This window comes from Cavia porcellus, unplaced genomic scaffold (genome assembly GCF_034190915.1).
Source record: "Cavia porcellus strain 051 isolate PalLab524CR breed Dunkin Hartley unplaced genomic scaffold, mCavPor4.1 scaffold_8, whole genome shotgun sequence".
In the NCBI taxonomy this organism is placed as follows: Eukaryota; Metazoa; Chordata; class Mammalia; order Rodentia; family Caviidae; genus Cavia; species Cavia porcellus.
Genome location: NW_026947491.1, coordinates 1,717,777 through 1,789,865, shown reverse-complemented (window position 1 = coordinate 1,789,865; position 72,089 = coordinate 1,717,777). Strand labels below are relative to the sequence as shown.

The 72,089-nt window shown below is 38.4% G+C and overlaps 1 long non-coding RNA gene across 1 annotated transcript; it reads left to right on the top strand.

The window, feature by feature from the left end:
* Nucleotides 1-39,305: 39,305 nt before the first annotated feature.
* On the top strand, nt 39,306-68,445 carry LOC134477213 (uncharacterized). Its single transcript, XR_010049103.1, has 2 exons — nt 39,306-44,572; nt 66,311-68,445. It is a non-coding gene; the product is annotated as an uncharacterized LOC134477213 (long non-coding RNA).
* Nucleotides 68,446-72,089: the final 3,644 nt, after the last annotated feature.

Below are 72,089 nucleotides of genomic sequence, written 5' to 3'. Positions count from 1 at the left end.
ATATTGGAGTAAAATTTTGATTCCTTCTGTTGGCACATGCTATACTATTTGGGTCACCATAAACCCTGATTTATCTGAAAGAGTTCTAGTTTATTTATCTTGACCTAAAATGATTATTAATTTGCCATATTCAAGACTTAAAGTATAGTGTCCTTGTGAGGTGGGATGCAGGTATACTGTACTGTGCTTTGGCCCAAACCTGACACATCATTTCTTATAATGCATTGGCCAGAATGAGCCGTATGTCTGTTCACAACAGTGTAAATCCTGTGTAAAGGAAAGCCCATAAATGATGGGCATCTTATTGTGTCACTGACTAAATAAAATCTCAGAACCCACTTTTAATTTTATCATTTGAGATGTTTTCGGTTGTTGTTTTCTCCCCATCCAAAATGTCCTGTTGTAAAGGTGTGAATCTCCCAATGTATCCCTGGTTTCTCCCAGTAACTCTCATGATTATTAATTTTTCTTCTCTTTGTAGGTAAAGCAAGATAATTTGTTAATGTTGTGTTTTAACTATATTGTAACTTTTACTTTTAGTATATATTTAGTTGTTAATCATTACCCAGTGTAGTCTTTAGCCTGGCCCTGGTTTTATTCCAATTAACATGTTTCTGGTTGGATATTTTTGCTACTATCTCCCATCACCTTTTTGTTTCATTTCACTCTTTCTATCTCTTTACTTGTATGTATTTATGCATTTTGGTTTATTTTTTGTGGTCCTGGGATTAAACCAAGGATCTTTGCCTTGAGTTATATCCTCAGAACTTTCTCTTCTTTTGAGACAAAGTTCTGTTAAGTCAGTAAGTTACACTGACTGGGCTCAACCTTGTGTGCTATTCTTTGCTCTGTCATCTTGCATATTTTAAAATTTTATATAGAAAAATTTCCATTATTTTTATCATTTATCTTAAATATTCATATTGATCTTTTCAGATATATTTTTTAATTATTTTCGTCCATATATACTTTATCTTTCAATTGTTGATTTTACTAATTTGCCTCCACTGGGTTAGACTTCTTTAGGTTGACTCAGATTCTTACTGCCAGCTTACTTCTGCAGATTACTCTGTACATATATTTGTTTTAGATTCTTGTCATGTGTTGATGAGAACAAAGATAATTTGAATTTTAAGCAGGAAGAAAACCTATTATTGGTATGGAATGTGTTTTAGGTTTTGGGCCTAAAGGAAAAATTCTACCCTCAGGCTTTAAGACCAAAGATTTAGTGATCTTGCACTAGTAAGTCTAATTGCTTTGACTTTACATTCCTCCAGAAAGTTCTTTATTTGTTTTTATCTTGGCCACACAATTTTGATTACTTTCCAATTTTTTTCCATTTTTCTTTATTAAGAAAGAGAAGAGTCATCAAAGCAAGGGGTTACAATATCACTTTGAAAGGAAGTTGTTTATTTTTGTAGATTTTTAGTTTTAGAGTCGAATAGTACTTGACATCTGTTTAAAATTTTAGAGCAGTCTCTTTGCAAGACAGCTTTCAATATTATATTTTCAAAGACTGGGAAGAATATTTCAATCTTTGTCTACTAAATGATACCACAAAAATAAAATAACTTTTTTCAGATATTACTAAAGCATTTCACTAAAGAAGAAATTATTGTGAAAATGTGCTTCATTTTTATTGTAATCAAGAAATTGCATAAATTTTTAGAAATATATTATAATGTTCCCTCCTAAAGCCTCCACAAATGTTAATACTTGTTAACAGACTTTTGTACAAGTATCAATTGACCCTCAGCTCCAGTAGTGTACTTTAGTATGTGTTTTATATGAAGTTTCTGATACACAGACATATCATTTGTCAGGGTTCTTGATACTGAGTAGTAAACATGCTATGTGGGTACTAGAATACCAGTTATTTCTTATAGAATCTGTTTAGTTATGATCTTGTTTTAAAACATATCTTGTTAGGTACCAGCACAATTTGCCTCAGCTCTTCACATTTATCTTAAGGAAACAGAGATGTTACTCAAGCATTAATCCTGTCTCTTCTGTGTGTGTAAGATGCAGTTTCCTCAAAAGTTACCCTCTGCATCCTGTTCCTTATAAAGTAGGAGCAGTATGTGTATCTTTTGTCCTTGAACAAGTTTTGACAAATACAAAAGCAAAGCCTAATGCAGCTACACATAGGAAACAGCAACATACAGAGGGGAGTTAATAACTAAAATTGAAGGATAGCTCACTGACTTCATTTTGTAAAACTCTTCTAAAATATATTTAAAAATTAATAATTACTTCTGAGGATGATTATTGACCTTGTGAATGCTGTAAACAAAATAATATCAGGAAATCTCAGCATGAGAATACATGAATTTGATTATTTCTATCTTTGCACATGGAAAAACATTCTAAGGGAGTGAAATGGTCCTCACTGTAAATTAGCTAATGCTATTAGCTAGGACCAAACAGTTATAGAGGAATAACCTTTATCTTTCAAAGCATAAACTGTAAATTTTTAAACCTTAGGATTTCAAAATGTAAGAAGTATACAGTGGTTTTAAATTGTTTTACTTGATTTAGATTTCAAGGCACCAATGATGCTATAGTTAATTATTTTGAACTAAATATTGCTAAAGGAAAACATCTATTGAGAATGATGTTGTACAGTGAAATTTTTACATTGCCAAAGAAGGAAAACATCTTTTAAAAATAATGCTGAAGAGTGGAAAATAAATCTTTAAATAGTGTACTACCAGGAAGTGATGCACAGGCTTTACATGTTGTATTACTAACCTTTCAGTTACTAGAATAAAATACCTGAGGCAGTTTGCTTATTAAGAGAAAATTCGGCTTACAGTTTCAGAGGTTCCAATTCAGGACAAGGTGAGCCCATTGTTTTGTGCCTCTAGTGAGGAGGACACCAGTGATGGGGAGGCATATGGGTTGCATATTGTTTACATCATGAGCCAGGAATACCGACAACAGTGAGATCACAACTCCAGTCTTATTTGAAGGCATTCTCTCAGTGATCTAGGGACCTCTGATTAAGCTTAATCTCCTAAAGATTTTTAGCACCTCCTAATAGTGCTGCTCAGGGATCCAGCCTTTAGCACACTCATCTAAGCCACAGAACAGAGAACAGTTTTTGGTTTTTTTAAAAAATATGTATAATTTTATTGCTCTGTAAATATTTAAATAGTGACCTCTACCTTTATAATTATTCTTAATGGTTTTATTGTGATACAAATTTTGTTAAGGGAAGCCATGGTAAAGACAGTGAACATTGATAGAAAAATTTTGTTTTAGTGTACACATAGAAATGATATTCTTACAACCTCCGGAATGCTTTTGTGCTGTGTTAGTTTATTTTGTGGTACTGTAACAAAATACTTGAGATAAATAACTTACAAGGAATAAAAGTTTAATTGGGATCATGGTTTAAGAGGTTTTAGTCCATGGTCAATGCGCCTGCCACTCTGGGCCTTGAGTTGAAGTGGTTTATGATGGAGTGTGTGGCAGAGGAACCTGCTTTCTTTGCTAGAAAGCAAACAAAAGAAGCAGGAAGGGGCTAGGGTCTCAGTATCCCCTTCAAGATCATATCAACAATGACATAGTTCCTCCCACTGTGTCATACCCCTGAAAGACTACCATTTTCTCATACCACCACAGGCTGAAGACCAAGCCTTTAGTACGTTAACCTTGGCAGAACATTCATGATCTAAACTAAGCATCTCCCTTTGTACTCTTACTCCACCTACCATGTAGTATATTTCATTGGGAAGTCAGAGTCATAATTCAGTATTTCTAAGAATTCTAGTATTCCTAGTGCTTTCCATTCATAAACTACTTAAATAATAAGTATGACCAATGAATCTTTATCCATGTGGGAAATTTAATTTGAAGATAATTCCAATAACTTCTTGAGTAGTTCGAAGTATAAGTGAAATTTGTTATATATCTAGGACAATCATTACAAATTAACTCAGATGCATTGTCTTTTTAAAAAAATTTATTTAAGGAGAAAAAAGAGAAAAGGGGTACAAATTATACAGAATATCAGAGAAAATAAACAGTAGGAAATCACTAGTTAATAGATTACATATTGTCATCTTAGAAATAGTTGTTCAAGTTACAAAATTAAAGCATATAGAGTGGACATTCAAACAGTGAGACTGTAAACAGTTCTGTTCAATGATCCAATAAAACTCAGTAATATGGTTACCTATCTTATACACTTAAATATGCATGCAGTTATGTCCTTTAGAGCACTTTCTTTTCCTCTCTTTTGTACAATGACAATTACACATTTTGGGTTTTATTACTCCCACTGTTCTCATTACTTTTTTTTTTAAGAGAGTAAAACCAAATGTGACATAATAGGACAGAGTCAGTCAAATCAAAAGGATGGACATAATACATACAAAAACAAAAATACAAGGTGATCAACAATGGTTACTATAATGCCTCTTGCTATCTTAAAAAGAATTGCCTATATCATCAGTTATAATAAAATTCAACAAAACATTAAAGAACAAAACCAATAAAACCAAAATATTGGAGACATTAGAGGACTTCAAAAGAAGATAATAGTCAACCAGAATGGGCGTCATAATGAAACTTACTGTCTTCATAGTTGTTGCCTATACTTTCGAACTTGGTACTATCAAGCAAAACACAATAGAGGAAAATCAGTCAAAACAAGTTGGTGAGAGCAATACAGGGTTTCAAATCAAATTAATAGGAAATCAAAGTGGATTACTATAATATGTCCTGCTATTTTTTTAAATTTTTCCCTTAATTAAAAGGATAAAAATGAAAAAGATGATAAAAAGGAGATTGACATAAAAGAGAACATAACAACAAATCAGTGCAGGTCAAAACATAACCATTTAAGCAAAATAGTGTTTCACCACAAGATAATCCCGACATAAAAGTAGTTACCATAGTGTCTCTTTCCTTGAAATCTTTGGGTATAACTTCATATATTGTAGCATCAAACATCAAAATAATGTAAAACCGTTCAAGAAAATGACAGTATTACAGGTTATTTAGAATCAACTAACAGAAAATGAACAATAGTTTCTGTATAATCTCCTTGTCTAAAGAAGTTTTTGTTTATATTATCACATGTAATAAAATCCAATAAGATAGAAAATGTTAAGACCGATGGAGACAGAAGAACAAAACTTGATGGGACTTCAAAACAAGATGATATTAAATCAGCACTACCTATTATGATGTCTTGTTTTCTCCAAAATGGCTGCTCCTACCATCCAACCTTCTCTGCCTCATTTCTGTTGAGCTCTTTTTCTGTCATTAGTTGTCAGTTTGGCTTCTTCATTTCGCTTTCTGCTCCATTCATTGTGGCCTCTCTGCCACTGTTTCTGGAATCTTGGTATTTTTCATTTTTAGAATATCCTGCAGTATTGAATTTATTGCTTTATAACTCTGGAGCCAAAAATCTGAAATTAAGATGCCAAGGTCATAGTTCCTCCTAAGGCTCAAGGAAAGAATGCTCCGTTGGCCTTTATGACTTTGTTTATTGCCATTTATCCACATACCTTAGCTTATAAAGCTGTAGTGCTGTATTTTCTCTGGATGCCAAACCAAACCAAACAAAACAAAACCAGATACCATTTTTAATTCCTTAGGATCACAGTGTTTCCCACTGTAAGGCTTCGGTTTGTCCCATATTATAAGTCATGGGAAACTAAAAGAAATTATTATTATCCAAATAGTTTCCTTCTGTGAATGAAGAGAGATTGTTACTAATTGTCTTAGGACAGTGGTGATGAACCTATAGCATGTGTGTTAAAGTAGGCTGTTTGTAACACTGAAACCTCCAAAAGTTTCACCTTTACTGCCCTAGGATAATAAGTATAAATAAATCATTTAGTTCTCCTAGGTATTAATGTACTGATAGTTTTATTGGTAATTAAAATAATTACCACTCTTACATGTCTTAGGAAAGGAAAAAGTTATGATTCGATAAAGCTTCTCTCAATTAGTTGTTAATATTTCACAATAATATTAAAGCAAGAACTCAGTTTATAATAACTCAGTTATAAGAAAGTTTCTAATGTAGATGGATGATTGCACCAGCTGAAGCATTTGTTTTGTAAAATTGCTCAGAGGGGAGAAGCTCCATATGAAATTTATAGTGCAAAGTAAATGCTACTGTTTATTTAATTTACAAATTACCACAATGAATTAAACACTATTCTTGCATATACATCATTTTTATTCCAATCGGTTGAATTACTGCAAAAGGAATTAAATATTACTAAAACTCATCAGAATATCATTGAAGGCATGCTAAAGATAAACTGATTTAAACAAAAGTTAACTAAGGTGATACCACTTTGGAGCAAAAGTATCATTCCAAGGCTCAGTTTTCATTTTGCAACTCTGTTTTAAATAACTGAATATTCAGTTATATAAGATGTTTTTATGGGTGTCAATTATAATAAGTGATGTGTTGAAATAAGAATATTTGAGGAATATGCTTTAGAGTCCTCAGTTATAAGAAAAAGAATCAAAGTGGGGCTAAAAGAAAGAAGGCTGAAAATAATGAATACAGAAGTAAAGGAAATTAGAAATAAATAAAAGGACTTTTGAGAAACAAAAATATGTCTTTGCCAACAAATGTAGAAAGAGAGGATTGACTTTGGAATTTCCTCATTGTGAGTAGAATGAATGTTACTGGCTTATTAGCTTTATATAAAGTGGTTTTGCCACAAGAATAAGCTCTGGCATATGGCAGTGCAATTAAGTGTCCTATTTAGCTCTGTCATGTTCCTTCAAAGACTGATTTCAAAGAATTGTTTGTTAGGAGATAGAAGACAACTGATTAATGACATCCTTATAGTCCTCTAGCTAGTCCTCTAACTATTATGCAAAACCTGTAATGTTGGTGGAAACAAGTAGAATATCCATGAATTGTCTCATTTTGACTCTTTTAACCCAAATAATACATTAACCATTATAACAGGCTACAGGTCAGAAATTAGATAGGAAATCTAATTTCTTTAGTCAGTGATCTGTCTAGCTCACATTTGCGTAAGAATGGAAAAGAACAAATATCACTTCTGTTACAAAAGATGGGATACTTGGTAGCCAAAGGGAGCCTACAAGGAGAGGATAAAATGCATGGGGAAAAAGACTTTATGTGGGACTATAGAGCTTTTTTGTCAATTGTGGTTTTCCCAATAGCCAGGAGAAGCTCTGCTATCGGCACCATAATTTAATCCAAGTGGAGTAATGTGACTAATAGCCCAAACATTTGAGTGTGTGGATGAGAAAGCAGCACACACACTGACTGTCAAAAGGAAGATAGGTGGATTTCTATGTGTGGACTTGGAGGATTGTCATGATGTACATACACTTTCATGCAAAATCCCATTCCAAGGCTCTCTATTGTGTAACCTTATTTTTATGATAATAATACTGTAAATATCATGCTATCATAGAAAATTAGATGAGTATCTTCCAGGTTGTTATACTGTGATATCTAAATTCAGGATTAGATTGAAATGACTCTACAAAGTGACTTTTTTAACGTTGTATTTTTGAAAAAGGAATAAAGTAATAGATGATATTCATATTGAATTCTGTATTTTGTGATGAGCAAACAAATGCTTGAACCACTGATTAAGACAGGATTATTCAATTTAAGATGATATAATAAAACAAAATTACATGATTTATAACTTGGACAACAACCCCTTGTGTTCATCTGGGTAAGCATGGTATCTTAGTTCTTAGAGCAAAGAGGAATAAGGGTCAAATTGTGGTGGTGGAGGTGTCAAGGGTTACAAATTTTCTGCTGCCAAGCAGAATAAGGGAGATTTTGGCTTCATTTTTTGTATAAGATTTTACAAGTATAATTGTAGTTTTTAAGAATTTTAAATCTACCCCAATCACTTTCTAGTGAGTCATAGAAACTGGTATAATCAACTACCTGGATATAACTGACCTTATGAATTATGTGCTACTTATGCTATATGTAAGATTCAACTGCCCAAAAATGTATGTTTATGTATTATACTTAACAAATAAATATTGGAGTCACAAAGATACTGGTTTACTATAGAGGGTATAGATTGTTAGGCCAGTGTCTCAGAAAGTACTTCCATTTTAATTTAATTGTGTATTACACACAACTAATGAAGATGATGAAAGGTAGGCAATACACAGACAGGATGCAACTATAGGCTATCTCAGCATCCTCTAACATTTTGTGTGATTCCTGCATTATGAAGAGTGGGCACACTTGCTATTAGATTGAGCAGGTATTTGGCAGACAGTTACTTTTTTAAAAAAAATCAGTATTAACTAAGTAGGACAGCCGTGACCTTCCTAGTTAGTTCAGATGCAGAGAATTTAAAATAGGAAAATTCACCCAGTGTTAGAAACTAGAAGAGTAAAAAGGGAAATAAATATGCATGAAGATCAGTAACTGCATAATATTACCATCATTCCTAAGTTTGTCGGGCAGAAGGAGAAAGTGATTCCTCTGTGCTCCAGGACAGTGCTCAGTGGCTACTTCTGCTGCCCCTCTCCTTTTCAGCAAGCTTCACAGATGCACTAATGTAAACTTGTCAGCAGAGTCTGGCTGCATGTCCTGGACTAACCTAGACCATTGCTGGAGTCCACACCTCAGGTGCTCCTGCTGCATCGCCTGGAGTCAGAGCCAGTGAGACTTGAACTAACCCTACATCTGCTGCTGATTCAGAGGCAGACAAGGCCAAGTGTTGTCTGCTCTCTTGTTTTCAGTGTCTTGTTAAAAGAGTGTTACAGGGAACCAAGCAACATCAGACTCTGGGAAATTCTACCTACATGCATGTATTTAGTATTTTCATACAGTCAGCAAGCACATTGTGACTATCCACAGGTGCTAGGTGTATTTTAAACACCTGTATTTTGAAAAAGGAATAAAGTAATAGATGATATTCATATTGAATTCTGTATTTAAACACCTGTATTTTGAAAACAGGTGCCTGTTTTTCAAAAAAACAGACAAGCTTCTACTTGTTTTGCTTACATTTTAGTACAGAGAGAAAATAAATTTGTAAATTAATTATGTAAATAATGATTTATATAAAAATATATAAATAAAAATGATATAAAGTAACTATAAGCACTAAGAAATCGATCTATAGGGTAATGAAGAAAGAGTAATAAATTGAAGCTGGAGACCTCACTAATAAAAAATATTTGAGCAAACTGCCAAGGAAAAGGATGGTGATCCATTTGGCTGTCCACGGAAGAGGGTCCTCAGAGAGGCAGCACTTAGCGAGGACAGCGCCTGGTGAGCTCAGGTGAATGACAAGTACCAGGGAAATCAAGGTGCCCCCATAGGAGTGGAGGGGAGCATGGACAGAAATGTAGAGTTGAACACAGTCCTCTTTTTTCTCCTATGGGAAGTATTTTTATGGGTGTTTTTGCTCACAGATTATTGTTCATATGGTTTTTTTCTGCTACAATCATGCTTTAAATATGTAATTTTAATTTTTAGGGAAAGGAGATGGGGAAGTTGTAGTATCCAAAGAATGTTGTGATTTAATGAAATAATTGAATTTTTAGTAAACGGGTTCATTAGGAATTACTTTTTCAAGCCAGGTATGATGGTGCATTCCTATAGTTTCACCTTCTGGGAGACTGAGGTAGAAAGACTGCAAATTTGAGCTCATCCCAGGCAATTTAGTAATTTAGTAAGATTTTTTGTCTGAGTAAAAAATATGAAAAGGCCTATTGTATGTATTTCAATTTGAAGGCTCTGTATTCAGTTCTCTGGTGCTGCCTCCCCTCAAAAAAAGAAAACAAAACAAAACATAATATTTTTCAAAATTATCATCACTTCTTACTTTAATAACCTTTTCATAACTTTTTATTATTAGAGTTTAGGAAAAAAATCTTCATAAGCAATGTTTTGAAGTTGAATATTCCATTATATTAAAACAGATTTTCTTACATTGTAAGTTATGTTGGATTAAAATTATTTCTAATTATACATTATGATAAGCCTAAATTTAAGTCATTCTTTTAAAAGGTTCCTAAATGGGGACACTTTGACTGTAGCACCCAAAATGTCTTAAATATAATCTACAAAAAATGATAAACTTCCCTGGAATCATTCATACTAATATTCATAGTTTACATCTTTTATGACTGTCAACTGCCTTTGTAGTTGCCAGTCAGTATATTTTCGAAATAAATTCATGTTGTACTGAAATCACAACATATCTATGTAGAAAACTGAGTTTTTCTTGTAAAATGTAGAAGCAGAACAAATGTTTCTCTGACCCATATGACTTAGGAAAACAAATCTACACTAATCTGTTTTCAGAATATTGACTAACTTAAATATAGCAAGTATGGCTTATGAGTAAACATAAAAATAAGCATAGCTAAGGTAAACCGTAAGATGTAAGGTGATGATCTATATGAAACATCTAGCAGATAGAAAATTAGCTGTTAAAGAAGTGAAAACTATGTTTCACCTGTCAAACTAAAATTGGAAACAGACAAAGTGGACAAAGGGCATTAAAACTAGTATCCTGTTCATGCCAATAGCATGACCTGAACTATTTCAGGTCATTTTATAGATATTCTGTGTATTAGAAAGTTAATCCTACAAAGTGTAAAAACAACGAAAGATTTGTATTCTTTTCTGATATTATCATTTATGAGAATCTTGCCAAGCAAATGTTAAAAAGCATATACAACACATTTTTAAATATGTAATTGCCTATTTATTGATAATTTGTAAGAGGAAAAAATGGCTTTGAAATTAACTACAACCTACATTTAAGCTGCAGTTTCATTAAATTATAGATGTTTTCTCTTGTCTCAGATCTTTGCAAAACTCTGGATTCTTAATATCTTTTCTTATCTGTAAATCAAAGTCTACTTTTACAGGGATACTTAATTTTAAAATTAATTGAAATACTTTAAGAATTGGATATGTTCTTCCTTTTTTGTATTTTTGTTGTAATTTAAATGATCAGAACTATAAGTCTGAACATGAAGCTACTCCATGTCACATGGCTTATTCATGCAACATCCTGAATTATTCTACTTATGTGTGAAAATACATATTTAAGATTATCTATGAGATATCTGTCTGCAAAGAAGATTTATAAAAATCAAATAAAAGTTATAAATGTTTTCCAAATGAAACTATTAGTAATAGTAATTTGATAGCATTGATTTCTATAATAATTAATATACCTAAACTGAAATGTTGCATACATTTTGTTACTTTAACAAAACTTTTAAATTTTTAGGAAAACCTTTTAAGTAAAGAACACTATTCAGTATTCTCATGTTATTTTTGAGCTATTTTAGGAATTCCCAAGAGTGATGAATCCCTTGAGAAAAGAAATTAATATTATTTTATCATATATGAATCTTTTAAATGTAAACTTGTAAGTTGTAGAAGTAATACATTTTATCATAGTTTATTGTACATTTCATATTCTGATAATTTAGGCTTTATTCAGTAGAGAAACTTTTAAAGTACATTTCTAAACAACTCAAAATCATGAAAACACTTGCTTCTTAAAAACTATTTTATATTTTATTTAATCTGAGTATAATAAGTCCACTGACTACAGATCATACTGAGTATGAAAACCTCAATGAATTACTCAAAACTTTCTTTTCATTTTAAAAAAAAATCTTATATTATCTAAGTGCACTTATCAAGAGATTATTAAGGATACTGGCAAGAGTAAAGTGAGTTATAGCTTTTACCCCCATCTATCTCCTGTCTTTTTTTATCCTGCAGTTCTTATAGTCTCAGATTTCTATGATGACCTGAGACCAATACTCTATGCAAAGTGGGTGGTGTCTTTGGTCAATTTCAGTTAATTCTGGCTTTTGTTTTCTTTGGTTCTCAGTTTCTGTCCTCTTGGAACCCTGTTCTTCCTGTTCCAACACCTACTCACAAAGCATCAAGAGTTTTGTGTTTCACTTTTCTATGCAATGAGCATTGGGGGCACATTGCCAAGGAACCTCACTATGTCACAGCTCATCCAGTTCAGACACTGGGCATGCTGTGTGCCCTTGTGTGTGCTATGTTGTATTTAAAGTATTGCTGTACCTTTGTACCTTAGTCCACATTTTCCAGGCACAACATTTGTACTTTGCCTTAGTTTACTTGTTCATTGGTGTCAGTGAGACTACCTGGCAGGGTAGAGTTCCTTAGTAGGTAACCTGGGAAAGCTAGGAAGAGGGAAATATTCTTTAAGATCATCTGTGTAGAAACATTTGAGTAGAGTGTGGAAAAGTATGCAGAATATGGTTCATTGGAAGTAAAAGGGAAACCAGAACACAGAAAAAAGAACCTAAAATTCTATAAAGATAAGGTAATTGGTTCCACATTTGCAAAATACTAATTTCCAAGTAAGTAAATTCTGAAAATGAGAAGAGATTGTGTATTAAATGGGTACATATAGATACCTAAATTCACATTTAAAAATGACTTCCTACTACTTGTCCTGCATTTTTGATTAAGCATTATGGAAGGTCACAAAGAAAGATCTGCTGAAATTGAAAGAACAAAATATTATAAATAATAGGCATGCCTTTGATTTATGTTATGTCATTAACATTTAGTGTTCTGCTAAAATTTTAATTGAATCCAAGTCTATAATTTTCTTCAATGCAAATATTTTAAGATTCGCCCATTCAGCATTTTGCCTTTTTTCCTTATTAGTATTTCTTATGCAATGATTATAGTCAAAGTGCTGTTCAAACCCAGTGGCTTAATTTATAATCCCAGTACTCAGAAGGCTGAGGCAGGAGGATTGTTGCAAGTTTGAGACCAGCCTGGGCTCCAAAGTGAACTCAAGTCCAGCCTGAAGGGCATAGCAAGACCTTGTCTCATAAACAAGCAACAACAACAAAAAGACAGTTCAAGTGTTACTTACTATATGGTTTACTGGAAAACATTTGTCTTCCATTTCCTTGTATTCTAATTATCTGTTCATTGTGATGATCAGAAACTTACTAGAATCACTTCTAGTTTCTAAAAGACATTTATATTACTCATTTATATTAAGTAGAGACAAATGCAATTTTTGCATTTCTTTCCTGCTATTGTCATATATATATATATATATATATATATATATATACCTTATTTCTGCACCTTTTGTATGCATCTTACGTTCATTTTGATAATTTTGTCTTTAATATTCAGTGGAAGGTTTAATGTTTGTTTTACTGTCAGTTTTAAAGTATCCAACATTCCCTTCCCAAATTTAAGTATTTTATGTAATTTAACATTTTACAATATGCTTTTAAATAACAACCTTGGAAATCTCTGAGTTCAAGTAAATTCATGTTTTCTGAATTTTTTTCTTCTATGAGTTTATATAAGTTTCAATATTTTCCCCACCAAAGGTAAATTTGTCCTTTTATATATGTATTTAATTTCTATTTTTGTCTCTCAGTATTGCGGATGTAAAACTGAACAGTCACAAATTTTTGTATAATGTTTAAGATACTTCACCAAAGATTTGCCACAGTTTTTCACTAATAACAGAGTATAACAAAATTAAATATTGACTTGCATGCTTCTTTGTCATGTGTAGGGTTGTGTTACTGGTAAACTGATCCAACATTTACTTATTTATCTATTTAATTTAAATTTTCATACAGGTTCTCATTAAACCAGTAACTTGCCTAAGATTACACAGTTTTAAATAAAAGTTTGGACTTTATATTGTATTCCTTCATATTTTGTGTTCTCAGGTAGCTTATCTTTAGTTCTAATCTGGTGTAGTAGGATAAAGGTGTATTTCTTTTCTCTCTTTGATTTTAAAAGTTTTCATTTTATATTTCAAGGTGCATTTCATGTGTTGGCATTGTTAACTGAGCTGTTCATTGAATTGCAGTGGAATAACAGAGTACAAGAGTTGGTTAGGTGAGAGGATTGTTGTAGAAAGGGCAGTAAGTAGTTGAGTTCTCCTTAATTTTTTTTTTCCAATAAGGAAAACAGTTTTCTTGCTGTCATTGTTGTGAAGTGTTGACGAAGAAAGCAAATGATATTTTTTTAAAATTTTATTTAAAAGGAAAAAGAGAAAAAACAAAACAAAACAAAGCAATTTAAGAGTACAAGTAATACAGAACTACAAAAAAAACCACACACACACACACACACAGTAAGAAATCACCAGTTAATAGATTACACATTATCATCTTAGAGATAGTTGCTCAAGTCACAGTATCAAACCATACAAAGTGAACATTCAAATAGTGAGACTGAAAACAGTTGTGTTCAGTGATCCAACCAAAAACATTAATGTGGTCATTTATTTAACACCCCTAAACACATTTGCAGTTGTATCCTTTAGAGCACTTTTTTCCCCCTCTCTTTTTACAACACAATTTACACATTTTGGGTTTTATTACTCCTTAGTTATAACTTTTTTTTTTTTTTTTTTTTAGAAAAGTCAAAGTCAAATATGGCAAAACAAAGCTTATTTGGAGACATTACAAGATGAAAGGATGATTCTAATCTGGTTAAGGGGATGACTTTGATGGAATTAATCTGCTCTGTACCAGAAGTTTATGAGTGTTCAGAGCTTTGTAAAGTCACTGAAGCAGTTGGGAAAGAAAGAGAACAGGAGCTGCAAGTTTTTTTGGCTTATGTTGATTCAATTATTGGAAAACAGTCTTTAGGTGTACCAGTATATATCAAGGAATGTAAGAAATATAGGTCTTGAAATGCAAATATAGTATTTTTCATGTTAATTTAGCTGCTTGAACTGTATTCTTTTTTATGCATGGTTTTTTATTTTAAAGGGAATGTAACAAAAATAAAATGAACTGAGATAGGAAATCTACAATAGTTACTATATTGCATATTGTTTTCCTCTAAATAGTTTCTCAGACTATGGGCTTTAGGTGGGCTCAGAGGTGGGGGCTTCCTGGTTTCTCCCCATTCTGCTTTAATTCTACTCTTAAATTGGAAAATAGAAGAGATTTTTCAAGAAAGAGTTAATGTAACATTAACTCATAGTGAATTAGTTTTTAAATTAATATTACTGTAGAAAGGTAGTATTTAGATATATGTCAGATAATTAAAATATTAACACTATTTCATATTAATTTAATTTCAAATTAGTTCAAAGACTCATAAACTTTGAAAGAGTTTTCAAAACTAAGTGTTGAGGGAAAATTTTGCCATAAAGAAAAATAAAAAATAAGTTTTGTTTCACAAATATCTTTTAATATTAGTTTGTTTGATTTTTATTCCTTTTTCCTGTCTCCTTATTTGTATATGGGAAGGCAAAATCCGTATATGTGGTGTTTGTGCAACGTGTATGTGTTGGTAATAAAAATAAGTGTACATATTTGTGGTTTCAATAAATTTATGTGCATTTAGCTCTTTTAAAAAGATATGTGGCAACAAGTCATAACACTGTACTTTCAGTGTAAATTAGTTTCTAAACTTTCAAACTAAAAATGCAATAACTGAAAAGTATTCTAAGTATTACATCTTTCAAACAGACATTCACTGTGCATTTCACGTTGAACTTGGCCAGTATACGTTTGATTTATACATAAATAAAGCAAAAAGACATCCTAAAACTCAGGAAATGAGTAACGGAACAAGTATAATATGTGAGCAACAGAACATTTTGACCTTAAATGTCAGATTTCTTAGCACTTAAGCCTGGATTCTGGCTTTGCTACTTAATTTATATTTAACCTTGAGCAAGGTCCTCTGTATGTCTATACATTTATTTCCTCAGTCATACAGTACAGGAGGGTTGCAATCTAAACCTCTATCTTTCCATGTGTTGCTGAGAGTAGCATTTTTCTGTCTGTACTGTCCCATTAATAGATAGTACATTAATTAATGAGGATGTCCAGTCCTTCTCTGAATAACTCTAATGTCTGTCATTTTTTTTCTTATATTGATCTAAAAAAATCTATCTTTGTCTACATTTTTCAGTGTTCAAAAATGGCTAGGTATGCCCTTGGTGTATTCATATAAATTATTTATAGGAGTAACATAGGATTGGACAGGGTATTGTATTATGGTTACATTTTTTTAAACAACAGTAACAGCAAAAGCCAAAATAATCCACCTAGTTACTCTATTAACAAATCTTTGAGTCAGCCTTGATCCCTCCCTACAATCGAAATACATCTTTCATATGACCGCTTGCCATCAGCATAAAAACTGCCATCTTTACTCTTAATGTAGAAATGGCTCGACAATTGAGCTGTCTTATTTTTCTTGCTCTTTACTTCCCATAGTAGCCACAATATTCTTTTTTTTTTTTTTTATTTAAGAGGAAAAAGAGAAAAACACAAAACAAAACAAAGCAGTGTAAGGTTACACATAATACATAACTACAAAAAAAAAACATAACAGTAAGAAATCACCTGTTAATAGATTACATAATATCATCTTGGAAATAGTTGCTCAAATCACAGTATCAAAGAATACAAAGTAGACATTCAAACGGAGAGACTGCAAACAGCTGTGTTCAATGATCCAAAAACATTAATATAGTCAGCTATTTAACATCCCTAAACACACTTGTTGTTATATCCGTTAGAGCTCTTTTTTTTTTCCCCTCCCTCTCTTTTTTATAACAAAATTTATACATTTTGGATTTTATTACTCCTCAGTTCTCATTACTCTCTTGGGGGGGGAGAGAATAAAGTCAAATATGGCAAAACAAAGCTGTAAGTCCAAACCAAGGATAGACATAGCACATGATGTAGAACAGAGTACAAGGTCATCAACAATGGTTATCAACATTGTCTCTTGTTTCCTTAAAAGGAATTGTCCATCTCATTAGATATTATAAAGCCGGACAAAACAGTGGAGAACAAGACCAATAAAACTTAGGCACTGTGAACATTACAGGACTTCCAAAGGAGACAATAGTCAAACCAGAATGGGCATCTTTGTGAATCTTATTGCCTTCAAATTAGTTGCCTATACCTTCAAACTTGCTACTATCGCACAGAATGGAACAGAGTCTAATCAGTCAAAACAAGATCTTGGGAGTATTACAGGACTTCAAAACAAGTTAATAGGAGATCAAAAAGAGTTACTACTATATATCCTAATTTTTTAAGTTTTTCCCTTAATTAAAATAAACATAAGAAATAGCTAAATAATTTTTTTTTAAAGAATAGTAGTTACCATAGTGTCTGTCTTTTTCCTTAAAATATTTGGATAAAACTTCATATACTATAGCTTCAAATATTTCCATATCAAAAAGCCCAGAGTAAAGTCTTTCTAATTAATAAGTGAAAATTTTATAAGGCTTCAAGGCCACATAATGGGGAATCATGATTATCACATATTTTTATATATTTGAATCATTACTTACATTCCGGGACCCCTCCTCCTCCAGACAAAGGAAGGGGCCTCTGCAGGCTCTCCGGATCCGCGCAGCTCCTCCTCCGCACACCGACGGCCAGGCGCGGCTGGGTACGGGCCGAGGTGCCCCAGGAACCCGGGACCCCTCCTCCTCCAGACAAAGGAAGGGGCCTCTGCAGGCTCTCCGGATCCGCGCAGCTCCTCCTCCGCACACCGACGGCCAGGCGCGGCTGGGTACGGGCCGAGGTGCCCCAGGAACCCGGGACCCCTCCTCCTCCAGACAAAGGACGGGGCCTCTGCAGGCGGCTCCGGATCCGCGCAGCTCCTCCTCCGCACACCGACGGCCAGGCGCGGCTGGGTACAGGCCGAGGTGCCCCAGGAACCCGGGACCCCTCCTCCTCCAGACAAAGGACGGGGCCTCTGCAGGCGGCTCCGGATCCGCGCAGCTCCTCCTCCGCACACCGACGGCCAGGCGCGGCTGGGTACGGGCCGAGGTGCCCCAGGAACCCGGGACCCCTCCTCCTCCAGACAAAGGACGGGGCCTCTGCAGGCTCTCCGGATCCGCGCAGCTCCTCCTCCGCACACCGACGGCCAGGCGCGGCTGGGTACGGGCCGAGGTGCCCCAGGAACCCGGGACCCCTCCTCCTCCAGACAAAGGACGGGGCCTCTGCAGGCGGCTCCGGATCCGCGCAGCTCCTCCTCCGCACACCGACGGCCAGGCGCGGCTGGGTACAGGCCGAGGTGCCCCAGGAACCCGGGACCCCTCCTCCTCCAGACAAAGGAAGGGGCCTCTGCAGGCTCTCCGGATCCGCGCAGCTCCTCCTCCGCACACCGACGGCCCACAATATTCTTTTAAAAGTAGATTGTATCAGGGTTTTGCTCAAGTCTTCCAATAGCTTCCTTTAACTCTGAGGCAAACTGATAAGGTCTGGCTTCCCTTGTCATGCCAACATCTCTGACTCCCTCTGGTCTTAACTCTACTCCAGATATAATGGCCTTCTTTCTTTCCTTCAGCTTACCTGAAAATTTGCATTTTGGTCATAGACGTTCCTTCTTAAAGGTTTTGCATGGCTTCTTCCCATGCAAATATCACTTCCCTGGAAAAGGCTTTACCAAACCTGTTTAAATTTACCTTGCCAGATTATCATTCTCTATACTTTTATTGCTTTATTTAGGTTTGGTAACACTGATTGCGTGTTTCTTCATAAGAGTGTAAGGTTGGTAAAATGTATCTTGTTCATCAGTATATGTTGAATTCCTGGCCCATACTTAGGAGCATAGTCATTATTGCTAACTGAAAGATCCTTGTTTCTGTCTTACATAGTATCCTGTTTTCATTTTATTTATGATATTACATGCTTTTGAATGCTGTATGAGTTGTATGTGCTTAAGACATACCTTGATATATTTGCTTATGCTATACTGATATTATAACTTCAATTAGAAAAATCAAGCCGGCTAAGGGGAAAATGCTGTTATATTTAAAAATTAGCCTTATTAATATTCACATATGGTTGGAAATATTTGGCTATAATTTTACAGGTATAATATTGATTTTAATGAATATATGTAATTATCATAAAAATTAAAATATCAGATATAAGTTTAGTATATTATTGAAAAGCTCATATTTTGTGATTATAGGTCACAAAGTCAGCACTATTTCTATTTATTCAACTTAACTTTTCTATTCAAAGATACTAAAACCCCATGTTAATGTTTTTCAGGTTAATCTTGCTTTAATGAAAGAATATGAACTTTTAAAATAAGGGTGATTTTTTAAAAAAGACTTTATCGTAAAAATTATCAATATATGTTTTAAAATATGAACAGTGAACACCAATTTTAAGATATAAGCTACCTTTGTATTTATCTATGGCATAAGCAGGGGATATTGATATGAATGATGCTTGTAAAAATTTGCTTTTTGAAACAAAAATATAGAAATTAACAACACAAAGGTTAACATTTATTCAAACATAATGCCAAGCAAACTATTGCTTATTTCATATTATTTACAAATTTTCCTGTTATGCACATATTTAACATACATTTGAAAATAAAACTTATGATAGTATGTTATTTAAAAGAATCCATGTGCAGGTAATGGTTAACTCTATGTAATCATCTGAACAGGCTTACTATTAAAAATAGTTCATTTTAAAATACTTTAGAGTATATATGATCTGCATATTTTAATATATAGATTTAGATATCCTTTTATATACTTGACATTTATGTAATAAAATCATCTATTTTTCTGCCTTTGGTTACTTGTCCTTTATTTAATATACATGATCTTAATTTAGGTGTCATTGAACTAGAGAACACAAGAAATATGAAAAAGAAAGGACCCATCTTAAATTCAGATAGCTTTAGACAGGAGTGGAACATAAGTATCTTTAAAAAATTAGATTCATCTTCTAAAACTTTTGTCATTTTGAACTTGACCCTTAAGCTTTGTGACACGTCTTCACTCTTACTTTTTTAAAGGGTTTTATTTCTCACCACACATCAACTAAGTCATTAAATATGTAACATGTAACTGTTGTAATGCTACACATACAGTATACTATTAAGTGACCCCTGTACAATCCTGTTTATTGAAATAAATAAAGTCACTAAGGACATTCAGAATAAGCTGGGAAACAGTATATAGTGAGAACAACAGATACACCATCATGAAATTTCTGCCGTTAGATACTAAATAGTGAACAAGAAATCCCAAAAAATATTAATATGTAAGTGCATTGATAGGAAGAATACTAGGTTTCATACAATGATAGAGAAAGCATTTTGATTAACAACTAATGTTAAGGAAAGTTTCCTAGAAGATATAGCTCTTAATTGAAGCCCTGAAGGATGGTAGGGTTTAGCCAGGGAAAAAGTAGAAAGATAAGGCTTTATTAGACATATTTACAAATCCTAAGAGAACACAATGACATAAAGAAATAACATGAAGTTAAATGTGTGAGTGGCATGGTTTTTGAGGCAGTTAGTAATGTGGAACTAAAGATCTCCAGGAGAAGTTTTGAAGGCTTTTTGTATACCATGTTGAAGGCAGGTTTTTATAAAGTTGGGGTGTGTCTGTGTGGAGTGGCTGCTCAGTGCTCTGGGTCAGTCTTCAATCAATCAGCCAATTACCAGGAAGGTAATAAATAAATAACTTTTATTGTAAGTTAAAGACATGAAAAAGTTATTCTGAAAAAGTGATATAATCCAGTTCACGTGGGTTTTTTTATTTGTTTGTTTTTACTAAGAATCAAACTCATGACCTCATGCTTGCCAAGCATGTGCTGTGCCACTGACCTATATCCCCCCCACCATTTCACATTAAACAAAATGTTCTATGGCTGAATTCTTGCAATGAGTTATTGTATAATTTTCACTTTAAAATTCTTACTGGAGAGTCTTCCCTAGTTTCCCCAGCCTGGTTAGATCAAGCTAATACATGCTCTCCTGGAATTTTCAGTTCTTTTTCAGAAAGCATGTTACAATTTTTACCAAAATAAGTTGTGGCAGTCAGTACTCAATCCACCTGAATTTACCTCCTCCATTTTCTGTCATTGTCTCCCTGACGGCAGAGGACAAACTTTGTATGGATCGCTGCATCCTCAGGGGCCATCTGAGTGTAATATGTTCAGGTACTGAGTGAACCATCTGTCAATATCTATATTTGATGAGTAGGACAGTTTTCAAGATGAACTAATAATTTAGCTAAAGATAACTCAAATTACACAATTTCAAAGCTTCTATTGACAAGTATACACAATTTCAAAGCGGTCTATTGAACAGCTTTTCCTGTGACAAGTCTTGTGATAAAAATTAGGAAAGAAAAAAGATATGAGAAATGTGAGTAGTAAGTATTTTAAAAATTAGTGATGTCAATGAATGATTGTACAAGGCCATAATCAACAAAAACCAAATATACAGGTAATGATATGTACATTTCTTCCTGTTACTACTTTAAAAATGTTTGTGTGGATCCCTTGAAAACCTATGATTACATGTCAATTTATAAAAATATTAATACCAGTGTGAAAATAATCACACAGTATCTTAAATTATATATATATATGTATATATATATACACTCACTAATGAAATTCATTAAAAAAGATTTAAGATTAAGGTAAAAATGATAATGACAAACTGTCCTTTTGCTATCCTTAAATGTCTTTTGATCCATGATAAGTGAATAATTTTCTACTTAGGAAAGTTTCAAATTGTGTAAACTTAAGATTTTGGGGGTAAAAAAATAAATATGATTTTAGACATGCTTTTTAAAACACAAGCATAGTTATGAATAACACCTGTAAATATAGTTATAGAAATAGTTGCATTCAAATAGACCGTAAATTTTTCCTTTTAAATAAAATCTTGCTCTCATATATTTCTGCTAAAATTAATTTCAGTTCTAGAAGTTATGGTTTATGCCTTTAAAAAGAACATAAATTCCAGATATTCCAACTTGTTTAACTTTGGCTCTGTGTGGGTGTACATTATGTCATAATTGTCTTAGTTACTTTTCCCATTTCAGACACAAAATATCTGATACTCAAAGTTAAAACAGGAAGGGCTTATTTAGCTCTCAGTTTATGGAGGCTTCAGTTTATAGTTAACTGGCTTCAGCACAGGGTCATTAAAGAAGAGAAATACTTTGTGGCAGGTAGACAGCAGCAAGGTGGCAGCTACAAGCATCAACCTTTTTCTCTCTCTCCAACTTTGTGGGTGAGTAATATGCACACCCTTCATCTTAGCATCCCATCATAAATCAATCGCTGCATCACATCCTTGACCCCAGCACCACACACCCTAGGTCCAGCCATCTCCAAAAAGCCGCACCTATGACCACATACAACAGCTCTCTTGGTGCATCTAGACACAAGCCATAAGTTGGCAGAAATAAGTGGCAATATTGCAGAATTTAGTAGAGAAACTCTTACTAAAAAGTGCACTCTAACTAGAAATTGGATTTTCCAGATACGTTTATGGAATCTAAAAACAAGTTAGACAAAATGCATTGGAATTGGTTTCCAGAGGGATGTGAAACAGCTCATTTTGTATGAATTCTCATTATAAAGGTTAATTTTGGACTTTGTAAAAGAAAATGATCATAAACTCCTGTCAGAAAATTTCAGATCTACATAAGTAGGAAAAAGTATTTATAACTATGGAACTTTTAAAATACTTATTGTTGTATTTTGGAGAGTATAATATTTCATATAAAAGCAGAGAAAGTAGAAAATTTATTATTTTGAAATCTTACTATTGAATGTTTTAAACATAAGATGTCTTTATTTTCAGAATTACTTTCAGAGGTAACATGAATCTATTTTATGTCTTTAATTATATTCTCAGTTACTTAGAAATATTTAGGTATTAAGATTAGAGTCCAGTCTATTATATATCTATATGGATAGATACCCAAATAGTAGATAATTGAAAGCATAACACATGATTTTTTACTCTATTTTATCTTACATTCTTACATATCTCCATTTGTGAATAATAATAAGATGAATTTTCAGGATACAGTTTAATATGATCTAGAATGAATTTTACAGAAAATACAAATACATAAAGGAAGAAATACTAATTTTATAAACTATCCATGTCACATTTTCTTATTATAAGTCAAATTTTATATAGTTAATGTAAAACAAAATTTGTTACTTTTCACTTATTCTGCTACCAAAAAAGATAGCCAAAAGAACACAGTTCAATAAATGTTTAGCTGTGAGAAGAATGTGCCCTGTATTAGGTTAACAGATAGTTTGAATTTTTACATTAATATCAACAGTAAATTATTTCATCTATTAGAACATAATTCTGCCAACCGGGCAAAATGTAAATTGTCATGAACTTCAAATTTTGGTAATCTTTTTGGGATGATATGAGGTTATAGATTCAGGTTTGAGAGCCAAAATTAAATATATATGTCTGTACATAAATGTACAATAAAAGAAGTTATAGGTAAACTCAACTAGTGACAGTATAATAGATTCTATGGAAATTCTTAAAAGAACATTAATTGTCTGTAAAAGAATGCTGTCTCTTGCTTAAAAATGACTCCTTGAGTCACTTCACTTACTTTAGCTTTAGGAAATTAAACAAAATATGTTTATGTAAAAAATGGCTTTTTACAGTCTATGATGATAAGGGTTATAATTGATTACAATAATTTTTAAATATTCAGTACTATTTAAGATTTCATAAATACCAAAATATATGCCTTTGGTCAAAGAAGAAATGTGTGTTCACCTATAATAGTATATTGCTCAATATTACTTCATCTGAAAAAATTATAGTGCTGAAAGATTTTCATCCTAATAATTATGGTTTGGATGTTTCTTCCTGTTAGGTGTAACTGAAGTGTTACCCTAGTTTACAGAAAAAGAAAAAGTGCATAAAATCAAAATATATTTCTTAGAGCATATTTCAAATTTGTAAATTCTCTTTTATGAATTATCTAGTCATTTTATTCAAATAATCGTTAAAAGATTTTAAACAGAATACCTACAACTATACTGCTTCTAGAACACAAAAACAGTACAATACGTTACTTTTTAGCAGCCAAACATGCCTTAAAGACTACTTGTAGTACTTACATTAAAAATCTAGTAGAAAAGAGCAACTAACTTAAATTTTGTTTATAATCATAGTAAATAGTTGGTGAAAGAAATATTAGAAATATCAAAACATATAGTAAGACTTTTGTAATTGTGTTTTGTCAGTGCATCTATTCCAAAAGCACACGTTATTTATTTTTAAAGTTTAAAATGTTTATGTTAATTGGAGTTACTGGGTTCCTGTAAGTGGCACATCTTTATTCTTATTTCCACTTTCCTCCTCCTTACCACTTGCCCTTCCTTATTCCATTGAGTCACTGACGTGTTGTGAGAGTTCCGTCCCTTTGTCCCTTTTTTTCCACCCTGTATCATTTTCTTTGTTTGTACTTTGCATCATGTAAATGAGACACCATATGGTATTTTAACTTGTGTGTCTGCTTTATTTCACTCAACATTATATTCCTACAAACATTTACATTTGTCTCCAATTTAAACTGTCTTCAAATGCATTATATTCCTGAAAATGTCTCAAATGTCATGTTTTTTTTTTTGGCTGCTGAATAGTATTCTGTTATACATACTGCATTTTCTTTATTTAGTTGTGTATTGATGGATATACAGACTGCTTCAACAATTTAGCTACTATGAATTGTGTTGCTTTCAACATTAGTAATGTTGTAGTATGATGATTTGAGCTGTTTGGGAAGGATAGCTAGCAGGGAAATAACTGTCATATGAAATTTCTAATTTCAATTCTTTGAAGAAATCTCTATACTTATTTCCATAATGGTTTTATTAGTTTTTATTCCCACCAACAATGAAATTTCAAAATGCAATGGCAAGTCTGGTGGAGCTGAGAGCCAGGCGCTGCCCACAGTGTCCCTGAGTCCGGCCCACCACCCCCGCCCTGGCCGCCCTCCCTCTCTCCCGCTCCCTCTCTCGGGGCCCCAACCCCTCCTCTGCGTCCTCCTCTTCCTCCTTGGCCTCCTCCTCCATGCCTCTGTTCCTCCTGCTCTTACTTATCCTGCTCCTACTGCTAGAGGACACCAGAGCCCAGCAAGGTGAGTGGTCCCCAGGCAGGGCGCCGGGGAGGTGTGGGGCAGGTCCTGCGTGGGCAAACCTGGGGTGCTCGCGGATGGGGTTGCAAAGGTGGTCTCGCCCTGCGTGACCCCCGGGTTGGCATGGTTTTGGGGTTTGGCCAGCCCAGTCATTTGTCTGGGAACAGGATACCTGACACCTTCCAATGGAAGCCTCCATCCTTTTTTAAAAGGGAGCCCAGAGAACTTTTGGGGGTGTGACCTGCTTATGTTAAGCCACATGTATATCTATATAATAGGAAGGCAAGAATATTAAATAGTACCTTAAGAAACATGTGTAATTATTTCTAAAATTGACATCAGATTTAGATTTTCTTAGTTTGATAAAAAAATAAAGATAAAATATGTAGTTTTGTTCAGAGGCAAAAATCATACCCTTTTTGCTGTGTTTCTGATTAATTTTGCACAGTGAAAATTCAAAACTACACATTATATAGGTACTAATGATCAGATATAAAGTTCACATGTTTGAAATTTACTAATGAGAAAACAATGATAAAACTAGAGGTAAAAATGATATTACTTAGATTTCTCAAAGTTACAATCCAAAGACATTATTTCTCCGAAGAGGTGGTAGTTATTGTTAATTTTGTATGAACAAGTGAGCTTCATTCTATAGGACCAAAAACCAAGGTGAAAAAAAAAAAAAAGGTCTTAAGATGGTTAATTTGGTACAACTACCAGTACTGGAATTAAAATGACAGATTAATGGATTGATTTCTGGAAAGATATAGTGAGATCATGTATGATGAGAGGAGATTAGATTTATATGAGGGTAGGTTTTTAAACTTGAGGACTGTGCTCAGCAAGATGAGGACTCTGAGCTGTGGAAGGTCAGGTAGTTAAATTGCACATTGATTGAATACATGTAAATAGACAATGTCTGCTTCCAGTTCTTGATTAGTTGGAGGGATGTGGGATGATGACATGAGATTAGAAAGATTAGGGAAGCTTTTCCTAAAGTGTGATTGTTGAAATAGGCAATGAAAGGAGCAGGTGTTTTTCTTGAGTGGCTTTTAGTCAGCCACTCATCAGCGTTTGATTTTCTTCAGTTAGCTTTGTTGCCTAAGCTTCGCACTTTCTTGACAAGTCTTCTGTATTTCAAGATGGATTTGCATGAGGTTAACCTCCTCCATGACCACGGGAGAAATTCTCTGAAACAGCTTCATTTTGGGCTTGCCTGGTTTTGTCACACTTCTCCTTTGTTTTCTGGTTCTCTGCTCTGAGAGCTTACATCCACCTAGAGCTGGCTCCTTCAGGCCATTTTGAGCTGCAGCTGCTTCGTCCTGTCTGCAAGGTTGACTTTGGTGGTGCAGCTGGGACTAAAAGGAGCAGCAGGAGCCGCAAGGGGGCCATGGGCAGCGGGGAGAGCAGGTCCTCAGCAATGGCCTCGGGCCCAGAGTGGGGTTTGCTTCACTCTGCCTCCTCCTGGTGCCCAGTGCGGGCCAGATCATCCTTGTGGTGGGTAGGGTGATGTAATTTTTAAATACAAATCAAAACTGGATAAAAATATGTTGTATTTTTATACAATGGAATATTTCTCAGCTATGAAAAAGGATAATCTTGAGGCTATTGTAGGTAAATGGAGGCAGCTTGAGACCACACTCATGAGTGAAATAAATAAAACTCACATTTGTGTATGTATTGTCTCCCTAGTTTAAAAAATAATAAAAAAATAAAATCTGAGAGAATAAGAAGATCCTAAATGTACAGTAGATATTGCATAGTGAAAGCGAAGAAAAGTGCTCCAAAGGACAGAACAACTAGGATAGGAGAAAGAAAAAAGGAAGAAAGGAAAAGATCATATGTACATTGGTAAGCACATATAAATGTGCACACGTGTACTAGGCAGGTAACTACACTGCTTATCTCTGTTAGTTCACCAAAAGGAACAGGCTGTGCTGTCAGTGCTTGACTGATCACCTTTGTGCCTAGGTTTTGTAACCCGAAGAACAACTTCTAAGACAACAATACGTAATATATCAACTAGTTGTAAATCCCTGCTTTATTTGTATCATTTCCATTTTTCTATTTTACTTTTTCAAAACAATTAAGAAACAGTTCAGATGAGCCAAAAAATATCTGTGAAGATTCATAAATGGAACAATTCAGCAAAGACAATAATCTTTTTATATACGATATATATATCATTACAATGGCTCCATAAAGCAGATGCTGCTCAACATAAAGGGACAAACAGATATGCATATAAACATAGCGGGGGAATTAAATACCCTACTCTCTAAATAGATGATTAGACCACAAAGTCAAGGAATGTCAGCCTCAAAATCCACCGCAGGATGATTTAACAGACATCTGCACACATCAGTTGTTTTGCCCCACGGCAGCAGGATATAGATTTTTTCCGCAGGTAATGGAACTATAACAGTAGATCCTGTTTTCACTCCAAAAACAACTCTCACCTTACACCAAAAGATGGATTTTTCTAGATTACAATGGAAAGAAACTAGTAATCACCAGAGAAAGAAACTACATTACCAGGTGAGTATTCAACAGTCCATGGCGCTCAGAAGGAATCAGGATAGAAAATCCTTTGAAATATCAGATCATAGTGGAAAAATATTCAGACTCTGTGGGAAAAAGTAGAAGTCATTCTAAGAGAAATTGCACAGCTATGAGTACCTCTGTCAGAAAAATGTATCAGTCCCAAGTAAATAATCTAACCATGCATGTCAAGGTCCTACATGAATCAGAACACTGCAAACCCAAGACTGGCAGATAAAAAGCAACAGGCAAAAAGTTTCTGACTAGAATCCCAATAACATAGGAGATAAAAGTGGCTTATATCACATAAAAAATGCCCTGCAGAACAAAGTAAATAACAAACAGGTAAAAAAAAAACCCGTAGGAAATGATATAAAAGTTTCCTAGTTATACTCGGATGGAAGACAAATACTTAGAATCTATAAAAGCTCAAAAAATTATCCTCCAATATGGTCCAATCAAAACTGCATGAATGAATGGAATAATCACTTCTCAAAAGGAGGACAAACCACCAATAGTTCCATCAGAAATGTAAAGATGGGGCCTGGGGATTTGGCTCAGCAACACAAGTGCCTGTGTAGCAAGCACTAGGTCATGAGTTTGATCCCTGGTAGCAAAACAAACACACCAAACTAATGTATAAAAATATAAATACCTTTAGGCTTTTTAGCTGTTAAGAACATGCGATTCGACTATCACCTGAGCCCAGCCTGTTTTGCTGCCGCGCCTGGCCATCGGTGTACAGAGGAGGAGCAGGGCAGATCTGGGGTGCCTTCATCGGCCTCTTTGTGTGTCTGGAGGACTGTGGATATCTCCGCCCAGACTGTTGGAGTCCTTCCAGGCTTCCAGGTGCAGTGAAGGGGAGAGGTGGGTTTGAGACTTCTACATCCGCCTCCCCATCCCAGTTGCACTTGGAGAACTGCTGAGCTCCTGACAGGTGGGCGGGTCCACACTAATCCCCGAGCCCAGCCTGTTTTGCTGCCGCGCCTGGCCATCAGTGTGCAGAGGAGGAGCTGGGCAGATCTGGGGTGCCTTCATCGGCCTCTCTGTGTGTCTGGAGGACTGTGGATATCTCCGCCCAGACTGTTGGAGTCCCTCCAGGCCTCCAGGTGCAGTGAAGGGGAGAGGAGGGTTTGAGGCTTCTACATCCACCTCCCCATCCTGGCTGCACTTGGAGAACTAATGAGCTCCCGACGGGTGGGCGGGCCCACACTATCACCCGAGCCCAGCCTGATTTGCTGCCACGCCTAGCCATCAGTGTACAGAGGAGGAGCTGGGCGGATCTGGGGTGCATGCATAGGCCTCTCCTTGTGTCTGGAGTGACACTGAGCATTTTTCAAATATTTATTTGCTGTTTATATCTCTTTGTCTGAGTAAGTGTATTCATCTCAGATGCTCAGTCTTAGTTTTGGTCTTTAAATCTGGGAAGATTCATTTTTTTGAGTGTTTATACATTGTCAATAACAACCCTCAATAATAATCTGAAATAGTGCTGGCAAACATTTTCTCACACATGGTAGGTTGCTCTGTGGGTGGTTTCTCTTGTGTGCATGTTTTTCAATAGGGTAAGATCTGGGTTGTTGATTCTTTGTGAAAGCTCCTGGCAGTCAGTGTTTTGTTTAGAAAGTGTTTGCCTGTACCAATGTCTTCAAGCATTTTACTTATTTTATCTTCTAGCAGATTTAATGTTTCTGTTTTAATATTAAAATCTTTGATACATTCTGATTTTAGCTTAGGGTATGCTGAAAGATTCTGGTCCAGTTTTAACCCTTAGCCTATGTAAGTCTGTTTTTCCACGACTGTTGATTAAAGAGGCTTTTTTTCTAGGGAATGCATTTCATACCTTTGTGAAAGATAAGGTCACTTAGTGTGTCAGGAACTGTTTTTGCATCTTATAATGTGTTCCATTGTTTCTTGCAGTATCTCATCCCTAGTTTTCACTAGTGTTATGCTGTTTTTATCACAGTAACTTTGTAGTGTAATTTCAAGTCAGGGATTGTAATGCCCCCTGTCTTGTATTTGTTGTCCAGGATTGCCTTTGCTATTCTAGGTTTCCTCTGGTTGCAGATGAATTTGAAGATTGTGTTCTCTAATTTTTTTTTTCTTTTTTCTTTTCCTTTTTCTTTCTTTCTTTCTTTCTTTTCTTTTCTTTTCTTTTTTTTTTTTTTTTTTTGCAGTTTTAGGGATCAAACTCATGACCTCACGCTTGCTAGGCAGGTGCTTACTCCACTGAGCTAAATCCTCAGCCCTTGTATTCTCTAATTTTGTGACACATGCTGTTGGAATTTTGAATGGAATTGGAGTGAATCTGTAAAACACTTTTGGAAGTATGGCCATTTTCACTATATTGGCTCTTTCTATCAGAGAGCATGGCCTGTCTCTCTATTTTCCAACATCCTCCTCAATCTCCTTTTTCAGAGTACTGTAGTTTTCAATGTAGAGGCCTTTTACTACTTTTGGTAGATTGATCCCTAGGTGTTTCATTTCTTTGGATACTACTGTGTGAGAGGTGCTGTTCCACTAATTTCTCTCAGTGAGTGTGTTATCCGAGCACAACAAGGCTATTAAGTTTTCAGTGTTGACTTTCTGTCCAGCTGTGCTATTAGATATGGTTATTAAATCTAGAAGCCTTTTGTAGAGTCTTTGAAATATTCTATGCTGAATATCATATCATCTGTGAATGATGATAATTTAACTATTTCCTTTTCTATTTTTATTTCTTTTATTTTTTTTCTTGTCTAATTGTTCTAAAATTTCTAGAACTAGATTGAATAAGATTGGAGACAGTAGACATCCTAGTCTTGTTCCTAATTTTAGAGTGAAAAATTTCAAGTTTTATCCACTTAGTATGATGTTGACTACAGGTTTGTCATAGATGGCTTTTATCAGGTTGAAATAATTTTCTGTAGTGCTTTTATCATGAACGGGGCTGGACTTTGAAAAATCTTTTTTTGTATCTATTGAAATGATCATATGATTTTTGTTCTTGGCTTTGTTTATATGCTGTATTATGTTTATGCATTTATTGTATAAATGCTTATGCATTATGCATAAATGCAGTATGTTATGAAGGATTTTTGCTTCAAAATTCATTAATAAGACTGGTGTGCAATTCTATTTTTTTTTTGTCTTTTTCCTTTTTATCGGTACCAGGGATCGAACTCATGACTGCCTGCTTGCAAGGCAGGCACTTATGCCACTGAGCTAAATCCCCAGCCCCTGCAATTCTATTTCTTAGTTGGATCCCTCTTTGGTTTTGGTATCAGGGTAATTTACTTCCAAGAACGAATTTGGAAGTATTGCTTCTCATTCAGCTTCATTACAACATTGAGAAGTAGTGGTGTTAGGTGTTCTCCAGATTTCTTATAGAATTCAGCAGTGAATCCTTGAAGGCCTGGGCTTTTCTTTGCTGATAGGTTTTCAATTTCATCTTTAATTTCATTTATTGATATTTAATTATTTAAGATTTTTATATCTTCTTAATTCAGCTTTGGTAATTCACACGTATCCAGGAGTCTGTATTTCTTCTGTATTTTTCATCTTCTTAGAATACAGGTTTTCAAAGTAGGTATAGAAGAGTTCTTGAATTTCTGGAGGGTCTGCTGTGATGTCACCCTTTTAACTCATAGTTATGTGAATGTAAGTCTTTTGTTTCCTTTTTTTCTTAAGGTTTTCTAAGGGTTTGGCAATTTCACTTTCTTTGTTTTTTTTTTAGTTGCCAGGGTGATGATTTCTGTTCTGATGTTTATAATTTCTTTCCTTGTATGACCATTTGGATTAGCCTGCTCTTGTTTTTCTAGCAATTTTGAGGTTCAACATTAAGTTTTTATATGCGCTTACTCTGTTTTCCTGATATGGGTATTCTCTGCCATAAATTTCCATCTTAAGACTGCTTTCTTAATGTCCCACAAGACACTATTATTGAATTGCAAAAGTCTCTAATTTCATCTTTAATTTCACCTGTGACCCATTAATTGTTCATTAGGGTACTATTTAATTTCCACGTGTTTATGAAATTCTGTGGTTTCCTGTGGCATGGATTTCCAGTTTCATTGCACTTTGTTCTGAGAGTATGCACAGCATAACTTCAATTTCTTTGCATTGACTTTGTATGACTGGTGCCACAGAGGAGACTCCAAGGGCTCTACTCTCATGTAAGAACAAAGGGGTCTTTATTGGTCCGTGCACACGGGGTCCTCCGTACAAGCAGGAACAGAGGGCCCCGAGTGTAGGTGAGGCAGGTGCTTTTAAGGGAAAAAATCGCAAAGCAAGCATTTTTTTACAGAAGCCAATCACAGCAGTTAGAGCGGGATAGTCAGCAGCTTACTTATTTGTGGTTGGTCAGCTCATAAGGGATGACCAATGGGTCAGAGTTAATTAACTGTCTTGTTCTGCACAACTTATCTTTAGGACACCTGGTTTCTGTATGGCTCGAGTTTGACATGTTTCCACAACCCTGATTAGCGTAATGGCAGGCTCTATCTCTGAGTTCCCTGGCACAGCACAGCCCGAGAATATCACAGCTGCAGATATTTTCTTTTTGATTCTCTCTAGGAGCTGAGTTTGGGCTAAGCCACGAGGCACAGAGCTGCTTCTAGCTGAGAAACAGCATCTTGTTTTTAACCTTTAAATTTCTGGTCCTTCATCCCCCCCTTTGTTGTATGATACCTCTAATCCTAGAGGTTAGTCGTAGCTAAGGGAGTATATTGTTGTCTAAGGACCATTATTTTCACCTCAGAGACCTGGGAGCTAATAAACTGGGTTACGCAATTTATAAGGCAGGGTGCTATAGCCATGATTATAAGGAGGGCAGCTAGGGGTCCCAGAAGAGGGACAATATAAGGGAAAAGAGATTCCCAGAGGGAGGACGTTTTGGTTTCCCCTTGGGAAGGCTCTCGGGACTTAATTCTTTCTCTTAGTTTTTCCATAGCATCTCTGACAATGCCAGTATGGTCGGTATAGAAGCAGCATTGTTCTTTGAGCACAGTGCAAAGACCTCCTTCCTTTAAGAACAGCAGGTCCAAGCCCCTTTGGTTTTGCAGCACCACCTCTGACAAGGATGTTAAGGATGGTTCTAACGCTGTTATAGAGGCCTCTAGGGCTCGTAGGTCTTGATTAACGGCTGCGAGAAGCTGCTGACAGCAGTGGTACCTGGTAACAAGGGCTGCTGTACCTGTTCCTACCCCTCCTGCCACTCCGAGTCCCAGCAACACTGCTAGTGTTATAGTAGCCAGTTCTCGTTTGCTTCGAGTTGGGTGCTTCATGAGGGGGACCATGTCTGGCGGGAGGTAGGTGATGCGAGGCATGAGATCTACAATGACACAAGAATCATTAGTTGTAAGGAGAACATTAGTGGATACACAAGGGGTGAGGCCAGAGGTACATAACCAAAAAGTCCCTTGGGGAGGGATGAGATACTGATTATTGGGGAGATGACCACTGCGGGTGAGGCAGAGGTGGTGTAGGCTCGGTGGCCAGCTGTTGGAGTGCCCCACACAGGTCCCCAAGCTGGTGAGTTCAGGGAGGGAGAACACATGGAACACTTGATCCCAATTGCATTGGTTGGAGTCGGCTGTAAGTGTATAGGAGGTGTTTAGGGCAGTCCCTTTGTATTAAGGAGGATTAGCTCTGAAGCATAACCAACAGGATTGGGCAAGGTCTGGATGGGTTTGGTTGAGAGTATTGTGGGCTCCTAATATTAGTTCAAGAAGAGAATTGGAAGTAGCATAACTACTGATGGGGGCATGTGGGGGTTTTAGATTGGAAGGGGCAGTAAAATGCCTAGCAGGAGAAAGATATGGAGTCGTAGTAACTATTGGATTTAGGGTAGTTGTCATAGGCTTAGGAGAAGTAGTCTTTGCGGTGGTTTTTGGGGATAAAGGTGAGTCAGGTGGTCTTTCTTTTTTAATCAAAAACAATCCTCCCAGGTCGACTCCAGCCTTATAATATCTAAATCCCCAAGTTTTTCCTGTAACCCATGATGGCTCTTGGGGGGTAAGGACTGTGAGTCGTAGATGTTGGCAATTGTCTGGCCTTGTATTGAAAGGGAGAAGGCTCTTTTTTGACAGTATTAATGTATCCTTTTGTGGGCCACTTCCTGTCCATGACAAGCTAATATGTTGATCTTTTATTTGGGGGGTCCACGCTGTGGCCACAGTCTCACATCCCCAATAAGCACAATAATAGTCATGTGGGGAGTTGCAATAAGTTTTCCCTTCCACAGAAGCTGGGCATAGGTAAATACCAGGAGGGAGATCTGAATTGGGATCAAGGGGGACAAGGTCACATGAATAAAAGCTGAAAGTAGGATTGCCTGACCCTGTCCATTTGTCAACCACGTTTTGGTTATCCGACCTGATTAATGACCAGACCCAGGGGTGGTGTTGGTTGGTGGTGGGCAGGTTTTGGCACAGAAGAATATTTAAGAGAAGAAGAGTAATCATTTGGCCTCCTTGGTCAAACAGTTAAGGTACAGGCATAAAGTTATATATCCAAAGTAAAACAAAATATAACAAACTTTGAAGGACAAGTCAGCATTGGGCAGGGCCGTTTCCCACAAAGCAATAGCAAACACACATCCCAAGAGAATGAATGCAATCAGGAATCCCAGGGGGTAGCAGAACATGTCAAGAGTTCGGGGAATCGGCACAGCGCAGTTTAATTTTTAGGGGATTACCAGTCTTTTTAAATGTCCAACAGTTGTTGTCTGGTGGCGAAGCAGGCTTTAGATGTGACGCGTGGATCCAAGGGGCGATGCCGTCGACCTTCACTGCAGTGGGTGTAGTCAGCAGTACTTGGTAGGGTTCTTTCCAGCGAGGCTGTAAGGTGTCAGCTTGGTGGCGGCGAACCAGCACGAAGTCCCCTACTTGATAGGAGTGTGGCATTGGAGATTCACTGGGGGAATAAGCTGATGACAGCTGCTTCCAGAGGATCTTTTGTAGGAGATCAAGGGCGATGAGCCTATCAGACAGAAAAGTAAGTAATACCACAGAGCCATTTGTTCGGGGAGAGAGGTCTCAGATAGGAGGAGGAGCACCAAAGAGGACTTCAAAAGGGGTTAGATTAGGTGGCTTAGCCGATGGAGTGTTCCAAGCACGGAAAAGAGCAAAGGGCGGGAGCATTGTCCAATCTTTTAAGCCAGTCTCAAAGACTAATTTAGTTAAGGTCTCCTTAATTGTTCTATTCATTCTTTCTACCTGTCCTGAACTCTGGGGCCTATAAGCACAATGTAGTTTCCAATCAATCCCCAGTATGTTGGCCAGCCCCTGACTTACCTTAGCCACAAACGCCGGCCCATTATCTGACCCGATTACCTTAGGTAGTCCAAAGCGAGGGAAGATTTCTTCCATCAGTTTTTTAGTAACTGTGGCGGCTGTCTCTTTTTTAGTGGGGTAGGCTTCGGTCCATCCGGAAAAAGTATCAACAAAAACAAGCAAATACATATATCCATACTTGCCAGGCCTGATCTCAGTGAAGTCCACTTCCCAATATTGCCCGGGCCTTGTGCCTCATAGTCTTTTTCCCAATGTTAACTTGGTGGGGTGGGCATTAGTCAACTGGCATGGCTTACAGTTAGCCACTACTTGAGTGGCAAATTTACTAATGTCCAAGGGAGCTATTCCCGGATAACTTTGGTGTTGAGCCAGCAAGCACAGTTTTTTAATCCCCAAGTGAGTGGGCTGGTGAGACTGTTGGAAGTAAGTGGTCAGGTCTAGTTTATCGGGTTGTTCTCCCGACTGAACTTTTTCCTTAGGAAGGGTATTGAGCTTCAGAACTCGTGTGTCACTCATGGCGGCAGTTCTTGCAGCCTGATCAGCTAGGTTGTTTCCTTTAGTAATGGGGTCTGTCCCCCTTTGATGGCTATTACAATGTATTATGGCTACTTTTTGTGGCAGCATAACTGTGTCCAACAACCGGAGAATCTCTTGTTTATGTTTTATTTCCTTTCCTGCAGAGGTTAAAAGCCCCCATTGTCAATATATAGCCCCATGGATGTGGGACATTGCAAAAGCATATCGACTGTGTAGATATTTGCTCGTTTTCCCTTAGCAAGCTCTAAGGCCTTGGTGAGGGCAATCAGCTCGGCCCTCTGGGCTGAGGAGCCTTCTTTGAGTCTGGTTGCCCAAATTATATTAGAGCAATTAGTCACCACAGCTCCCGCAACTCGCTTACCTTGTAGGAGGAAGCTACTCCCATCAGTGAAGTACGTCACCTCAGCGTCTGGTAATGGTTGGTCTGTCAAGTCTAGTTGGACTCCGGTTTCCTCCGCTAGGATATCTTGGCAAGTATGTAATATCGGTTCTGAGGTTTCTTCTGGCAGTAGAGTTGCTGGGTTGAGGGCTATTGGAGGTCCGAAGGTTATCCTGTCCTTGTTTAGCAAAAGGCTTTGGTAGTGAGTGATTCGGGCGTTAGAGAGCCACCTGTCTGGGGGCTGTCGAATAACACTCTCAAGGGTGTGTGGGGCCATGATAGTTAGCTTTTGGGCCAGAATCAATTTATCTGCATCCTTGGTGAGCAAGGCAGCTGCTGCAATGGCCCTTAGACATGGCGGCCATCCATTTGCCACCACATCTAGTCTCTTTGAAAGGTAGGCCACTGGTCCTTTCCATGGCCCGACAGTCTGGGTTAATACTCCTCGGGCTATTCCTTTTCTCTCTATGAAGAGGGCAAAGGGCTTATCCGTGTTGGGAAGGGCCAGAACGGGAGCTGACAAGAGAGCTTGTTTGATGGCATCAAAGGCTTGTTGGTGACTCTCTTCCCATGTGAAGGGAGAATTCCCTTTTAGGAGTGGATATAGGGGAGCCGCAAGAGATGCAAAACCTGTAATCCATAATCGACAAAACCCAGCAGTTCCAAGGAACTCACATAACTGCTTCTGAGTCTTGGGTGGGGGAATCTGAGTCACTGTATGTTTGCGCGCCTCAGTAAGCCATCTTTTACCTCCCTTTAGAGTGTAGCCCAGAAAGATTACCTCTTTTTTGCAGATTTGAGCCTTTTTAGCTGATGCCCGATATCCCAAAGCGGCCAACTCATGTAATAACACTCGAGTCCCATCTTTACATTCGGATTCCGAGCTTGCTGCCAGCAGTAAATCATCAACGTACTGCAGGAGAGTGAGGTTAGGATGTTGGGTCCGGAAGGGCAGCAAGTCCTTGTGGAGGGCCTCATCGAAGATGGTCGGACTGTTCTTGAATCCTTGAGGAAGACATGTCCAGGTCAGCTGTCCAATAGCCCCCATATTGGGGTCAGTCCATTCAAATGCAAAAAGGGGCTGGCTGTCCTTGTGTAAGGGTAGACAGAAGAAAGCATCTTTTAAATCAAGAACAGTATACTAAGTCTTGGATGGGGTTAGGCCACAGAGTAAGTTGTATGGGTTTGGCACCGTAGGGTGAATATCCTCCACCCTGCTGTTAATTTCCCTTAGATCTTGGACTGGTCTGTAGTCATCTGTCCCAGGCTTTTTGACCGGGAGCAATGGGGAGTTCCATGCAGATCTGCAGGGAGTTAGCACCTTTAAGTCGAAAAGCCTCTGTATGTGTTTTTTAATTCCTCGGTGGGCTTCTTTGCTGATGGGATATTGTCTGACTCGGATGGGAGTGGCAGTGGCTTTTAAAGTAACCACCACAGGTGGTTGTTGGTTCGCCAGTCCGAGCCCAGCCATTTCTGCCCAAGACTTTGAAATCAGTCAGCCACTCGTGGGGAATGGATTGAGATTCTGATTTATCATAGAGTCGATATTCATCTTCCATTTTTAGAGACAATATTGTAATCATGGGCTGCCCAACCTTTTGGTTACTGAAAGTCACTTGTGGCCCATGGCGTTTAAAGGAGATCTTAGCCCCTAGTTTAGTTAATAAGTCTCTTCCTAGTAGAGGAGTGGGGCATTCAGGGATCACCAAGAAGGAGTGTTTTACTTTTCCTTTGCCTAAATCCACAGTACGCTCAGTTGTCCAGAAGCGGTACTGGCTTCCATTTGCCCCTTGGACCAATAACTTTTTGGATGAGAGCGACCCTAAATGGGCCTGCAGGGCTGAATAAATGGCTCCTGTGTCGATCTCAAAGTTCACAAGGGTCCCCTCCACGTTAAAAGTTACCCTGAGCTCGGGGAGGGGATTCAAGCTCCAAGTTCCCTAATCTTCTTCATCTAAGGTGAGCATAGGAGCTCGCTGGGGGGAAAGTTTTTCTCTTTCCTCTTTTTCTCTTTTCCTTTTGAGTTTCCTACAATCCTTAATTAAATGTCCCTTCTCTTTACAGTAGGCACATTGATCCGGGTCTAGTGGTGGCCGGCCGGGCTTTTTTCTATCTGTCTCTGGCTTATTAACTACAGCGGCCAACACTTGCTAATTCTTTACTTCGTCTCCTGTCTCTCGCTTGCTCTTTTTCCTCCTCTGTCTCTCTCTTATAGTACACTTTTTCAGCCTCCTTAACTAAATCTCTCAGAGAGAGATTCTGTAGTCCATCTAGCCTCTGGAGCTTACGCCTGATGTCAGGGGCCGATTGGCTGATGAAGGTCATGGCCACCGAGCCTTGGTGTCCCTCGTCCTGAGGGTCAAACAGAGTATACCGGTGATAAGCCTCCATTAGCCGTTCTAAAAACACTGAGGGAGTCTCAGTTTGGTCCCTGAATTACTTCTCTTACCTTAGCCAAATTAGTGGGGCGCCTCGCGGCCGCCCAGAGACCCACCATCAGAGTCTGGCGATAGATGGACAGATGCTGCCTACCTTCAGGATAGTTTGGGTCCCATTTGGGCTGCTTCAGAGGGAACAAGTCATCAATTTGATCTGGAAGCTGAGTAGGCCTCCCGTCTATTCTGAGGACGTTCCTTTGTGCCTCCAGCAAGATGCGGTCTCTCTCTTCTGTAGTGAAAAGGGCTCCCAGTAACTGCTGGCAATCATCCCAAGTGGGCTGGTATGAGTACATCAAGGAATCCATCAATCCTGTTAACTTAGAGGGGTCATCAGAGAAGGAAGGTTATTTCTCCAATTATATAAGTCAGAGGAAGAAAACGACCAGTACTGCAGGATAGGCATTTCACCTTCCTCAGTACCATCACTAATCATCACTAATCACTGAGCTTTACCCAGGATGGGGGGTCCTCACACAGATCCTGCCAAACCAGAATATAGGATATTTTATCCGGGTGGCCATGTCTCATCCAAGCCCCTGGGGGAAGCGGGGGTCTGGCAGTCGAAGATGTTGTTTCAGAGGAGGAGGATGACGGGCTGCATTGAGGTGTTGGTGGGGCGGAAGGTGAATAAGGGGGAGGAGGAGGACTTGGGGGATCAGGGTCAGTTTTGAGTAGAAAGAGGTCAGGTTGTGATTCTGGCAAGACAGGCGGAACCGAAAGTGCCTTTGCAGGTAGGAGTTTAGAAACGTTCGGCTCGCTGTGTGGGGGGGGAGGCTTTACCCAGGATGGGGGGTCCTCACACAGATCCTGCCAAACCAGAATATAGGATATTTGATCCGGGTGGCCATGTCTACCAGGACAGAAAATTACATCCTTAACGGCCAGGATCAGGGGAAGGTGGAAAGTTCCTTCTGGAGGCCATCCGACTGAAAAGGTGGGCCATTCTGAAGAACAGAAGATCTGCCATTTGCCCTTCTTAACCTGGATAGAAAGATTGTGAGCTCGCTCCTGAACCTCGGGCCAATGGTCCAAGGTAAGGGAGAGAGGGGTAGAAGTCATCTGTCCCATCTTATCCTGAAGGAAAAAGAATTACAACAGACAAAGAAGACGTGGACAAAAACAAACACTACTCACGAGCCGGCGTCACGCACACACACACCAAAGCCATTAGGTGGTGGAAACAGACCGGCAGAGGGACCCGCCGGAACGGAACGGGTTGGCGGGGTGGGGGTGGGGCCGCCGGAACAGATCAGTGGAGAATTCTGCCAGAACAGATCGGCGGAGAATTCCGCCACAGACAGTAGGAGCTACCTACCCAACTCGGCAGGTGCGACCTGCCTACGCGAATTGGTGGGAACCACCAGGAGACGTTCCACAAGGGAACTTCGGGGGGGTCCCCCGAAAGGAACAGACTGCCCTTGAAGTCAGGACCAAAGAAACAATAGGAACTGTCCAGGGCAGTAGAAGAGGGGAGAGAAAACGAGCGATAAATCGAAATGAAAGTAAACAAAAAAATCTGGTCTCCTCCTGCAAGGAGATCTGATCTCGGTTTAATCTCACGGGGGCTTCCAAATGTATGACCGGTACCGCAGAGGAGACTCCAAGGGCTCTACTCTCATGTAAGAACAAAGGGGTCTTTATTGGTCTGTGTGCACGGGGTCCTCCGTACAAGCGGGAACAGAGGGCCCCGAGTGTAGGTGAGGCAGGTGCTTTTAAGGGAAAAAATCGCAAAGCAAGCATTTTTTTACAGAAGCCAATCACAGCAGTTAGAGCGGGATAGTCAACAGTTTACTTATTTGTGGTTGGTCAGCTCATAAGAGATGACCAACGGGTCAGAGTTAATTAACTGTCTTGTTCTGCACAACTTATCTTTAGGACACCTGGTTTCTCTATGGCTCGAGTTTGACATGTTTCCACAACCCTGATTAGCGTAATGGCAGGCTCTATCTCTGAGTTCCCTGGCACAGCACAGCCCGAGAATATCACAGCTGCAGATATTTTCTTTTTGATTCTCCCTAGGAGCTGAGTTTGGGCTAAGCCATGAGGCACAGAGCTGCTTCTAGCTGAGAAACAGCATCTTGTTTTTAACCTTTAAATTTCTGGTCCTTCAACTTAAGGATATTCTATGAGCCAGTATACAGTCTGTTTTGGAGAATGTCCCTTGTGTAGCTTTAGAAGAGCATGTATTGGGATGTTATGGAGTGGAACATATAGACATCTACTAATTCCATTGTTTTTAAAAGTTTGATTTAGTTGTGATATTTCATGATTGATTTTTTGTGTAGTTGATCTGCCTTTTTATGTCATGATGGAGTAGTGAGGTTTCCCAATAAAATTGTATTAGGGCATAATTTTTCATGTCTGTCAGTAATTGTTTATATTGGGTGGGTGCACCATTATATGTTGCATATACATTTATGGTTGTTGCATCTTCCTCTTAGATTGTTCCATTGACAAGGATATAGTGACTATCTTTATCTCTGTTAATTAGTCTTGGCTTGATATTCATTTTATCTTCAAATAGAATAGCTAACACAATTTTTTTCTGGGTTACTGTCACATGAAGTATTGTTTTCCACCCTTTGATTTTCAGTCTATGAATTTCTTTGGAATTAAGTATGTTTATTTTATACAGCATATTATGGGATCTTGCTTCTTGATCTCTTCTGACAGTCTGTGTCTTTGGATTGCTGTAGTCTGTGCCTTTGTATTGCTGCATGAGAACACTAACATTGATGGTTATAACTGAGATGTACTGACTTACCCTTGTCATGTTGTTTTACTGTTGTTGGCTCCCAGTTTGTCCCCTTCCTCTAATGGTTTGCCCAAAGGGCTTAACATTTAGAATGGATTAAGGACAAAATAGAGAATAGGAAGAAGAGAAAGAGAATAAAAATAAGGTGTGAGGACAAAAGGAGATCGTGCCAACTTGGGGAGCTGGTGCTGAAGACTAAGGAAAAGAGAGATGCAAGCCATGAAACAAAGAGCAGAACAGAATCCCACCCACAGCGAGGTCAGGAGCCACGTCCGCAGTCACATAAAAACAGTGAAGGTGACAGAAAAAAAAAAGAAAAACAAACAGTCCACTTCCTGGATTCCCTGTTTCACTAGGAAGACAACCTCTGGAGACAGAGTCCCAAATCATGCACTGAGTTTGGTCTGCAACACAAAATAAAAAGCTAACAATCACTTTCAGTGAAGATTTCACATAGCAGATAGCAGGGAAAAATATTATAATATCTATCAATATGGCAAATTTACATATGCATCATTTTCTCAGTCTACTATTACAGAGAACTGTTAATCTGTAATACTTTATTTTATTTATTTATTTATTTATTTTTTTGTCTTTTTCCTTTTTATCGGTACCAGGGATCGAACTCACGACTGCCTGCTTGCAATGCAGGAGCTTGTGCCACTGAGCTAAATCCCCAGCCCCGATGTGTAATAATTTAGAATGTGTTTAATAATCTTTCTCACAAGGATCAATCCCAATCTGTATCCCTGGACACCTCTATTTTTATACAGTTGAGCCAAAGTCAATTTTGAAGGTCCCCAATATTTGTGGAGAGTTTTTTAAAATCACACACTAGAGCCTTTTTTCCTGGTACGCTCCTAAGCAAAGTTACCTTGTTTAAGTGTTTAACACCCTCATCAGCAACCTGGCTCAAGGCTAGTGTTATATACACAAGGTCCTCACGTAGCACCTGTAAACCAAGCACTACGATGACAGTCACGTCCCTTGTGCTTCTCCCATTTACTTCTTGTAATAGCCTATGGGTTCATTTCCTTGGGTCATTAAACTTTTCGAAGCAGTCAGCTGTGTTCTCTTCACATTTTCTCATCCCATTTCATTAGCTATTTGTTTGTGACAACATCAAAATCAGCCTTCTCCAGCAGTATTTTCCATGCTAGAAGTGCTCTGTAGCCAGCCTGTGAAAGTTACCCACTGGCAAATTAGGTTTCAAAGAGCTGCGTGGAGATGCGCAGCTACAGGATCAGAGGGTGCATGGTCTAGGCCAGCAGCTTAATAAGAAACCCTGGCATTCCCAAAGAGGACGTGCTCAGGAGTCCAGCTTCCTTACTCTTCCCAAACACAGTGATTTTTCTTAAGTAATAGCATGCTACTTAACCTGAGATAGGGGAAAATGCATAAAAGGAAGCTTTTGAAGCATAACAGATTACTCCCTGTTTAGAAAAAAGAAAAGCAGCACTGTCAGAGATTTAAAATTCAAGTAAAATTCACAAATTTCCAGTTTTTCTGAAAACAAAGATTTATTTTTTTCAACAGGTACATAACATGGAGTCTCAACCAAATATATACATGTGCAAAGAGGAAACTAATATGGCAAAATGTTTACTATAGACAACAGTTATGGGTAGTTTTTGGAGGTTTACTTGTGATTTCCCAAGTTTTCTATAATAAATGTGCTTGAGAAAAATTTAACAAAAATGTGAATCCCCACCAGGCAAGCCTCAGTTGAGACTAGGGCTTCAGCCTCCTGAGAGAGCTTAAGGCAGAGGGACCTAGCTGAGCTGTATCTTGGCACACAGAATCTGGGAGAAAGTAAATGTTAAATTTTGTCTTGAGCCAGGGTCTTACTATGAAGCCTAAGTTGGTCTTCAACTCACAGTGATCTTCCTGCATCAGCCTCCTACATGCTGAGATTACAGGTGTGTGCCACCATGTAAAGGAGTTCCTTCAGGCTACTAAGATTAGGGTAATGTTGCCTCACAGCACAGGCTTGTGGGTCTCAGGCTCTGGTTCCCCGCTGCTCTCTGTCCTCCTCTGCTCCAGTAACCTGAGCATTACAGGGCGCCTTGCTAACCTCCCCTCTGAACAATTTCCTGTGCTGCTGAGTCTCTGCACATGGATGCTCACCCCTAGCCTGCTGCTTCCAGATACCACCCAGCAGGCTGGCTCTTCTTGCCTTTCTGGTCACAGGAAAAGTTGTGACCTTTTGGGAGCAGATCTGCTCTGAGCTCCAGCTCCGCCTCACAGCATTTTGCTTCATTTCACTTTAGAGCCTGCTCTTCTCAGTTTCATGCATTTGTTTGCATGAGTTTGCACTTTCTTCTTGGCCTAAGGAGCTTCTTGGCCTGTAGAAGGCAAGGACAGAGATGATGATGGCTGACGGCCCTCGCATAACCTGGGAAGCATCATCTCTGCAGCTGTGGTGCTTCCCAGTCAGGCATTCCACCTGAATGAGCTTTTTGGATCTTTCCAAAGGTGGTTGTCAACAGGCACATGGGACAAAATCTGCCACCTGGTGGTGGAATAGTGCTGCAACATATGTTAAAGTTGTTCTTTACTGTTTTGTTCAATTTTATTATAACTGATGATATAGGCAATTCTTTTTAAGATAGCAAGAGGCATTAATGGTAACCATTGTTGATCACCTTGTATTTTGTTTTTACATTATTATGTCCATCCTTTTGATTTGACTGACTCTGTCCTATTATGTCACATTTGGTTTACATTCTTCCAAAAAAAGTAATTGTGTAATTGTCATTGTACAAAAGAGAGGAAAAGAAAGTGCTCTAAAGGACATAACTGCATGTATATTTAAGTGTATAAGATAGGTAACTATATTACCGAGTTTTATTGGATCATTGAACGGAACTGTTTGCAGTCTCACTGTTTGAATGTCCACTCTATATGCTTTAATTTTGTAACTTGAACAATTATTTCTAGGATGACAATATGTAATCTATTAACTAATTATTTCCTACTGTTTATTTTTTCTGAAATTCCGTATAACTTGTACCCTTTTTCTGTTTTTTGTCTTTTTTCTCCTTAAATAAAAATTTAAAAAAAAGCCAAACAGGAACCAAACCAAGGAAAATTTACAAAGCACATGTCTGCGTGGTGGGGCTTCTAAGTGGAAGTGATCTGGGGCCCTGAGGGAAAGTCTTGAGGACGCACAGGCATCAGGGCCTCAGATAGACTGAAATACTCAGTTTCCCCCACCTCTTGGACTGCACTTTCCTGCAGTTTCTCATGAGACCCCTGCAGCACAGCCACGACAATGTCTCCATCCCTGCTTCCCAGGGAGGACCCTAGGGCTGAAGCCAGGACAGTGTCACCATAGTGTCACAATAGCAGTCTCATGATTTCCTATATTCTGAAGTATGCCAAGTGCTTAGTTCTTCAAACCTTGAGGCTCCTTGGTTGTTTTCAAGGCTTCTAAAAACAGCAATGCCTTAAATATCTCAGGGTGCAGTGCACACTCAGTGTAGAATCAAGCTCAATAGATATTTCATTGATGATTTTGGACCCCAGAGCAACTCACTTACTGTAATCCCCAGTAGAAGGAAGCCCAGAAGGTTTCTTTTGGGGCACGCCTTCACTCTGGGGCTTCCCAGCATGGTGGAGCAGTGGACAGAGGTCAGCATGTGGTGCACCTTTGAGAGCTCTCCAGGCACACAGGAGCATGCAGCTGACCGTGCAAGGTAAAGCCACTCTGATTATCTCTCTCTTCCATTTCCTCCTCCTCCCACCCTAGTGGAAAGCCCCAGGGTCAGCCTATTATACAATGGAGTACTACTCAGCTATAAAGAAGGATCACATTGAGATATTTATAAATAAATGGACACAAGTTGAGACCATACTCATAAGTGAAATAACTCAAACTTGCCTGTATAAATACTGCATAGTCTCCCTAGTGTAAGAAATGGTAAAAGTACATAAGAATTGATAGTGATCATGTTTTTCCATTACATTGCTCTGAAGCCTTATAATGTCTGCATCCATTAGTTGGAATGGTTTCATCCTAGTTTGTTTGATTTTATTATCTGTAGCCAGTGGTGATTTAGTATCATCTTACTCTGAAGTCATACTATGCTTTTGTTTTTCTGTTTCCTTTGGCTCTATTGTGTTATATCTTATTGGATATTATTATGTGTGATAGTATAAACTTATTTGCTATGGAAAATGAGATAATATAGTAGTCATTGTTTGTTCTCTGCCATTCAGTTCTGAAAGCCCTGCAATGCTTTCATTCTCTTGAATGGTTTTATACTGTTTGTTATGTTTGATACTATTGTATATGAAGCTATGCTCAACTATTTCAAAGAAAGATACATCGTGGTAGTTACTGTTAATTATGGGTTGTCTTCTGGTGATACACTGTTTTGCCTACATTGTTCTGTTCTTATCTGCTCTGTTATGTCATGTTTTGTCTTAATCTCTTTAAAATAAAATAAAAAAATTAACCCCTGGCCCTTAGTTTTAGTTTTTTGAGCAGTCTCTACACTAATTTCCATTTTTTTTATTTAAGAGGAAAAAGAGAAAAACACAAAACAAACCAAAGCGGCGTAAGGGTACACGCAGTACAGAACTACAAAACAAAACAAAAAACCATAACAGTAAGAAATTACCTGCTAGTAGATTACACACTATTTTCTTGAAAATAGTTCCTCAAATCACAGTATCAAAGAACACAAGGTGGACATTCAAACAGGGAGACTGCAAACAGCTGTGTTCAATGTTCCAAAAACATTGATAAAGTCAGCTATTTAACACCCCCAAACACACTTGCTGTTATGTCCGTTAGAGCTCCTTTTCTTTTTTTTTTTTTCCCTCTCTTTTTTACAACAAAATTTACACATCTTGGATTTTATTACTCCTTAGTGCTTATTACTTTCTTTGGGGGGGGGGAAGAATACAGTCAAATATGGCAAAACAAAGCTGTCAGTCAATACCAAGGATAGACGTAGCACATGGTGTAGAACAGAGTACAACTTTATCAACAATGGTTATCCACGTTGTCCCTTGTTTCCTTAAAAAGAATTGTCTATCTTATTAGATATTATAAAGTTGGACAAAACAGTAGAGAACAAGACCAATAAAACTTAGGCATTGTAAACATTACAGGACTTCCAAAGAAGACAATAGTCAAACCAGAATGGGTATCTTAGTGAATCTTATTGTCTTCAAAGTAGTTGCCTATGTCTTCAAACTTGATACTATCATATAGAATGGAACAGAGTCTAATCAGTCAAAACAAGGTCGTGGGAGTACTACAGGACTTCAAAACAAGTTAATAGGAAATCGAAAAGAGTTACTATTTATATATCCTAATTTTTTTGAATTTTTTCTTTAATTAAGACAAACATAAGAAATGACTAAATAATTTTTTTTGAAACAATAAGGGGGAGATTGAGATAAAACAGGACATAACAATATAACAATAGAGGTCACAGCATGACTGTTTCAATAACCTAGTACTTCACCACCTTATAACCTGACTTAATAGTAGTTACCATAGTGTCTTTTTCCTTGAAATATTTGGGTAAAACTTCATATACTCTAGCTTCAAATATTTCCATATCAAGAAGCCCAGAATAAAGCCTTTCTAATTAATGAGTGAAAACTTTATAAGGCTTCAAGGCCACCTAATGGGGAATCATGATTACCACATATTTTTATATATTTGAATCATTACTTACATTAGGGAAACTATTCGGTATTCACACATGCGAGATTGATTTATTTCACTTATGAGTATGGTCTCAAGCTGTGCCCATTTATTGATAAATATCTCAATGTGATCCTTCTTTATAGCTGAATAATACTCCATTGTATAGAAATACCACAACTTTTTTATCCATTCCTCAGTTGATGGGCACTTGGGTTGTTTCCAAGATCTGGCGATTACAAATTGTGCTGCTATAAACATAGGTGCACATAAATCACTGTGGTATGATGCTTTCAGTTCTTCTGGGAATATGCCTAGAAGTGGAATAGCTGGAATAAATGGGATTTCCAGTCCCAACTTTTTGAGAAATCTCCAGACAGATCTCCACAAAGGCTGTACCAGTCTACACTCCCACCAGCAGTGCAGGAGAGTTCCTTTTTCCCCACAGCCTCTCCAGCATTTGTTGTCGGTTTTCTTGATCCTGGCCATTCTTTCAGGAGTGAGATGGTATCTCAGTGTGGTTTTAATTTGCATTTCTCTAATGACCAATGATGATGAGCATTTTTTCATGTATTTATTTGCCATTTGCATTTCTTCATCTGAGAATTGCATATTCATCTCAGATGCCCATTTTTGGATTGGATCTTTGAATTTCGGAGGTCTGAGTTTCTTTAATTCTTTGTATGTTTTAGACAAGAGGCCCTTGTCTGAGAGAGAGTTCACTAAAATCTTTTCCCAGTTTGTGGGTTTTCTTTTCACTATGCTGGAGATTTCTTTTGACATGCAGAAACTTTTTAATAAGAAGTGGTCCCAGTTATTGATTCTGGGAAGTATTTCCCGTGCGGTTTGAGTCCTGTTCATGAATTCTTTACCTACTCCTATGTTTCCAAGGTTTCTACCTATTTTGTCTTCCAATAGATTTAGTGTTTCTGTTTTAATATTCAGATCTTTGACCCATTTACATTTTAATTTAGTACATGGTGATAGACATGGGTCTAGCTTTAGTTTTTGGCAAATGGAGAGCCAGTTTTTCCAGCACCATTTATTAAAGAGACTGTCGTTCTTCCAGTGAACCTGCTTGGCTCCTTTATCAAAAATAAGGTGGTTGAGTGTGTTCGTAGTTGTGGTTGTATCTTCTAATCTATTCCACTGATCTTCAGCTCTGTTTTGATTCCAATACCATGTTGATTTTACTACTGTTGCTTTGTAGTATAACTTCAAGTCAGGGATTGTGATGCCTCCTGCTTTGTCTTTGCTGCTTAGAATTGCCTTTGCGATTCTAGGTCTCTTCTGGTTCCAGATGAAATTTAGGAGTGATTTCTCTAGATCTATAAGGTATGTTGATGGTATTTCTATTGGGATTGCATTGAATCTGTATAACAGTTTTGGGAGAATGGCCATTTTCACAATGTTTGTTCTTCCTATCCATGAGCAAGGGATGTCTTTCCATTTTCTGAGATCATCTTCAATTTCCTTTTTCAGTGTATTATAATTTTCACTGTATAAATCTTTCACTTCTTTCGTAAGAGTAATTCCTAAATATTTCATTTTTTTGCTTGCTAATGTGAATAGTCCAGTTTCTCTTATTTCCCTCTCTGTAATTTTGTTGTTCGTGTATAAGAATGCTATTGATTTCTGAGTATTGATTTTGTATCCAGCCACATTACTGAATTTATTTATTGTATCTAAGAGTATTTCAATGGAGTTTAGGGGGTCTTCTATGTAGAGTATCATGTCATCTGCAAACAATGATAATTTAACTTCTTCTTTTCCTATCTTTACCCCTTTTATTTCTCTTTCTTGCCTAATTGCTCTGGCTAGTACTTCCAGTACTATATTAAATAGGAGTGGTGATAAAGGACATCCTTGTCTTGTACCCGATTTTAAAGTAAAGGCTTTCAATTTTTGGCCATTTCGTATGATGCTGGCTGTTGGTTTGTCATAAATGGCCTTTATTATATTGAGGTAAAGACCATTTATTCCAATTTTCTGTAAAGTTCTTATCATGAATAAGTGTTGGACCTTATCGAAGGCTTTTTCTGCATCTATAGAGATGATCATGTGATTCTTATTTTTGGCTTTATTGATATGGTGGATTACATTTATTGATTTGCGTATGTTGAACCATCCTTGCATTCCTGGGATGAATCCCACCTGGTCATGGTGTATAATCTTCTTGATGATTTGCTGGATCCTATTTGCCAATATTTTATTGAGGATTTTTGCATCTGTGTTCATTAGGGAGATCGGTCTATAGTTCTCTTTTATAGTTGGGTCTTTCTCAGGTTTTGGTACTAGAGTAATATTTGCTTCCAGGAATGACTTAGGAAGGATTGCTTCCCTTTCAATTTCATTGAATAGTTTGAGGAGTGTCGGCATTAGGTCTTCTTTATATTTCTTGTAGAATTCTGCAGTGAATCCATCTGGGCCTGGGCTCTTCTTGGTGGGCAAGGACCCAATTACATTCTCAATTTCATTAGCAGAGATTGGGTTATTCAACAGTTTTATATCCTCTTGATCTAGCTTTGGCACTTCATATGCTTCTAAGAATCTGTCTATTTCTTCTGTGTTATCAAACTTTTGAGAGTAGAGGTTTTCGAAATAGGTGTTGATGATCCTCTGTATTTCTATTGGGTCTGTAGTGATTTCTCCTTTTTCATTTCTTATTGCATGGATTTGAGCTTTTTCTTTCCTTTTTTTAATAAGGTTGGCTAGGGGCTTATCGATTTTATGTATTCTTTCAAAGAACCAACTCTTTGATTCGTTGATTCTTTGGATTGTTTTCTTAGTCTCTATTGCATTGATTTCTGCTCTGATTCTTATAATTTCCTCTCTTCTTTTGGCTTTGGGCTTGACTTGCTCTTCTTTTTCTAGCTGTTTGAGGTGTAGCATCAAGTTATTTACTTGTATTCGTTCTGTTTTCCTGATGTGGGAACTCAGTGCAATAAATTTTCCTCTCAGAACGGCTTTCATTGCATCCCACAGATTCTGGTAAGTTGTATCTGCATTTTCATTTTCTTTTAGGTATTGTTTAATTTCTTCTTTAATTTCTTCTGTGACCCACTGATTACTCAAGAGTGTGTTATTTAGTTTCCATGTGTTTGCGGAATTTTTGCAGTATCCTTTGTCATTAATTTCTAATTTCAGAGCGCTATGATCCGATAATATGCAAGGGATGATTTCAACTCTTTTGCATTTGCTTAAATATGTTCTGTGAGGTAATATATGGTCTATTTTAGAAAATGATCCATGTACTGCTGAGAAGAATGTGTATTCTGATGTTGTTGGGTGGAACATTCTGTATATGTCTATCAAACCCATTTGTTCACAGGTGTGATTCAGTTCTGTTATTTCTTTGCCCATTTTCTGTCTGGTTGATCTGTCCCTTGGTGTCAGTGGTGTATTAAGGTCTCCTGTTACAATTGTGTTACTGATAATTTGAGTTTTCATTTCTGTTAATAATTGTTTTATATAACTGGGTGCTCTGGAGTTTGGTGCGTATATATTTAAGATAGTTATCTCTTCCTCTTGGAGTTTTCCCCTTACGAGTATGTAGTGACCTTCTTTGTCCTTTATGGTCATTGTTGGTTTAAAGTTCACGTTGTCTGCAAACAGAATGGCTACTCCTGCCTTTTTTTGGATTCCTGCTGCATGAAGAATTGTTTTCCATCCTTTGACTTTCAGTCTGTGAGTATCTTTCTGGGTTAGATGGGTTTCCTGTAAACAGCATATGGTTGGATTTTGTTTCTTGATCCATTCTGCTAGTCTGTTTCTTTTGATTGGTGCATTGAGACCATTTACATTAATGGTTATTACTGTTAAATGCTGGTTAATTGTAGGAATGTTATCTCTCTGCTGTTGCATCTTTATCTTTCGGTTCTGTTTAATTATTTGCTTTGCTTAGTGGTTTTTTCCTTTGTGTATCTAAACTGTCTTTCAATATTTTTTGCAGGGTTGGTTTGGTGTTCATGAAGTTCTTCAGCTGTTCTTTGTCATGGAAGTATCGTATTGCACCATCTATTTTGAATGATAGTTTTGCAGGATATATCAGTCTTGGTTGGAAATCATTTTGCTTTAGGATCTGGAATACTTCACTCCATGCTCTTCTTGACTTTATTGTTTGTGCTGAGAAGTCTGCTGTGATTCTGATAGGTTTTCCTTTATAAGTGATTTGTCTTTTCTCTCTGACAGCTTTTAATAATCTATTCTTGTGTTGGATTTCTGGGATGGTGACTATTATATGTCTGGGTGTAGTTTTATTTTGGTTATGACTGTTTGGAGTTCTATATGCTTCACTGATCCTGATGTCAGTTTCTGATCTCATGCTTGGGAAATTTTCAGCTATTACTTCTCTAAATATCCTCCTGACATCCTTCATGTTGTCTCCCTCTCTTTCATTAATCCCTATCATTCTTATGTTATTCTTCTTTGCATCGTCTTGCAGTTGTTGAATTGTTGTTTCCTGGTTCCTTGTTATTTTCAAAAGATCTTTCCTTTCCTGTTCACTAGCTGCAATCCTGTCTTCAAGGTCTGAAATTCTATCTTCACTTTCATTAAGGCGGTTTTTACAACTTTCAGTGGAGTTTTTTATTTCCTGTATATCTCTGTGCATCTGCATTATGTATTCTGTTTGTTTCTTATATTGCTCGTCTAGGGATTCTATCTTTTTGTTTAGTTCCTCCAATTTTTTATCTGTGTTTTCTTTAGATATATTTAGAATCTCTTTCATTTCTTTTATCATTTCTTCTTTTATCTGGGAGATTATTTTGAGTTTGAATTTCTTTAAAGCTTCCTGGAGTTGCTTGTCAATTTCAGTGGCTATTGTGTCCGATATATGAGGTGGATGGGATATATTTTCTTCTATATACATCGCTCCTAGGGTTTCTTGAGATGGGCTGGAGGTTTGAGGTTGTAATTTGGTCTTTCGTTTTGTCATTTTCCTATATTTCTGTGTTTCAAGTGTCACTTGAAAGCTTCCTCAGGATCTGTTGAAAATCCCCTTCTATGTTTGGAGCTACTGGGACTCTGGCGCCGCGCTACTCCAAGCCATTAGGCCTACAGAACCAGTGGCCCTCCTCTGCCTGCTCAGAACTCCGCAGTTCCAGACAAGCTGGGCCTCAGGGACACTGTGCGCCCACCTGCCCCTTGGAAGCTCCACAGTTCTTCAATCGCAGCCGGGTTAGGGTACTCACCACAGGCCGCAGTGCTTCAGGAACCTGTGGACCCTCCCTGGTTGCAGAGATATCCACAGTCCTCCAGACACGCAGAGAGGCCAGTGAGGGCACCCCAGATCTGCCCAGCTCCTCCTCTGCAGACCTGTGGCCAGGCGCGGCAGCTAAACAGGCTGGGCTAGGCTGGTAGTGTGGGCCAGCCCACCTATCGGGAGCTCAGCAGGTCTCCAAATGAAGCCGGGAATGGGGAGGCTGATGTGGAAGCCTTAAACCCACCTCTCTCCTTCACTGCACCTGAAAGCCTGAGGGAACTCCATCAGTCTGGGCGCAGAAATCCAGAGTCCTCCAGACACGCAGAGAGGCCAGTGAGGGCACCCCAGATCTGCCCAGCTCCTCCTCTGCAGACCTGTGGCCAGGCGCGGCAGCTAAACAGGCTGGGCTAGGCTGGTAGTGTGGGCCAGCCCACCTATCGGGAGCTCAGCAGGTCTCCAAATGAAGCCTGGAATGGGGAGGCTGATGTGGAAGCCTTAAACCCACCTCTCTCCTTCACTGCACCTGGAAGCCTGAGGGAACTCCAGCAGTCTGGGTGCAGAAATCCAGAGTCCTCCAGACACGCATAGAGGCCAGTGAGGGCACCCCAGATCTGCCCAGCTCCTCCTCTGCAGACCTATGGCCAGGCGCGGCTGCTAAACAGGCTGGGCTAGGCTGGTAGTGTGGGCCAGCCCACCTATCGGGAGCTCAGCAGGTCTCCAAATGAAGCCTGGAATGGGGAGGCTGATGTGGAAGCCTCAAACCCACCTCTCGCCTTCACTGCACCTGGAAGCCTGAGGGAACTCCAGCAGTCTGGGCGCAGAAATCCAGAGTCCTCCAGACACGCAGAGAGGCCAGTGAGGGCACCCCAGATCTGCCCAGCTCCTCCTCTGCAGACCTGTGGCCAGGCGCGGCAGCTAAATAGGCTGGGCTAGGCTGGTAGTGTGGGCCAGCCCACCTATTGGGAGCTCAGCAGGTCTCCAAATGAAGCCGGGAATGGGGAGGCTGATGTGGAAGCCTTAAACCCACCTCTCTCCTTCACTGCATCTGGAAGCCTGAGGGAACTCCAGCAGTCTGGGCGCAGAAATCCAGAGTCCTCCAGACACGCAGAGAGGCCAGTGAGGGCACCCCAGATCTGCCCAGCTCCTCCTCTGCAGACCTGTGGCCAGGCGCGGCAGCTAAATAGGCTGGGCTAGGCTGGTAGTGTGGGCCAGCCCACCTATCGGGAGCTCAGCAGGTCTCCAAATGAAGCCGGGAATGGGGAGGCTGATGTGGAAGCCTTAAACCCACCTCTCTCCTTCACTGCACCTGAAAGCCTGAGGGAACTCCATCAGTCTGGGCGCAGAAATCCAGAGTCCTCCAGACACGCAGAGAGGCCAGTGAGGGCACCCCAGATCTGCCCAGCTCCTCCTCTGCAGACCTGTGGCCAGGCGCGGCAGCTAAACAGGCTGGGCTAGCACTAATTTCCATTTTGCAATTCAATTTGCACTTCCACTTTACATTTTTGCCAATAAGATAGAAGGTTCCTTTCCCCCCATAGAATTTGTTTCTCTTTTTCTCTGCAGCATTTGTTGTTCTATTTCTTGAAGGTAGCCAGTCTTTCTTGAGTAAGTTTGACTCTCAGTGCTGTCCTAACCTTTATTTCTCTACTGCCTAGTAGTGCTGCCTAGTATTTTTAAGTGTATTTATTTGTCATCTGTACTTCCAAGAAGTCTGCTCATTTCAGGTGCTCATTTTTTAATTGTTTCATTTCTGAGTGTCTACATTTTTTGAGTTTTTTCTAGGTATTTTTTCTTTGCCTGAGGCAAAAAATTTTTCCATCTTGTAGGTTGATTTTCAGTCGAGGTTGTGTCCTTTGTTGTGCAGAATCTCTCTAATCTGATGAGGTCCCATTTGTTGATTCTTGATGGTAATTTTGTGTAATGAAGAGTCTGTGTAGAACTGATGCCTCTGTCATGAAGAATTTTATTTTTGTCCTGCAGATTGCTTTTGTTCTCATATTTAGATCTTTGATTCATTTTTATTGCACTTTAGTGCACGTTGAAAGAGGTTGGTCTTGTTTCAGTTTCTCCATGTAGACAGCCAGTTCTCAGAGCACCATGTATTAAGGAGGTTCCCTCCCCTCCTGCACACATTTTTGGCCCCTTTATCAAAACTGAGACAACTTAATGGGCTTTGGGTTGTTCTGATTTTATGCCAATACAAGTCCAGGTTTTATATCTAATAATAGATTCCACCAGAATGACTAAAAATTTATAAATTTTGACAATAATAGTAAGGAATTAGAACTAATATGTGGAGGATATATGGATATTTCCAAATATCTTGGAAAAATATTGTCAGTTCCTTAAAATTTAGCCATATCTTTATGTAACCTTGCAATTCTGCTCCTAAGATTTTATCAAAGGAAAAAGAAAATATGACTATATAGTGTTTAAATTGTGTGAAAGCTTGCTCTATTTTTATGCCCCAATGGAGAAAAATAGATGACTGTAAGCAAATAAATAACCACAACAAGACAGCAATACAACCAGTGACCGTTCTAGGGTGTAATGTCATTTTCTTACAGCACGGTGCTGAGGGTGCCTATAGGAGAAGGGGATGAAGGTGGCTAGTGAGCACAAGATGCTTCACTCAGTGATGTAAGTAAACTAAGGCTCAGCTCCCCACTAGTAGGTTCCAGAATTCCAATGGTCAGGGTTCCACTGCAGGTCAGCCTGGTGAGTGGAGGATATTTTGCGGGAATCTGAAGCTACTCAAGTCAAAGATGCCCTGATTCCTGTGATTCCTCATCTAATGAACACTGAGAGAAGCACTGAAGACAGAGCCCCACCTGAGTCACCGAGCCCCTTAGCCGATTCCCACCTAGCACATGAGTGGGCAGGGAGGACCATGTGGTCCTGGAACACACGCTCCAGCATGAAAAAGAAGATCAAAGCACACACAGTGAGGCTGAAGACCAGAGGAACAGGAGAACAAAAGGCCATAGCAAACCCTCAAATCAGTATGAATGTCTTCAATGTGAGCACTATTGCATCCAATAAAAGCTACCTACATCATACATAATACACACAGGGGAGGCTTGTTTGCAGGATCTCCCTAATACTTGGTAAAAAAAGAGTAGGAGCAGCTATCTCAAGGTTCCCTGGTGGGGGTACAGGATAACTCCCCACAGCAACTTTAAACAGAAAGCAATCAGCTCCATTTCTGTTCTCTAAGTGGGGCACTGTGAACTGAATTGCATTACAGGCAGCATCCTTGGTTTCCCCCATCCCGTCACCACACGAATAGTGTGTGTTTCATGGTTTCTGTAATGGCCTAAGTAATGACCCCTGCAAGGCACTGCTGCTTAACTGAGAGACTGCGCTGGGTGTCAGCTCTCACGTGTGTAAGGTGAGGTCACAACAGATGCTGTCTTGCCATCTTCCAAAGCTCTGCATGAGATGAATTGTATATAATGTTTGAGTCACTTTTCCACACCTAATCTAAGAAGTTTCTAGCTGACATTAAGGTGAATGCCAAGCATTCCAGTTAATTATGTCACCTTGTAATTCTAGCAAAAGAATGTTGACCTCCAGCTTTTGGGAGTGGGAGAGATGGATTCAATGTTTCATCAGACAACAGAGCGAGCCATGACTCTCAGAAACACGAGGACCTTGCGGGAAGCCTAAATGTGCTAAGGTGATGCCAGTAAGAGAGACAGAGAGATTAGGGGCAGATTGCAGAGTTAAAATGCAAGTGCAGGCCGTCTCCAGTCAGACACCCACGGGCACCTTCTTTCTAGAGTCCATGTCAGTAGCTTGGATTCTGGTCAGCACCAAGAATCCGGGGAAGAATTCAGACCAAACTTCTTTGCTGTCATCCGTGGACTTTGGGAACCTGAGATGTTCTTGTCTATAATGAGGAGCAGGACCAGAATGGGAATTCTGTATACCTCAGTTCCCTACAATGTGGGAACAAACTCAAGTGGGTTATCGCTGAGAGTTCTTGTGCTTGGAAAACTTAGCAGAGATGTTAGCACCAATTTTTTAACCTTTTCTCTGATGCAATAAAGCTCCTTTGCCATGCTATAACTTTAATTTTTCTATTCAGTCAAAAAAACTTCCCACTCCCCCTGCATTCTGTACTGCTATTCTGATGTGTAATAAACATGCTAAACCTATCCATTAATAAATTCCATTCAGTTTCCTTCCAAATGTACCTCTCCACTGTTTCTCCCTGTCCTAGTATGGGATCCCATCAGTTACAAAAATGTCCACATAGGAATCATTTTCCTCACTAATGCACCTCTTCTTTCACACCCAAAGGCATCAGTAAGTCTTATGATTTCTTCTAATAGAAATTGTCCTGCCCCAAACTTGTCTCTGTATGACCATTTCTACCAGTTTCCCTGATTGAGCCATCAGACTATGATGGGTACATGGAAATTATAAGGGCATCCAGACAGAGTTGCATCTAAACTAGACCCTGAACTCTGGGGAGGATATGAAAGTGTGTGGCTATGTCACTAGATGGTGCACAGTGAGACCTCAGTGTGAGGACAGCCAGTTCCCTCCCTGCATCCTGGAAGCCTGCACCATGTACCTAGCAGGCAGTGGGCATTCAGCACAGAGGAAGGTGGTGGCCTCACCCAGGCAGCTGGTAGGGGCCTCATTTACTCCCATGACCAGTCACTTCCAGAGTCTCATGGATCCGTTTGCACTCTTTTCAGCTGTGAATTATCAGAATGTATTTTGTCAGAATCATGCCTCACTGAACATTAACTGACTGGCTCACAAAGTGTAAAACCCAGAAATGATCACCTCACCTACTTGAGTGTCAGTTTTTTTCTTCTGTAGAATAGAGTCAGAATGATGACCTCATTTAGCTGATTTGGGGGTCTTGGGGATTAAACTCGCAACTTCATGCTTGCCAGGCAGGTGCTTATGCTGCTGAGCTAAATCTCCAGCCCTAGCTGACATTTTAATGGAAATAAAGTATCTGGGCTTGAACTCCTTCCCCATACTGGCTGACTCTCTTTCTGGCAAATCATGACAGAGTTTGAATTACTGCTCATGTAAGATGTATAATGCTAGCTGTGTGATTCTGGGATGCAGGCTTGAACAGTGGGAGGATGCGATCCACCGGACCATAGAAACTTGAGGACAGGAGAGGATAGCTTTTACACGTAAGGCTACTTAAGAGCAAAGATTACAGGAGCACTGAGAAAGACCTGCAGAGCAAGCAGTTCAGCTCCAGACAGACTCTTCTGTTTACTGATAGGTAATATTCACCATAAACTTAATCCTTACTGTCCTCAAACCTATTCCATCAAAATGCATACCTGCCCTAGTATAAGACCCCATCTCTTACAAAAATAAAATGTAAGAGAGCCACAGTTCATCACTGTGCTGTGACCCTGTGGGATGAAGCAGCCAAGATTTTATTCTACCTTCTGAGGCCCCCCTCTCAGACATGGGCAAAATTATGCAAACAATAATCCCTTGCAGAGACCTGGAGATGGGGAGCCTGCTGATGAAAGTTCTGGCCTCACAGCTTTCCGGCATAACTATATAGTCATGGGTAGCTTTGTGCCCATTTCCCAAGTTTCCCCATTCCTTACTGATTGGTGCTTCTGGGCTTCTTTGAGCAGCTGGCATTTCCAACTTTCTTAGTGAATAACTGTCTTAGACAGCACATGAGTGACAGTGTATCACTCACCAGAGGTCATGACTTTCTTTGTCTTGTTTACCTTACTTTGACACAGTGTCCTCCAGGTGGCAGCACTCTAATCTTGAGGTGACTGAGGAGTGGTCCAGCTCTGAGAGCCTCCCCCTCATCTATCTGCTCATCTCTAGGGAGCCACTGGCATGAAGCCACACCTTGGCCTGACCTGCCTCAGGCCGGCAAGGACTTTTAAAAACAGGATTGTGCACTGATAATTCCTGTTTAGACAGTGTATAACTGAATATTTTAAAGTAATATGCATTTTAAGTGAAATGTATAAATTTTCATCTATTATAACCTATTGTACTCAATACTGTGCCTACATTGAAATGCAGAGTTCATCAAGCTTAACAATGCAGCCTCCTCTGTGTGAGGGCCTAAAGGACCCACTTCATACCCAGAGCACCCCTGGGCTCCTCTGCTTTCATTCATCTCCACCCCTGTCCTCACCCCACTGATCTGTGCTCATCAGCAGAGTTTAGGTCGACTTTCACAACTTTAAACACATGTGCTGTTTAAAGTCATGAGTTTAAATGAGTAAAACTTACCCTTCTAAAAGTTTTCTAATAAATTGTAAACATATCTGTGATCACACAAGTATAAAATTTTAAGTTCCATGAAAGAAAACCTTTCTAGAACAGTGTGGCCTGATTTCTGTATGTGTAATGTCCTAATGGTTTTATGATGTTACAAAAGTAGAAAGGTTTCCTTAACAAACGTGGATATATGCACCCCATAATGGAAAATAACTACTGGAGATATGTTCACTGTTTGCAGTTAGTATTCTTGCAACACAGGGAAAAGTAGTAAGACAGGTAGAAATTTGTTGAGGGTTTTATGTGACCCAGGACGCTTCATAAGAAAACCAAGCGATGAAGACAAGGGCAGTGCAGGAGCTTTGCTACCAGGCTGGCTGAATCGGTGAATGATTGTGAGCTGTAAGTGAATAAACACCTGGGCTCTTGACACTAATCTGTGAATGATTCAGCAATCCTGGTGTGCAAATTCCATTGTTTAACCTGACCTCGAGTGACAAGGCTGTATTTCCTCTGCATTTGGCAGCATACTGCTCAAGTGAAGGCTTTCTGACTCGCTTGGCTGAAAGGTGAGCAATTCCATACTGGAGTTACCCTGTGTTTTAGAAAGGGGAGAGGAGAAGGTGAGTGCAGAGTTCCAGGTCCTCTTGTTTTATGTTTACATTTTGTTATATCAGGAGTTTATTTATTAGCAGTTACAAGTCACCATGGTACACAGTAATGTGCCTTTTATTGTGGGGTAGAAAAATTCCCTGCTGGTTCAAAGCTCTAGGTCACTATCTATTCTTATTTTAATTTTAATCAAAGCCACTAATTTTGCAACTTTACCTCATTCTTTTTCCTTAGATAGTGCCTTATTTATAAACTAATTGAATAAACAGTTTTTACAATTGAAATACTGAGCATGGCTTTTGATAGAGTTTAGAAATCTGTGAAGCATTTGGGTGTTGGTGATGCATTAGATCCTTTGGGGAAATTTCCTGCAGAGAACAACTTCCTGTAGGTGCTACCTGCCAATCCCACACTGAGAAACACAGCAAAGTGGTGTCTGCAGGGATGTAGACATTTATTAAATATGAGAATGGAAATTGAAATGAGTGTCAAATGTGAAAAAATTGTTGCAGTGTGGGATTGTGCTTAGAATTTGACCTGAAATTTAAAACACTGATTTGGACCTTTAATCCCAACACTTAGGGGGCTGATGTAGCAGAATTCTTGCAAGTTTAAGGCAAGTCTGAGCCATGAAGTGAGCTCAAGGACAGCCTGAACTGCATTGTGAGACTACGTCTCAAAAAAGAAAAAAAATTAAACACGGAGATAGGCTTTTACTGAAGTAGGTATATATTCAAATAGGCAGGATCTGCATTAATATTAAGGAATAAGAACACAAGTTCTTTTTGAATAGGAAAAGCTAAGTTGACTGACAGGAAATGGGAGATAACAGGCATGTGGAGGGAGACCCAACAGCAGTCAAAGCTGTAAAGGACTTCTGAGATGAGCTTGACCTAGTGTTACAGTGCTGAAGAATTCTCTGCTTGCTAGGTCTGAGAGTAGGAAAAGAGTCACAGGTCTATTTAAAGGAGGAAAACTTTGTCATGGATAAATATTTCTTCTGTGTCTACTGGTCAGCTCCCCTAATTATTGCTGAGGTAGGATAGGAAATTAGAATACTAGTTCTAATTTTCTAGTTGGTGATTTGAAAATATGTTGGACACCAAAGATTTCAAGGCACATATGATGTTTATCATTGTCTAGTGACTGACCTGAGAAATTTGACCCTGGCCTACATCCTCCTAAATTTGAAAAAAACATTAATTTTAGCAAAATAATTTTTTTACATTTTGACACAAGGTCTTACTACCCTTCCCAAGGTAGCAAGTCTTGTAATCCAAAAACAAGCCCTTTACACCCCCAAGCTCAAGTCCAAAAATGGGGCAAGACATGTGTTTAAAAAGCAGCACTGCTTTATTTTATCCTGGGCCCAGTGACACAGTGCAGTTGGAGTTTGCAAAAGGTGTGTGTCTCCCTCAACACTTTCCAGATTTTTTTGTAGAAAGTGTGGTTTACAAAGTAAGGGGTTATGAGCATGGATCAGGAAATCTGCTAATGAATCTGGAAGAACTTTGTTTCCCTTTGCAGAGGACAGAGAAGTCTAGCAGGAATTAAAAATCCTTTGTCAATTTATTTTAGCACTCAACTTTAGATAACATCTGTTGTCTGCAGAGGGCAGCAATGGTTAACATATCAACTAGGTCAGGTTATCAGGGACTTAACAGTTCTTTATAGAGGGGAGCATTGATTAACATATCATTTAGGTCACCCAGAAAAAATGATGCCTACAGAACAGTATGGCAGTGTTACAGGTACTTTGGTCACATAACTTAGGCATAATACAAACATAACACAGATCTTTTTGCTAGTGTACAGGATTCCCCACTGATTTTAGTCAGTAATCCAAATCATTGGCTCATGGGGTTTTCAGACATAGGTATCTGTTTATAACCTTGTTTCTTTAAAATGATAAGCTTTATAGTTTAAACCACATCTTTGATATAGTTTACCAACTTGTTTATAATGCAAGGCCCAATAGGAGGATTAACAAAGGTCTTGCAGCTGCCATTATTAAAGCTGATAACCAAGAGGAGAAAGAAAACCAACATTTAAATTGGCTCTGTTCTATCTGATGACTCCATAATGATTGGCATACAAGCAAAAATTTTTTTCCTAAAGTCAGACAGAGGCCTCCTTGGGGTTTCCATGGGGGAGAACACAAATTATCAGTTACATTTGTCAATCTTAAGGTTTAGTGAGTCCTTAGAGCGAGTGACAGTCAACTCGTCTGTAGGTTGATCACCTTTAGAGGCCAGGACCACCTTGAAGTGGGAATTATAAATCCAGGCAGGCTTTCCAGCTACTTTGATAGCAGTTGGAGTGCTGAGGACTACAGTGGAGGGAACTTCCCAATCGTGTCTCAAGAGATTCACGGTGATGCCTCTTGATGAGGACCAGTATCTCAGGCTCTATTGCAGGGTGTTTGTCCTTGCAGTGGGCCACAGGGGGAGGATGTTGTTGTTGGAATAACCAGTGGATGGAAGTCAGAACTGGCTGAAGGGCCTGGGAGGGAGTTAATAAGATCTTGATAAACTAAATAAGCTACTTTTTTCCCAGAAATTTTAGGGATAAGAGGAAGATGTCTCCCTTTGCACACAAAAGGGCAAAAACTCATACAGTTCTCACCAGTTTCTAAGGCCATTAGTTATTATTGTCTTTAAAGTCTGGTTCATCCTTTTTATTTGTCCTGAACTTTGAGGCCAGTAAGCACAATGGAGTTTCCAATTGATCTGCAATGCTTAGGTTAGTTTTTGAATTATATGGGCTATAAAAGCCAGGTCATTGTAAGATCCCATTGATAAGGGGAGCCAAATCGGGGGAAACTGCTATTGGATTTCCGGGATGGTGATTATTATATATCTAGGTGTAGTTATATTTTGGTTATGACTATTTGGAGTTCCATATGCTTCACTGAACCTGAGGTCAGTTTCTGATCTCATATCTAGGAAATTTTCAGCTATTACTTCTCTAAATATCCTCTTGACGTCCTTTATGTGGTCTCCTTCTTTTTCATTAATCCCTATCAATCTTATGTTGTTTTTCTTGGCATCATCTTGCAGTTGTTGAATTGTTATTTCCTGATTCTTTGTTATTTTTTAAAAATCTTTGCTTTCCTGTTCACTAGCTGCAGTCCCGTCTTCAAGGTCTGAAATTCTATCTTCCCTTTCATTGACATGGTTTTTACAGCTTTCAGTGGAATTTTTGATTTCCTGTATATCTTTGGCATCTGCTTTATGTATTCTGTTTGTTTTTTTATATTGCTTATCTAGGGATTCTATCTTTTTGTTTAGTTCCTCCAATTTTTTAACTGTATTTTCTTTAGATATCTTCAGCATCTCTTTCATTTCTTTTATCATATCTTCTTTTACCTGGGAAATGATTTCTAGTTTGAATTCTTTTAAAGCTTCGCATATTTGCTTGTTTATTTCAGTTGTTATTATGTCCGATATTTTAGGTGTATGGCATATATTTTCTTCTATATACATCGCTCCCTGGGTTTCTTGAGATGTGCTGGAGGTTTGAGGTTGTAATTTGGTCTTTCGTTTTGTTATTTTCCTATATTTCTGTGTTTCAAGTTTTATTTGAAAGCTTCCTCGGGGTCTGTTGGAAATCCTCTTCTATGCCACCATCTCCTGGGACTCTGACACCCACTTCCACCAGGCCACCGGGCCTCTGGAGCCTGTGCCACTCACCTGTTTGCTTAGAACTCCACAGTTCCCCAAGCACATCTGGAACAGGGAGGTGGATGCAGGAACCTCAGACCTGCCTAGCTGTTCCACTGCACCCAGAATGATCGAGGGTTGCAAACAAGCCGGGCTTGGGCAAAAGTGCACCGGCCCTTACTCCTGGATGCTGGGCCTCTGGAACTGGTGATTCTCACCTGCTTGCTTAGAAATCCACAGTCCTCAAGACACACAGGGAGGCGGATGCAGGCACCCCAGACCCAGCTAGCTGTTGCACTGCACCCAGATGATGCAAGGGTTGCAAACAGGCTAGGCTCTGGGGACAGTGGGCACCCATCTGCTTGCTTAGAACTCCACCATTCTCCAAGCATGGCCAGAACAGAGAGGCAGATGTAGCAGGAAAAACTTTCTTAAAGGGTAAGAGGATCAGTCGATGAAAAAAGGGGAGGGGAGTGACAAGAAATTAACTGCACACAGGGAAATAAATATTATGAACTGAAGTGTACAAATAAGAAAGGAAGGGAATCGAGAGGAGGATGGAGCAGGGAGGAAGGAAAGGGAAAGGGGACAAAAAAGGAATCAACATGGGTAACGATAATCAACTCCCCACACAGAAGGTACACATTATCACCAATTAAAAACACCTTAAAAGAGAAAACCTTAAAGGCAGTACAAAAGAGCAAAGCCAAGGATGCATATGCTTCTTCTGGGAAGTGAGTAGACAGTGGAGTGGCCTCTTTAGAAGTAACAAAAGGAAAAAGATCCTTCAACTTACAATTCTATAGCCAAAACGTCTTTCAAAGGCAAGCAGAAGAAATACTTTTTCAAAAATGCAAAATCTGGAACAATTTACCAACCGCACTTTTGTCTAACAGAGAAGTTATGTGAGACTTAGCTGTGGTGACAACTCGAGTAAGGAACATCCAGCAGAGAGCAGTTGGAGGGAGGGGAAGGAAATGGGTGGGAGAAGAATGAAGTTACACCATGTAGAGGTACAAACTGCTGGTGATAATGTGATTATTACATACCTCTCACAGAAAGAAAGAAGAAACCCCCAGCTGGTTGGCCTCTCATAATTCTGGGGGGGGGTGTCGATTGGCTCACTGAAGAGGGAAGACCCACTCCGGGGTGGGTGGTGTCAACCAGTAGACTTGTAGTCTCAAAATATAGGGAGACTGGGCCACATGTTTATCATCCTAAAGGACGTCTATCTTCAGCCCTTTGTTGACAGTGTCATACATTCTATATTGCACCAAAAATGTCCTATCATTCCTGTCCAAAGGTGCAGTGACAAGAATCCTGGCTACCTCTTTTGATGAAAGAGGTTTGATTACTACTTTGAATACTACTTGACCTGGGGGTGAGTGAGTGAGGTTCTGGCCCTGTGTGCTGACTGCCTGTAGGTAGAAATAGTGGACGAGCAGGATGACGGCCACCTGCAGACCTGGTCCCCACACCAGACTGTGCTGAGCACTCATGGGTGCCTCTGCAGCCACTGCATCCAGAGGCTGCACAAGCCCACAACAGATTTCTTGGCACAAGCCATCAAATAAAGAAGAGCCTGGACTGAAGTATTCCAAGTCCTGAAAAAAAAATGACCTCCAAACTATATTGATCTTTCCTGAAAAATAACTTTCAAAATTGGTGAAGAAACAAGAAAAGTCCATGATAAAGAACAACTGAAAGAATTCATAACCACGAATCCAAACGTACAATAAATACTGAAAGCCATTGTAGTGAAAGAGAGAAAAAGACCATGGCTTCAGGCCAGCAGCAGAGGGGGCTCACTGAATGGAGCAGACAGTGGAATGAAGGGGAAAGTAGGCAACCAACAGCAGAAAAATAGCATCATAGATATATAAGAAATACGTTTAACCCAAAAAGGAATTTATAGATTGAAAAATCAAAGATGAGAAAGCAGTGTTCTAAGTGACAGGGAACCTGAAAAAGATAAGGGTAGCTTACGATCAGCTGAGGATTGGTTAGAAAGCCATGACACTTTTATACAATGGAAAGCTACTCAGCTATAAAGAAAGTTACCTTTGAGTCTCTTGTAGGTTAATGGATACAACTAGAGATCTTGCTCAGGGGTAAAATATTTCAGAGTCACTCAGGTGAACAGCGGGTTGACTCCCTAATATAAAAAGTAGAGACAGTGTGCATTTTAAGCTAGTATCATGAAACCCACGATACTCATATTACTCTCATTGCTCTGATTAGTTTGGTTTTATTCTGTATCAGTTTGTCTACTTGTATTAGATTTGATGACATGGGTAGTTATTCCAAAGACAGTAGGATATATCATAGAAACCATTTTCAATTTCCTTTTAGCTTGAAATTCTGTTTTGCTTTCATTGTTTGCTTTCATTGTTTTGTTCTGACTGTTTTCTATTTTGTTTGATAGCATCAGGTATAGGCAAGTACTTTGAGTACAATAAAATGCACGATGATACGTATTGTGTTTTGACTATTCATTTGAATTCCTATAATGTTTCCATTGCTTTGTTTTTATTGGCTTTTGTCTGTACTGTTTTGTTCAATTTTATTATGCCTCATGAAATGGGCAATGTTTTGAAGATAAGAAGAGACATTATGGTAGCCATAATTGATCTCCTTGTATTTCTTTTGTAAGTCATGTACCATGTTCATCCTTTTGTTTTGATTGACTCTACTTTTTTGTCTCTTTTGGTTTTATTCTCTTCAAATAAAACAAGGATCATCTTCAAAATATTCATGTATATATGTGAACACTGAGCCTTTCATGATCTAAAAATGTTTTCACATAGAATCACATAGAATTCAAAATGCAAATGAATGTTACTGTTATAAGTATTTGGAAAATATCCTATATACCATAGAGCTGTTCACGTTTAAAATTCCTCATATATTGTTGATTTACACATAAAAAAGAAACATGGTAATCAGTATTTAGAGGTAAGAAAAGTAAAATAATATGTTTCATGTTGTTCCAAATGTACATACATCGGTATATACTTGTGGGCTTTTTTTTTTACTTTGAGCCTGGATTTCATACTGTATTTCAGATTAACTTTGAACTTACTTTGTAGCCCTTACTGGCCTGAGACTCATAGTGATCCTTCTGCCTCTACCTCCTGACTATTGATAGAGTTCTACTGTGTCATTATGTGCAATGATTCTCTCAGGATTGTGAAATACATTAAAATCATCAAATGATTTTAGTTAGTGATCCACGCAGTGTGTTGTTCAATGCAGTATATGAAAGGGAATTCACAATATCTAATATGAGAATAAATTCACAGTTGCTAAGCTCTTGGAAAAGTCCAGATGCTGATCACTGCATGCCTGAGTAAAGAAAATGTAGGGTCAGCTCATCATGGTGGTGCATTCTTGCAATCCCTGTACTCTGGTAGACTGAATCAGCAAGACAACTTTAAATTCAGCCTGAGCAACTTTATGATCAATAAGACTCTTCTCTGAAAAATAAACCACATACTAGATCAGCAAATGTATTTCATCCTAAGACATGTACTTAACACTCTACAGTGAAAAAAATATGCTATAGAAGGAACCATGATATTATTTCCCAAGAAACAAAAATAATTGGACCTTAAATGAAGTAAAGAAGCCACAGAAATTGAAATATCACAGGGCTTCTCCTAAATAGGAAATTAAAAGCATATTTGAGAAGTAAAAGTAAATAGAGATAATACAAGAAATCTCCACTTTCTGTAGATGAGGAAGGTTATCAAGGTAAATGGATAAGGAGGAGAATGAAGGTGTGAAGAGATCAAAAGTGATCAATATTTGATAGTCATTTGTAGCATTATCCTAATACGATATTACATACTGAAATCATACCAATTTAAAATTGCCAAGTGAAAACCATCCTTTTTAGAATGAATAGTACTTTGAAAGAAACACTGCAGGGCAATGAGTGAGTTAAGCATCAGAATTACTGAGGCATCAAATCAAATTTGTCATCTTAAATCTCAATTGTTAATATGGAGCCCTTTCCATTGTGATTGTTATCTTTATTTTTATCTCTTTACAGATACGATGAAGACAATTATTTGAGATTTGGAGAGCAGCAATATAAATGTTTGGAAGATGTAGAGACCTGCAGATATTTCCAGTCCTTTCAGAAGCATGAAGTGAGGAATATTGGAGAGAGACACTGTCAGTATGGGCAGTGTGGGGAGGACAGCTCTAATCTTAGTGAACAAACTCACGCTGGGCAGAAAACACTTGTAGGTTAGAAAAAAAAGAAAGCTTACACTACGTCTAACAATTTTCAAATACACAGGACAAATCACAGTTCAAGGAGCTTATATATACAGAAACGCTATGAGAATAGATCTATTTCTTTATACTCTATTGAAAAAATGTTTAAAATATAGTGGAGAGAAACACCATATAACTGAGCAATGTACAAAAACATTATTTTATAGTAACTTCTTTAAAAAAACATAAAGAACTTCACACTGGAAAGAAACTATATTTATGCAAAGTATGTGGGAAAGCATTAAGTACAGGCAGTAGCTGTCAAAGACGTAAAAGGATTCACACTGCAGAGAAAGCCTTTGTATGAAACAAATGTGGAAAATCACTCATTAATTACCCAGATTGTAAAATACATGATAAAACTCACACTGGGGAGAAACAATTTATAGGTAAGAAATGTGGGAAATCTTTCCTTCAAAGTGATAAACTTATTACACATGAAAAAATTCACACAGAGGAGAAATATTATGTGTGCAACAAATGTGGGAAAACATTCAGGAGAGCTTCAGATTGTAAAATAAATGATAGAATTTACATTAGTGAAAAACCCTATGTATGCAACAAGTATGGGAAAGCATTCATGAGAGCCTCAGATTGTACAATACATGATAAAACTCACACTGGGGGAAAACCCTATGTGTGCAACAAATGTGGGAAAGCATTCAGGACAGCCTCAGATTTTAAAATACATGGTAGAATTCACACTGAGGAAAAACCCTATGTGTGCAACAAATGTGAGAAAGCATTCAGTACAGCCTATGGTTGTAAAACACATGATAGAATTCACATGGGGGAACAACCCTTTGTATGCAGCAAATGTGGGAAATCTTAAAGTGATTAACTTATTCCCCATGAAAAAATTCACACAGAGGAGAAAACGTATGTATGCAACAAATGTGAAAAAACATTGAGTACAGCCTTCAATTGTAAAGCACATGATAGAGTTGCACTGGGGAGAAATGATATATATGTAAGCAATGTGGGAATTCCTTCAGTTGAAATGGTACCCTTATACATGAAAGAAATCATATTGTCTAGAACTTTTATGGATACAAATAATGTGGCAAAGCATTCAGTATGCAGAAGTGCTGAAAATAAATCCTATCTATCTATGTATGATATTAGGGATGTCTTTAAGCTATAGTAGTGACTTTTGTGTATATAAAAGAATTCACTCTGAAGAAAAACTATCTATATGAGAAACAAGAAAATGGATTTTTTTGATAAATTCTGATATTATAAACATAAAATATCCCACACTAGAAAGAAAACTTATGAACATAAGGAATGTAGGAAAATTTTCCAGAACCAGAGATATTGTCACTACATGAAAGAATTCCCTCTGTGTAGTAATTCTATGCATTTGAACAATGGTCGATACCATTTAGTGCACAAAAGTGCCATCAAATAGAGGAATAATGCACACAATAAAGAAAACCTTTGTGTGTAGGTTGTGTGGAAAAGATTGGCTGGAGTGTTTCCCTTTTGCAAACATAAGATTCCCCTCATGCTGAGGAAACTGCGTGTGAGAAATATTTGGTAAAAATTCAGCTGAAAGACACTATACTTCCGCGTGATGCCATATTGTTTCCCTAGTTTATGTATGCAATGTGGGAGAAAGCATTTAGTACTTATTATTATTGTCAAATATGTGAAAATAATCATAGTTAATTGAAATCTCACATATGTGACTATTTTGAAAATATTTCAAAAATTACTCATGTAGAGGAAACATAAAAATAATATAAAATTATTGCTGTCAGTATATATTCATAGATTTTTTTTGGAAATACTGTCAAACACAGAGTTATCCTAAAATGTTTTCATTTCTTTTTATGAAGCACACATAAATATCTGATTTGTCTTAGCCTTAATAAAATATTATATTTGTTAAAGAAAATATAAGTAGGGTGAATCATTTTTCCCATGTTTTTATTCACCATTTTTCTGTCTTATAGATGAAAATCTCTTATCTTATCTCAATTTTTCCCAACAGAATCTTTAACTCCTGTATCAGTTTATTGAGAAGGTCTACACATACACATTCAGAAGTGTGCTTATATTCATGGCCTGTAAGATATATTGTCACAAAAGCAAATGCAGACTCAGTAACTGATAGAAACAAGAATGAACTTAAATTAGGGAGAAATCTTATGTATGCAAGACTTGTGGAAATAAGATCATCTCACAAGCAGGTTATAAAATACATGATAGAACTCACACTAGGGCTGTTTAGCTGCCGTGCCTGGCCATCGGTCTGCAGAGGAGGAGCTGGGCAGATCTGGGGTGCCCTCACCAGCCTCTCTGCGTGTCTGGAGGACTCTGGATATCTCCGCCCAGACTGTTGGAGCCCCCCAGGCTTCCAGGTGCAGTGAAGGGGAGAGGTGGGTTTGAGGCTTCCACATCAGCCTCCCCATTCTGGTTACACTTGGAGAACTGGTGAGCTCCCGACGGGTGGGCAGGCCCACACTATCAGCCTAGCCCAGCCTGTTTAGCTGCTGCGCCTGGCCATTGGTCTGCAGAGGAGGAGCTGGGCAGATTTGGGGTGCCTGCATCGGCCTCTCCATGTGTCTGGAGGACTGTGGATATCTCTGCAACCAGGGAGGGTCCACAGGTTCCTGAGGCACTGCGGCCTGTGGTGAGTACCCTAACCCGGCTGCGATTGAAGAACTGTGGAGCTTCCAAGGGGCAGGTGGGTGCACAGTGTCCCTGAGGCCCAGCTTGTCTGGAACTGCGGAGTTCTGAGCAGGCAGAGGAGGGCCACTGGTTCTGTAGGCCCAATGGCTTGGGGTAGCGTGGTGCCAGAGTCTCAGTAGCTCGAAACATAGAAGGGGATTTTCAACAGATCCTGAGGAAGCTTTCAAATAACACTTGAAACACAGAAATATAGGAAAATGACAAAACGAAAGACCAAATTACAACCTCAAACCTCCAGCCCATCTCAAGAAACCCTAGGAGCGATGTATATAGAAGAAAATATATCCCATCCACCTCATATATCGGACACAATAGCCACTGAAATTGACAAGCAACTCCAGGAAGCTTTAAAGAAATTCAAACTCAAAATAATCTCCCAGATAAAAGAAGAAATGATAAAAGAAATGAAAGAGATTCTGAATATATCTAAAGAAAACACAGATAAAAAATTGGAGGAACTAAACAAAAAGATAGAATCCCTAGACGAGCAATATAAGAAACAAACAGAATACATAATGCAGATGCACAGAGATATACAGGAAATAAAAAACTCCACTGAAAGTTGTAAAAACCGCCTTAATGAAAGTGAAGATAGAATTTCAGACCTTGAAGACAGGATTGCAGCTAGTGAACAGGAAAGGAAAGATCTTTTGAAAATAACAAGGAACCAGGAAACAACAATTCAACAACTGCAAGACGATGCAAAGAAGAATAACATAAGAATGATAGGGATTAATGAAAGAGAGGGAGACAACATGAAGGATGTCAGGAGGATATTTAGAGAAGTAATAGCTGAAAATTTCCCAAGCATGAGATCAGAAACTGACATCAGGATCAGTGAAGCATACAGACTCCAAATAGTCATAACCAAAATAAAACTACACCCAGACATATAATAATCACCATCCCAGAAATCCAACACAAGAATAGATTATTAAAAGCTGTCAGAGAGAAAAGACAGATCACTTATAAAGGAAAACCTATCAGAATCACAGCAGACTTCTCAGCACATACGATAAAGTCAAGAAGAGCATGGAGTGAAGTATTCCAGATCCTAAAGCAAAATGATTTCCAACCAAGACTGACATATCCTGCAAAACTATCATTCAAAATAGATGGTGCAATACGATACTTCCATGACAAAGAACAGCTGAAGAACTTCATGAACACCAAACCAACCCTGCAAAAAATATTGAAAGACAGTTTAGATACACAAAGGAAAAAAGCACTAAGCAAAGCAAATAATTAAACAGAACAGAAAGATAAAGATGCAACAGCAGAGAGATAACATTCCTACCAGCATTTAACAGTAATAACCATTAATGTAAATGGTCTCCATGCACCAATCAAAAGAAACAGACTAGCAGAATGGATCAAGAAACAAAATCCAACCATATGCTGTTTACAGGAAACCCATCTAACCCAGAAGGATACTCACAGACTGAAAGTCAAAGGATGGAAAACAATTCTTCATGCAGCAGGAATCCAAAAAAAGGCAGGAGTAGCCATTCTGTTTGCAGACAACGTGAACTTTAAACCAACAATGACCATAAAGGACAAAGAAGGTCACTACATACTCATAAGGGGAAAACTCCAAGAGGAAGAGATAACTATCTTAAATATATACGCACCAAACTCCAGAGCACCTAGTTATATAAAACAATTATTAACAGAAATGAAAACTCAAATTATCAGTAACACAATTGTAACAGGAGACCTTAATACACCACTGACACCAAGGGACAGATCAACCAGACAGAAAATGAGCAAAGAAATAACAGAACTGAATTGCACCTGTGAACAAATGGGTTTGATAGACATATACAGAATGTTCCACCCAACAACATCAGAATACACATTCTTCTCAGCAGTACATGGATCATTTTCTAAAATAGACCATATATTAGCTCACAGAACATATTTAAGCAAATGCAAAAGAGTTGAAATCATCCCTTGCATATTATCGGATCATAGCGCTCTGAAATTAGAAATTAATGACAAAAGATACTGCAAAAATTCCGCAATCTTATGGAAACTAAATAATACACTCTTGAGTAATCAGTGGGTCACAGAAGAAATTAAAGAAGAAATTAAACAATACCTAAAAGAAAATGAAAATGCAGATACAACTTACCGGAATCTGTGGGATGCAATGAAAGCCATTCTGAGAGGAAAATTTATTGCACTGAGTTCCCACATCAGGAAAACGGAACGAATACAAATAAATAACTTGATGCTACACCTCAAACAGCTAGAAAAAGAAGAGCAAGTCAAGCCCAAAGCCAAAAGAAGAGAGGAAATTATAAAAATCAGAGCAGAAATCAATGCAATAGAGACTAAGAAAACAATCAAAAGAATCAACCAATCAAAGAGTTGGTTCTTTGAAAGAATAAATAAAATCGACAAGCCCCTAGCCAACCTTATTTAAAAAAGGGAAGAAAAAGCTCAAATTCATGCAATAAGAAATGAAAAAGGAGAAATCACTACAGACCCAATAGAAATACAGAAGATCATCAACACCTATTTCAAAAACCTCTACTCTCAAAAGTTTGATAACACAGAAGAAATAGACAGATTCTTAGAAGCATATGAAGTACCAAACCTAGATCACGAGGATATAAAACTGTTGAATAACCCAATCTCTGCTAATGAACTTGAAAATGTAATTAAGGCCTTACCCACCAAGAAGAGCCCAGGCCCAGATGGATTCATTGCAGAATTCTACAAGAAATATAAAGAAGACCTAATGCCGACACTCCTCAAACTATTCAATGAAATTGAAAGGGAAGCAATCCTTCCTAAGTCATTCCTGGAAGCAAATATTACTCTAGTACCAAAACCTGAGAAAGACC